General features: G+C 38.1%; 1 protein-coding gene and 1 long non-coding RNA gene across 2 annotated transcripts; one reads left to right on the top strand and one right to left on the bottom strand.

Annotated features, from left to right (window-relative positions):
- Positions 1–10,149: 10,149 nt before the first annotated feature.
- On the bottom strand, positions 10,150–48,030 carry LOC122427643. Its single transcript, XR_006265504.1, has 3 exons — positions 47,917–48,030; positions 47,608–47,648; positions 10,150–10,185 (listed from the first exon to the last, which is right to left on the bottom strand). It is a non-coding gene; the product is annotated as an uncharacterized LOC122427643 (long non-coding RNA).
- LOC122427642 (intraflagellar transport protein 57 homolog) lies at positions 44,516–46,390 on the top strand. Its single transcript, XM_043447258.1, is given in 3 exon segments — positions 44,516–44,724; positions 44,727–45,918; positions 46,067–46,390. Coding segments are annotated over 3 exon segments (1,476 nt in total). The 5' UTR covers positions 44,516–44,603; the 3' UTR covers positions 46,230–46,390.
- Positions 48,031–70,868: the final 22,838 nt, after the last annotated feature.

Genomic DNA, 70,868 nt, shown 5'->3' with positions numbered 1-70,868 from the left:
AGAATTTTACTCAGCCGTCAAAAAGAATTCATTTGAACTAGTCCTAATGAGATGGATGAAACTGGAGCCCCTTATACAGAGTGAAGTAAGCCAGAAGATAAAGATAGCATACATACTAACACATATATATGGAATTTAGAAAGATGGTAACGATAACCCTATATGCAAAACAGAAAAAGAGACACAGAAATACAGAACAGACTTTTGAACTCTGTGGGAGAAGGTGAGGGTGGGATGTTTCAAAAGAACAGCATGTATACTATCTATGGTGAAACAGATCACCAGCCCAGGTGGGATGCATGAGACAAGTGCTCGGGCCTGGTGCACTGGGAAGACCCAGAGGGATTGGGTGCAGAGGGAGGCGGGAGGGGCGATCGGGATGGGGAATACGTGTAAATCTATGGCTGATTCATATCAATGTATGACAAAACCCACTGAAATGTTGTGAAGTAATTAGCCTCCAACTAATAAAAAAATTTAAAAAAAAATAAATAAAAAAAAAAGAAAGTCAGTTTAACTGTTATTTCCTATAGCTTAACTGTTTTTTCTAAGGTTTCCTTTCAAATTTATCTTCCTACCTCTCCTTTGAATTGTGTATTTTTACTCCTTAATTTTTAATTTTCAAGATGAGCTCTTTCTTCCAAATCTTTCTTACTGCTTCCTGCTCTTATAATGCAGTTCAATTTCTCTTTGATTAAAATTTTACAAAAAGTTTTCTCCTGTTCCTTTCACTATCCGCTTCAGATTTTTTTGTTTTGTGTTGTTTTCATTGTTCATTTTAATCTCTGCCTTTCATGTTAGAGGATTTTCTCTCCAGTTTGGTGATTATTGGCTGCCCAGTTATCTTTAAAGAGGCTAAATTGCTGATTGAATGTTCAGTGTAAGAAGGTAGGCTTTTCTACTTCTAGGCTTTACCACCATGTGATCTGTCTGGGTTGTTTCATTGGTGAAGCAGTGCTGAATACAGTTAACATATGCAGATTCAATTTTTTTTTTTAAAGACCAATCAGTTTTCCCCAAAAAAATCCCTGTAATATCCTACCTGAAATGAATGAGACTGGCTACCAGAGCTACTCATTCATAACTAAATGAGTCAAGGAAGTCCATGTATATATATGACCTTTTAATTTTCTCTTGAGTATTTTTTCTGATGCTCTTGTCTTCATCTGTATATAGTGTCCCTCATTTCCAACCTTTCTAGAAAATAAAATCTAACATGCTGGGGAATGTGGAGGGGTGGAGGGGTGTGTGTGGGTGGGGGGGGGTGGATTTCCTGACTGTGAGGAGCATGGGAGTGGATCTAGAGTTTGAATTACTGTTTATACAGATTTTTAAACAACCCTCCACTTGCAGGCCCCAGCTGTCCCCTACCCCACTTCAAGGTAGCTGGTGTTTCCTATTCCCGAGCTTTGCTGGGCTTCTGTATTGTAACTAGTTTGCTTCAGAGATTCCCACCCTTCTGGATGAAGCTTCTGGTCTTTTAGATCAGTCATAACTTATTTAATTGACTTTTAGCTTCACAAAGGCTTCCCTGGTAGCTTATCTGGTAAAGAATTTGCCTGTAATTCAGGAAACCCTCCCCTGGAGGAGGAATACGCTACCCACTCCAGTATTCATGGGCTTCCCTAGTGGCTCAGATGGTAAAGAATCCACCTGCAATGCAGGAGACCTGGGTTGGATCCTGGATTGGGAAGATCCCCTGGAGGAGAGCATGGCAACCCACTCCGGTATTCTTGCTGGGAGAATCGCCAAGGACAGAAGTGCCTGGTGGGCTATGGCATGGAGTCACAAAGAGTCTGACATGACTGAGAGGCTAAGCACACACATACAAGCTTCTAAAACATATTTATCACCTTTCTCCTATGGATGTTTTCCTTCTTGGTTTATAACATTTTTGAAATCCCTTTATGGTCATTTTAGTATGACTTTAACATAAAATACTGGTGTTTATGGTCAATTCACCATATTTAATCAGAACTTTGTAATTTTATTCTTCTTTTAATTGAAATATTGACACTTACTGTTATATTAGTTTCAGGTGTATGACACAATGATTTGATCTTTGTATGTATTACAAATGATCACCACAATTAATTAATGTCCACCACAACACATAGTTATAATTTTTCCTTATGATGAGAACTTATAAGATTTATTCACTTAACTATCACATATACATCACAGTATTATTAACCATAGTCACCAGGTAAAAAGATGAAAAAGCAAACTATAAAACATTTCCAAACCATATATCTGACACAGCACTCATATCCAGAATGTATAAAAAACTCTCAAACTCAGCATTAAAAAGCAAACAGTCCAATTAGAACATGTACTAAATATATTAAGAGACATTTCACCAAAGAAGATATATATCAAGAGATGGTAAATAAGCACACAAAAATGTTCACCATATCTCTGCCCATTATCATGGTAATGCAAATAAAGAACACAATCAGATACCATTACACATTTATGAAAAAGGTGACAATAGCAAGTGCTTGTGGAGATGCAGAGAAACCTAATCTCTCATACATTGCTAACAGTAATATCAAATGTTACAATCATTTGATATTGGAAAGTGGTGTGGCAGTTTCCATTTAAAAACTAAACATATGCTAATGATTTGGCTCAGCATTCACACTACTGAGAATTTTACCTGAGAAATGAAAACTTAGGTTCACATAGAAACCTATATACAGGTGTCGATAGCAATTTTATTTGCAGTAGTCAAAAACTAGAAATAACCAAAATGTCCTGCAGTAGGTGACTGGCTAAACAAATTACAGTATATCCATGCTGTGGAATAGTGCTCAGCAGTAAAAAGAAAAAATCTCTTGATACATGCAACAACTTGGATTGATCTCAAAGATGTTATACCTAACGGTAAAAGTCAGTCTCAAAAAGGCACATACTATATGACCCCAGCTATATAACTCTCTTGAGTTCAGTTCAGTTCAGTCACTCAGTCCTGTCTGACTCTTTGTGACCCCATGGACTGCAGCACACCAGGCCTCCCTGTCCAACACCAACTCCTGGAGCTTACCCAAACTCATGTCCATTGAGTTGGTGATTCCATCCAACCATCTCATCCTCTGTCATCCCCTTCTCCTCCTGCCCTCAATCTTTCCCAGCATCAGGGTCTTTCAAATGAGAGTTCTTCCCATCAGGTGGCCAAAGTATTGGAGTTTCAGCTGCAACATTAGACCTTCCAATGAACACCCAGGACTGATCTCCTTTAGGAAGGACTGGCTGGACTTCCTTGCAGTCCAAGGGACTCTCAAGAGACTTCTCCAACACCACAGTTCAAAAGCATCAATTTTTCAGCACCCAGCTATCTTTATAGTCCAATCTCACATCCATACATGACCACTGGAAAAACCATAGCCTTGATCAGACGGACCTTGGTTGGCAAAGTAACGTCTCTGCTTTTTAATATGCTGTCTAGGTTGGTCATAACTTTCCTTCCAAGGAGTAAGTGTCTTTTAATTTCATGGCTGCAATCACCATCTGCAGTGATTTTGGAGTCCAAAAAAATAAAGTTTCTCACTGTTTCCACTGTTTCCCCATCTATTTGCCATGAAGTGATGGGACCAGATGCCATGATCTTAGTTTTCTGAATGTTGAGCTTTAAGCCAACTTTTTCACTCTCCTCTTTCACATTTATCAAGAGGCTTTTTAGTTCTTCTTCACTCTCTGCCATAGGGTGGTGTCATCTGCATATCTGAGGTTTTTGATATTTCTCCTGGCAATCTTGATTCCAGCTTGTGCTTCACCCAGCCTGGCATTTCTCATGAGGTACTCTGCATGCAAGTTAAAAAGGCAGGGTGACAATATACAGCCTTAATGTACTCCTTTTCCTATTTGGAACCAGTCTGTTGTTTCATGTCCAGTTCTAACTATTGCTTCTTGACCTGTATACAGGTTTCTCAAGAGGGTCAGGTGGTCTGGTATTCCCATCTCTTGAAGAATTTTCCACAGTTTATTGTGATCCACATGGTCGGATCTTTGGCACAGTCAATAAAGCAGAAATATATGTTTTTCTGGAACTCTCTTGCTTTTTCACTGATCCAGCAGATGTTGGCAATTTGATCTCTGGTTCCTCTGCTATTTCTAAAACCAGCTTGAACATCTGGAAGTTCACGTGTTGCTGAAGCCTGACTTGGAGAATTTTGAGCGTTACTTTACTAGCGTGTGAGATGAGTGCAATTGTGCGGTAGTTTGAGCATTCTTTGGCATTGCCTTTCTTTGGGATTGGAATGAAAACTGACCTTTTCCAGTCCTGTGGCCACTGCTGAGTTTTCCAAATTTGATGACATATTGAGTGCAGCACTTTCACAGCACCATCTTTTAGGATTTGAAATAGCTCAACTGGAATTCCATCACCTCCACTATCTTTGTTTGCAGTGATGCTTCCTAATGCCCACTAGACTTCACATTCCAGGATGTCTGGCTCTAGGTGAGTGATCACACCATCGTGATTAACTGGGTCGTGAAGATTTTTGTGTACAGTTCTTCTGTGTATTCTTGCTACCTCTTCTTACTATCTTCTGTTTCTGTCAGGTCCATATCATTTCTGTCTTTTATGAGCCCATCTTTGCATGGGCTTTAGAGATCTCTAGTCTTTCCCATTCTATTGTTTTCCTCTATTTCCTTGCGTTGATCACTGAGAAAGGCTTTCTTATCTCTCCTTGCTACTCTTTGGAACTCTGCATTCAAATGGGTGTATCTTTCCTTTTCTCCTTTGCTTTTCACTTCTCTTCTTTTCACAGCTATTTGTAAGGCCTCCTCAGCTTTTTTTTTTTTTCTTCTTTTTCCTGGGGATGATTTTGATCCCTATCTCCTGTACAATGTCACGAACTTCTGTCCATAGTTCATCAGGCACTCTATCAGAACTAGTCCCTTAAATCTATTTCTCACTTCCATTGTATAATCATAAGGGATTTGATTTAGGTCATGCCTGAATGGTCTACTGGTTTTCCCTACTTTCTTCAATTTAAGTCAGATTTTGGCAATAAGGAGTTCATGATCTGAGCCACAGTCAGCTCCCGATCTTGTTTTTGCTGACTGTATAGCGCTTTGCCATCTTTGGCTGCAAAGAATATAATCAATCTGATTTCTGTGTTGGCCATCTGATGATGTCCATGTGTAGAGTCTTCTCTTGTGTTGTTGGAAGAAAGTGTTTGCTATGACCAGTATGTTCTCTTTGCAAAACTCTATTAGCGTTTGCCCTGCTTCATTCTGTACTCCAAGGCCAAATTTGCCTGTTACTCCAGGTGTTTCCTGACTTCCTAGTTTTGCATTCCAGTCCCTGATAACTCTCTTGAAATGATGTGTAAAAAGGATGATAGTTAAATCCCTAGGGGTTAGCGATGAAAGTTCAGTTCAGTTCAGTAGCTCAGTCCTGTCTGACTCTTTGTGACCCCATGGACTGCAGCACACCAGGCCTCCCTGTCCAACACCAACTCCTGGAGCTTACCCAAACTCATGTCCATTGAGTCGGTGATTCCATCCAACCATCTCATCCTCTGTCATCCCCTTCTCCTCCTGCCCTCAATCTTTCCCAGCATCAGGGTCTTTTCAAATGAGTCAGTTCTTCCCATCAGGTGGCCAAAGTATTGGAGTTTCAGCTTCAGCATCAGTCCTTCCAAAGAATATTCAGGATTGATTTCCTTTAGGATGGGCTGGTTTGATCTCCTTGTTTTCCAAGGAACTCTCATGAGTCTTCTCCAACACCACAGTTGAAAAACATCAATTCTTTGGCACTCAACTTTCTTTATAGTCCAATCTCACATCCATGCATGACTACTGGAAAACCCATAGCTTGACTAGACAGACCTTTGTCTGCAAAGTAATGTCTCTGCTTTTTAATATGCTGTCTAGGTTGTCATAGCTTTTCTTCCAAGGAGAAAGTGTCTCAATTTCATGGGTGCAGTCACCATCTGCAGTGATTTTTGTAGCCCCCCCAAAAAAAGTCTTTCATGGTTTCCATTGTTTCCCCATCTATTTGCCGTGAAGTGATGGGACCAGATGACACGATCTTTGTTTTTTGAATGTTGAGTTTTAAGCCAGCTTTTTAACTCTCTTCTTTCACCCTCATTAAGAGGCTTTTTAGTTATTCGCTTTGTGCCATAGGGTGGTGTCATCTGCATATCTGAGGTTATTGATATTTCTCCCAGCAAGCTTGATTCCACCTTGTGCCTCATCCAGTCCGGCATTTCTCATGATGTACTCTGCATGCAAGTTAAAAAAGCAGGGTGACAATATACAGCCTTGACATATTCCTTTCCCAATTTGGAACCAGCCTGTTTTTCCATGTCTGGGTGTGTTTCTTCCTGACCTGCATACAGATTTCTCAGGAGGCAAGTCAGGTGATCTGGTATTCCCATCTCTTGAAGAATTTTCCACAGTTTGTTGTGATCCACACAGTCAGAGGCTTTGGCATAGTCAATAAAGCAAAAGTAGATATTTTTCTGGAATTTTCTTCCTTTTTCAATGATCCAACAGATGTTGGCAATTAGATCTCTGGTTCCTCTGCCTTTTCTAAATCCAGCTTGAACACTGGAAGTTCGTAGTTCATGTACTGTTGAAGCCTGGCTTGGAGAATTTTGAACATTACTTTGCTAGCATGAGATGAGTGCAATTGTGCAGTAGTTTGAATATTCTTTGGCATTGTCTTTCTTTGGGACTGAAATGAAAACTGACCTTTTCCAGTCCTGTGGCCACTGCTGAGTCATCCAAATTTTCTGGCATATTGAGTGCAGCACTTTCATAGCATCATCTTTTAGGATTTGAAATAGCTCAACTGGAATTCCATCACCTCCACTAGCTTTGTTTGTAATGATGCTTCCTAAAGGCTACTTGACTTCGCATTCCAGGATGTCTGGCTAGGTGACTGATTATACCATTGTGGTTATCTGGGTCATTAAGGTCTTTTTTGTATAGTTCTACTGTGTATTCTTGCCACCTCTTCTTAATATCTTCTGCTTCCTTTAGGTCCATACCATTTCTGTCCTTTATTGTGCCCATCTTTGCATGAAATGTTCCCTTGGTATCTCTGCTTTTCTTGAAGAGGTCTCTGTGTGCATGCAAAGTTGCTCAGTCATGTCCCACTCTTTGCGACCCCATGGACCATAGCCTGCCAGGCCTCTCTGTCCATAGTTTTCTCCAGGCAAGAATACTGGGGTGGGTTGCCATGCCCTCCTCCAGGGAAAAGATCTCTAGTCCTTCCCATTGTATTGTTTTCCTCTGTTTCTTTACATTGATCAATGTGGAATGCTTTCTTATCTCTCCTCAATATTCTTTGGAACTCTGCATTCAGATGGGTATATCTTTCCTTTTCTCCTTTGCTTTTAGCTTCCCTTCTTTTCTCAGCTATTTGTAAGTCCTTCTTGGACAACCATTTTGCCTTTTTGCATTTCTTTTTCTTGGGGATGGTCTTGATCACTGCCTCCTGTACAACAGGAGGTCACAAACCTCCATCCATAGTTCCTCAGGCTCTCTGTATATCAGATCTAATCCCTTGAATCTATTTGTCACTTCCACTGTATAATCATAAGGGATTTGAATAGGTCATATCTGAATGGTCTAGTGGTTTTCCCTACTTACTTCAATTTAAGTCTGAATTTGGCAATAAGGAGTTCATGATCTGAGCCACAGTCAGCTCCTGATCTTGTTTTTGCTGACTGTATAGAGCTTCTCCTTCTTTGGCTGCAAAGAATATAATCAGTCTGATTTTGGTCTTGATCATCTGGGACAAAAGTTAGGAAGACGGTAAGTATGACTCTGAAGAAGCAATGTAAGTAAGATATTCATGGGATAAAATGATTTGTATTTTCTTTGCAATGGTGGTTAAATGAATCCAATATGCAATTACAGCAAACAAACAAAACGCTATACACATGTTGTGTCAGTGTCAGTGGTTTTGATATTGTACTTTGATTATGTAAGATATAACCACGAAAAACTGGGTGAAAGATACCTCAGTCCTCTCTCTACTATCTTTGTAGTTTCATGTGAATTGATAATTATTTCAAAATGAAATGTTAAAAAGCACTATATAAAAGCTGAGAGGAGGGGATAGGATGACTTTCTTGTTCAGTTGCTAAGTCATGTCTGACACTTTGAAACACTATGGACTACAGCATGCCAGGCTCCTCTGTCCTTCACTATTCTCCCAGAGTTTGCTCAGCCTGGTGTCCTTTGAGTTGGTGATACTATCTAACCATCTCATTCTCTGCTGCCCCCTTTACATGGGTGAAATAAATCTGTCATAAATTAATCATTATTGATGCAGAGTGATAAGTATGAGGACATTTATTATAATGATTCTGATTTGTATATACTGAGTAGAAAACAAAATCAGGCACTATGTCATATTTATTTGTGTTCAATATATAACACTGGATCCCGTGTTCAGCTAATCACTGATGCTTAAAGCTATTTGCTAAATAACAAACATCAAGGAAGTCAACCTTTTAGTCTTGGTTTCCTCCTTTACAAAATGAACAGCATAGTATTTACCTCTCAGTGCCATTGTGTGGGTAAAATGCCAATAAATATGAGTATTTCAAATGTAAAAGTAGTGAACAAAACATCAGTGAGTTGTGGGACCACTTTAAGCTATCTAATCTACATGTATTCAAAGTTGAGGCAGGAGAGGAGACAGAAGAAAAAATAGAAAAGTGTTTGAAAATATAGCATTTATATTATATGAAAAACATCATGAAGTGAAGGGAAAGTCTCTCATTCATGTCTGACTCTTTGCTGTACAGTCCATGGAACTCTCTGGGCCAGAAAACTGGAGTGGGTATCCTTTCCCTTCTCCGGGGGATCTTCCCAACCCAGGAATCAAACCCAGGTCTCCCACATTGCAGGCAGATTCTTTACCAGCTGAGTCACAAGGGAAGCCCAAGAATACTGGACTAGGTAGCCTGTCCCTTCTCCAGTGGATCTTTCCAACCCAGGAATCAAACCGGGATCCCCTGCATTGCAGCAAAAAACATCATATTTGTATGAAAAACGTTTTCAAAAATGTTTGAAAATATAATTTTCTAAGTATGTTGAAAACTTTCAATCCACAGTTCAAAGAAGCTCAATAAACCTGAAGACAAGAAACATGAAGCAAACTACACCAAGGTGCATATTAATCAAATATCTCAGTCAGTCAGTCAGTCAGTTCAGTCGCTCAGTCGTGTCCGACTCTTTGAACAAATATCTCAAAACCATTGTAAAAGATCAAATATTAAAAGCAGCCAGAAAAAGGGGGCACATTGTGTACAGGGGAACAAAAACAAGACTAATAGCATTGTCAGAAACAATGCAAGCAATAAGGCAAGATAAAATGGATACTCTTATAACTTAAAGTTTAGAAAATAAACTTATACTTTAACAAATATAATCCAACAATAACTGAAGAAAAAATACAACATGAGCAAGTGGGTTTTCTCTCACTAATGCAGTGTTGCCTCCACATTTGAACAGGAGTCAGTGTAATACACCTGCTAACAACTACTTTTGTTTTAAAGCAAAAAATGATATAATTATCAGTATGCTGCTACTGCTGCTGCTGCTAAGTCGAGTCAGTCGTGTCTGACTCTGTGCGACCCCGTAGACGGCAGCCCACCAGGCTCCCCCATCCCTGGGATTCTCCAGGCAAGAACGCTGGAGTGGGTTGCCGTTTCCTTCTCCCATGCACGAAAGTTAAAAGTGAAAGTGAAGTCGCTCAGTCGTGTCCGACTCTTGGCAACCCCATGGACTGTAGCCCACCAGGCTCCTCCATCCATGGGATTTTCCAGGCAAGAGGACTGCAGTGAGTTGCCATTGCCTTCTCCAAAATTATCAGCATAAATAAGAAAAAGATTTGACAAAATTCAACATCAGTTCCTGACAGAAAACTCTTAGTAGGCAAGCAATAGGATAAAAGATTGTCAATATGACAAAGAGTATCTATGAGAAACCCACAACTAGCACTGTACTTTATAATGAAATGCTGAATATTTTCTCCCTAGTTTGGGAAGAGCCAAATATGTCCCCCCACCTCCACTTTTTTCCTACATTGCACTGGAAGACCTAGCCAGAAGAATAACCACACTCCCCCCAAAAAAAATCCATATAAATTGGAATAGAAGAATAAAACTGAACTTACCTGCTTAAGGCATGTTTATGAAGAAAATGCTATGCATGCTACCAAAAAAAAAAAAAACAGGAAAAATGTATAAGTGAATTTAGCAAGATTTCATATTCAAAGCAGTTATACAAAATCAATTTTGTTTCTATATGTTATCAAGGCATAACTAAAAGATGACATTTAAAAATCAATACCAGTTAAATAGCATAAAAATATGAAATACTCAAGGACATATTTAGCAAATTGTGTTCAAATTTTATTAACTAAAAACTATAAAACATTGCTGGAGTTAATTAAAGAAGATTCAAATACATGACAGATATTGAGCTTTTTAGAAGAGATTTTACTATTAAGATTTCAACTTTTTCCCTGGCCTATGGTGTCAATTCTATTCTAGTCAAAAACCCATTGGGTTTTTTTTTTTTTTTGAAGAATTTGACAAAGTTATTCTTAAATCCACATGAGAATTCTACATACATAGAATAGCCAAGGTGATTCATGATCAAAAGATGATCTTTGATGAAAAGAAAAAAATTAAAAGCCTATACCAGTCGATATCATGGTTTACCATTGAAACTGTACTAATCAAAACAGCGTAGTACTAGCATTAGGATTAATGTATAGATCAATGGAATAGAAGAGAGAGCAAGAATTTCAACAAAGGAGCTAGAGTAATTCAATGGGCAAAGGATGGTCTTTTCAACATATAGTGCTGGAATAATTGGTTTCTGGGATGGCTCATTGCAGAAAGAATCCACCTGCCAATGCAGGAGATAGAGGAGAAGCAGGTGTGATCCCTGAGTCAGGAAGATCCCCTGGAGGAGAAAATGGCAATCCACTTTAGTATTCTTGGAAAATTCCATGGACAGAGGCTCCTGGAGGGTTATAGTCCATGGGATTGCAAAGAGTTGGACAGGAATGAGCACACACACATGATAAGACACAGCTCAATAATTAGAAGACAAAAATCTGAAGAAAAAATAAAAAGAAACCACAAAGATTTTAACAGGTATTTCACAAAGAAAAACATAAATGACATACAAACACAGAAGAAATATTCAACATCATTAGTCATCAGGAAAATGAAAATTAAAACCACAATGAAATATAACTATACTTCTACTAGAATGGCTACATTTAAAAGGATGTGCTGTATGCTTAGTCGCTCAATCGTGTCTGACTCTTTGTGACCCCACAGACTGTAGCCTGCCAAGCTCCTCTGTCCATGGGGATTCTCCAGGTAAGGATACTGGAGATACCGTGCCCTCCTCCAGGGGATCTTCCCGACCCAGGGATTGAACTCCGGTCTCCTGTATTGCAGGCAGACTCTTTACCATCTGAGCCACCATGGAAGCCCCACATATACATACAATTTATACATTTGGTAGTAAATGTAGGGTGGATGAAATTGAGAAAAGACTAAACTATCAGCTATATTTCAATTTAAAAATAAATATACACTGGGAAAAAAGGAAAAGAAAAAAAAAGACTGAAGAAATATTATTAAGAAGTCAAGATGATCCTAGTAATCCTGAAGAAAGGCATGTGTAGACAGAATGGGAGTAGAGAACATGAAACAAATGTTGGAGATGTTGAGCATGAAATAGCTGTCAGAGGTGTTTCAGAATTAGGACTATTCCATGTCATTTGCTAGCTCCTTTCTTTATCTTTTTCTTTTGGTGTAAATAAGAAATCCCTCCCCTTGTCTCAGACACATTTGATGATGTATGTAGTAGCAGTTGTAAGGAATGGACAAGGAAAAAGGAGCTGTGGCTGTACATGGGCCGAGCATACCATCTTCACTGGGGGTAATGGGAGGTTAAGATTGGGCAGAATCACCCATAAACTGTTTTTACTTTATGTCCATTTTCCCAGTTCCCCACCCCAGGAAGTTCTGACACAGTTTATGTGGAGAGAGGTTGATTTAAAAGCCTCCATATATAATTCTGATTCAACTTCACTTTCTAACAACTTCAGGTTTCCTCTCCAAAATTTGAGTTGAGAACCATTGATTTAAAATTTGCCTAGAGCCTGTTATACAGAGTGAAGTAAATCAGAAAGAGAAAAACAGATATCGTATAGTAACACATATATATGGAATCTAGAAAGATAATACTGATGAGCCTATCTGCAGGGCAGCAGTGGAGATGTAGATACAGAGAACAGACTTGAGGACACATCGGGAAAAAGAGAGGGTGGGACAAATTGGGAGAGTAGCATGGAAACATATACATTACCATATGTAAAATAGGTAGCAGTGGGAATTTTATGTATGGCTCCAGAGGCTCCAACCAGTACTCTGAGACAAGCTAGAGGGATGGGATGGGGTGGGAGGTGAGAAGAAGCTTCAAGAGGGAGGGAATATATATATACCTGTGGCTGATTGATGTTGATGTATGCAGAAACCAACACAATATTGTAAAGCAATTATCTTCCAATTAAAAATAAATAAATTTAAATTTTTAAAAATTCTGGTATGACATGCCCAGGGAAGAAATCAGTTTTTAGGTATGCTAAGTTTGCAGAGGTTGCAGAGAATTCCAGGTGGCATGTGTGACAAAAAATTGAGATGGAAGTAATTGGTTAGAGCTGAAGATGTTAAATTGAAATTTTTCAGTATGGAGATGGTATTTTAAGCCATAGATGTTGAAAATATCATCAAAGGTGGGGGGGAAACAAACCTGAGGATTGAATTCAATAAATTATCCACAATCAAAGAGCAAGAGGACAAAAGAAGAGTCAGCAAAGGAAACCAAGGAACAGTGATAATAGAAGTAGGGGAGACTCAGAAAAGTGTGATAACAGGTTTAGTCAAAGATTGGAGCTGAAATATAAGGCAGGGAGGATAAGAGTCACTTGTACTTACATGATTTACCTGAAAATAATTCCTCTAACCATCTCTTTTCTCTGTTAAAGTTAAAGGTTAAAGATCTGTAATGGCTTTTAAAGACTACATATATTATCTGGATAGAGTCAAGTGGGTAATGGAGAAGAAGAATTATGGCATTTTAAAAGATTTAAACTGAGATATTTATGCATTCAATCTCATATATGTAATCCATTTGCTGAACATGACTGATCACTTTGCTTTCAAAGAGAGAAAGAGTAAAACCCTGTCAGTTACATGTCCAGAGGTCTCAATTTGAACTTCATTTAAACTGTAAAATGCTGTTATGTCATTTCTAAACCAGTTTATGAAGGATTACTTTGACATAATTATATAATGACTTCTATCAATCATATCTTTTACAGTTTGAAGCTTAAAGTATCTTCAGTAGCCTCTGCAGCTAAATTGACTTAAATAAAAGCCATACTATCAAAAGTAAAGAAACTAGAAACCTTTTTAACTGTACGTATATATGTCGAGTCAAAAGGGCCCCAATCATAATTCTTAGTCAAATATATCAGTCTCAAATGATCTACATGGACACTAAAGGCAGTAACAAATCAGTTCTGTCCAAGAAAGTTTATTTAAGATCTATACAATGCTAGGCCCTCTACTTGATTTAAAAAGAAGATGTATTCTGTTTCTTCAAGTAGTTCACAAAATAGTTGGTGTTGCTCAGTCATTTCCCACTCTGCACCCCTGTGGACTGCAGCACGCAAGTCTTCACTGCCCACTATCTCCCAGAGCTTGCTCACACTCATCTGCATTTAATTAGTGATGCCATCCAACCATCTCATCCCCTGCCATCCCCTTCTCCTGCCTTCACAAACTAGTGAGGGAGGCAAATAACACCTCACCAATTTCATCACTTGAAAGTTACTTATATGTTTTTATACTTATTTAGTTTTCTGAATTTCCAGCAATACATTTGTAATTTTAACTTTTTCAGTTCAGTTCAGTTCACTTAAGTCGCTCAGTCATGTCCAACTCTTTGCAACCCCATGAATCGCAGCACTCCAGGCCTCCCTGTCCATCACCAACTCCCGGAGTCTACCCAAACCCATGTCCATCGAGTCGGTGATGCCATCCAACCATCTCATCCTCTGTCATCCCCTTCTCCTCCTGCCCCTAATCCTTTCCAGCATTTTAAGTACCTCTAATTTAATATGGTGAAAATTGGAAGAAACAATGACAAAAAAAAAAAAAAGAAAGAAAAATGCATTGGCAACAACAAAAATAAGTATAGAGGAAATGTAAATAAACTTTCAAATTCTGTTTGTTTTTTTTTAAGTTGGTATCATTTATACTACTGAACATAAGAAGGCTTAAAACTGTACTAAGACTTTTGGGATAGACTATTTTTCTTGAAATATTTTTCCACAGTACATTTGTATCAGTCTGTTATGCTGCAGTATTAAAATCTTAGTGTCATTATACATTAAATTTTATTTCTTATTGGTATTACAAGTCCAACATGGGTCATTAGAGCTTTGTTGATTACAGTCACTCAAGAACCCAAGCTAATGGAGATTCCTTTTTGATTTTAATTTTATTTTTCCAGCTTTATTGAGATATAATTGATGCTAGATGAATGTCATCTTAAGGTGTACATCTACATCTTAAGGTGTACATCATGGTGATCTGAAATACATGTGAATTGTGAAAGGATTCCCACCATCTAATAATACATTCATCACCTCACAAATTTATCTTTTTTTTTTTTTCAATGAGAACATTTAATTTCTGTTCTCTTGAAAAAAAAAGATAAAGGGTTCGTCACTCAGTCATGTCTGACTCTTTGTGACCCTGTTGTCTATATGTAGCCTGCCAGGCTCCTCTGTCCGTGGAGTTCTGTAGGTAAACATTCTGGAGTGGGTAGCCATCCCCTCCTCCCAATTATACAGTGTCATATTATTAACTATAGTCATCATATTATTCATTAGATCCTCAGACCTTGTTCATCTTACAGTTGAGTGTTTATACCCTTTTACTTTGCTATTCAGTTGCTCAGTTCTGTCTGACTCTGAGACCCGATAGACGACAGCACACCAGGCTTCCCTGTCCTTCACTAACTTCTGAAGTTTGCTCAGATTCATGTCCATTGAGTCGATGATGCCATCCAATGATCTCATCCTCTGTCATTCCCTTCTCCTCCAACCCTCAATCTTTCCCACCATTAGAGTCTTTTCCAATGAGTTGGCTCTTCACATCAGGTGGCCAAAGTATTAGAGCTTCAGCTTCAGCTTCAGGTCTTCCAATGAATATTCAGGGTTGATTTCCTTTAGGATTGACTGGTTTGGTCTCCTTTCTGTCTAAGGGACTCTCAAGAGTCTTCTACTGCACCAGAGTTCGAAAGCATCAATTCTTTGGCGCTTTATGGTCCAACTCTCACACCCATACATGACTACTGAAAAACCCATAGCTTTTACTATATGAACCTTTGTTGAAAAAGTGATCTCTCTGTTTTTTCATATGCTGTCTAGGTTTTTCATAGCCTTTCTTCCAAGGAACAAGTGTCTTTTAATTTCATGGCTGCAGTCACCATTTGCAGTGATTTTGGAGCCCCCCAAAATTAAAGTCTATTTAATTTCCATTGTTTTCCCATCTATTTGCCATGAAGTGATGGGACCAGATGCCATGATCTTAATTTTCTGAATGTTGAGTTTTAAGTCAGTTTTTTCACTCACCTCTTTCACCTTCATCAAGAGGCTCTTCAGTTCCTCTTGGCTTTCTGCTATTAGGGTGGTGTCATTTGCATATCTGAGGTTATTGATATTTCTCCCAGCAGTCTTGATTTCAACTTGTATTTACCCCACCTCTAGCCACTTTTCTCCTCTCTGTTTCTAAGAGTTTTACCTTTAAAAAAAAAATCCACATATAACTGATATGCAGTATTGAAATCTCCTTCCTGACATGTTTACAAAGTTGACCAAATGCAGAGAAAAGGGAATGTAGTAAATTAAATGCTAACTCCTAAAGCCTTTATCATTCACATTTATGGGGTCCAGTCTAGTCACATGGCCATGACTATCAAAGGAAATGACAATCGCAATCTTGCTATGTTCCTGAAATGAGTGAAAAATTAGAATCTATATGAATAACATTATTGGCTTCCAAGACACTCTTCTCTTCTTCAGAAACAGACATTATGTGTGTATTAGGTCTTCCCAATTATCTCGCCTGAGATCCTGCATGCATAGTTCTTCTACTTCATTTGAGGATAGCTTCTCAAACTTAGTCTCCATATTTCTGACTTTTTCAGTTTCATTTATCCCATTTAGGAGGGTTGTTTCTAGAATGTTTTTCATCATTATGATGCTTTTATTTGTCTTCTTCTAATGCCTGAGTTTTATAAGGTGCTTTACATTCTTTTCCATGCTCTATTGAGTGCTTTTTGTACACTTATATAACTGTTTTGAACTTTTTAATATCTTTTCTTAAAATCATTCTCTACAATTTTACTACATAGAATTATGTAATTTAACTTTTTTTGTGTTTTTCAGCTCTCTTTTCCTCATGTTTCTTTTTCTTGCTTGCTTCTAGTCTATCTTTCCCCTCTTAATTTTTCAGGCTTAGGTCCCATGATAATTTCTTTTGTGAACATTACTGAGCTTTGAGTGGTGGTAAGTACCTGCTGATGAACAGTTTGGGGACTTATTTCAAGCACTGCTCTCTTCAAGTTATTTTCTTTACCCAAGGAATAAACATCTCCTTAGCTTGCAAAGTGTAGAAACTTTACTTAATAGTCTTTTTAAAAGCTTAATCTTTAAACTTCTTTTGCATTGACTTATCCCTCCCTATTGGCAGAGAAACTAACAGTAGAAATGACATAATCACCACCACAAATTTTCCTTAAGTGTTCCCTGTTTCACAGTTCAGAAAACTGGTCTAAATCACAGTTTAAAATCAGTCTAACGGGGCATTCTAATAAAAAATAATATTGTATATGTCCATTAGAATGTAACAAATTGGGGGGTGGTTTATTTCTGACTCAAAATCCAAAACGACGTATGTTGGAACTAAGCATGTTCTCTTCTCTCAGTCTGGGTGTGATCCATAATGTGTCTGAGAAGGCACAGGAATCTCTTCATCTTAATGAATATTTTATATTTACTTGTCTTTATTTTATTTTATTTTTGCTATTTTTGATGGGATTTGAGGTTGAAGGGTAGAGTAAAAGTGTCTTTAATACATTGCCTTACTTAGACATTTTTATTTTTAAAAAATAAATATTTATATGTTGTGTTCCTATTGAACATTGACCTCTTTGAAGTTATTCCTCATCTTTTTATCTCTGGCACTGAACATAGTGAGTCCTCAACAGATGTTTTTGAGTTGAGGTAGAGAGGGTTAAATTTTCAAATATTTTATTGGTTATAAGAGGGAACCAAATAAATATGGAGATATAGCATGTCTTAAGACACCATCACAACTGTAAAATCATATCAAAACACTTTGTGTTGGTTTTGGAATAGGATCATCATTTTTGCACAGAAAGCCATCAGATTTATGTTGCAGTTCAATTCCCAATGCGTATAATGAATTGCTTTCACTTCTGGTAAGCAACTGGGGAAAAAAATAAAGCATTCAGAGGTATGCTATTCATTTCAATGTTTTAGGAAAAGCCTATTACTTCAAGTCAATAGCTACAGGAATTGTATTCAGCATGTGTATGTATACCACAGTCTTCAACATTTCTAGTGAGTATTGACCAACTTGCATTTACAGGTAGTTCAGACACACTGATGGGCAAACGTGGAAGACATTGTTGGGTTTCTATTTTGTTTGGTATGATGGTCAATGTTCTCCAGAGAAACTGAACCAATAGGATGTGTGTAGACAGATGGATGTTAGATAGATAGATATTTTAAGGAATTGGCTCACATGATTTGTAGGAGTAGGTAATTCTGAAATCTACAGGCAGGCCCAGGTGGTGCTCACCTGCCAATGAACTCACCTGCCAATGCAGGAGACATAAGAGATTTGGGTTCAATCCCTAGATTCGGAAGATCCCCTGGAGGAAGGCATGGCAACCCATTTCAGTATTCTTTCCTGGAGAATCCCATGGACAGAGGAGCCTCGTGAGCTACAGTCCATGTGGTCACAAAGAGTCAGACATGACTGAAGCGACTTAGCACACACATGTGTAACACACACAGGCAGGCCAGCAGGCTGGAGACTGAAGGAGGAGTTGATAATGTGATCTCAAGTCCAAGGACAGTCTAAGGTAGAACTCTGTCTTCCTTGGGCACTGTTAGTCTTTTTTCCTAAGACCTTCAACTAATTAAATGAGGCCCACCCACCATATGGAGGGCAATCTGCTTTAGTCAAAGTCTACTATTTTATATATTAATCACAGCTAAGAAATACCTTCACAGCAATATCTAGACTGCTGTTTAACGAAAAATCATTACCATGACCGATCTAAGTCAATACATGAAATTAACCAACTCACCTGCCATGCTTAGAAGAATTACAAATTAGCATCAGTTGACCTGGCTTTCAGTTCGAGTGTTATTTTGTCACAGTAAGTGGCCAGGAGGCTGCTCTGCTATTTTATGTGACACAGCATGACCCCAGGGGAGTGATGCAGAAGTTGAAATCTCAAGTAGTAGTCTTCGTTGTAGTATCCAGATTTATTTGGCTTATTAAACATGTTATTATAAAAAGTTCTTGATAGCTTAAAGCATCCAAAAAGTAGCACATTTATAGAAAATGGCAGCATCATTATTGAAGCTGAGCTTCCATCCTCCCTACTCCCCCACTTCACATGACTAATAACTTGGAACTCACTCTTGTATATGTTTTGGCTAAATTTTGAGATTTATAATGTTGTATAATCAATCTGCAAAATGAGTCCCAATTTCACATGAGCTGAATGAGGACTAAAAATCAAGCAACAAATATTAGGATTATCCTTCCATTACACTCCCTTTGAAAAACGACTCCTTGCTGCCATATGAAGGATTCTCTAAGCTTTAATACTGAGCAGAGATTTAAAAGGATTAACGTGAACCACCTTCCAGTAAACACACAGAATGCATTTTAACATCTAGTGTTTCATCTTTATTTGAGTACTTTCAAATTGTAATGTTCTGGTCACGTAGAAAGACTGGCTGGTATTGTCCATTACTATTCATGCTAAGTTATTCACAGTCCCCCACTGACCTTTTTGCAACAAGTTTTTCAGATCTTTTGTTTCAGTCGCTGTTTTCTGTCTTGCTGACATGAGTCGGTCAGATTGATGGTGCTCTGTGCAGGGGTTTCCCACATGGATGTCATTATTACTAATGCTTCTTTCTTTAGCAACCTGTGTTTATAACTTCACCATTTAGTTGCTTTGCCCAACTCTTTTGAATTCCTAGGACTTACACTTCACTGGAATAGCACTTCTTATTGCCAGGGTACTTTGTAAAACACTTGACTCTATTTTCATTTATAACTATTTTTAGAGCAAACAGTGGAATTTAACAGACCTGTTCTCTGATTGTTTATTTTTACCTGGACATTTATTTGGAAGATGTGCGTTCTCTTTGGGCTTCCACAGATGCCCCACTTATTCATTCAGCATCTTCTAGTGCACCAAATATGGACACGACCAGCCTGCTCACAGATGAAAGCTCACACTGTCTGATCATGAAAATAGCAGCAGTGTAGGTCTGTTAGTATATGGTCTGCTTTCTAGTGTTCTCTATATGGAATACTATCCGTGCCCTCCAACAAAAAACTGTTTCTCGTTATAATTTTCAAAAGGGTGGTGATGATAGGCATAGGCCAATGCTAGATGATTTTGTAGCCTTTAAGATAAAACACTATAATGACAAATTCTGAGGGTTATGCCATAGCACAGCTGGAATAGAAAGTTTCTGAGATAGCAAGATTAGAGGAAAGGTGAAAACCTGCTTGCTCCATATGTCTCCCATTGACCTGTCTCCATGATTAAAGCACTTAGATTCATATAACACTGCAGGTAAGCTGACACCTTAAAAATATACATTTAGAAACTAGAATGGATAATGTTATCACCATGAATACATGGACTTTTATGCCATGACTTCATGAAGCATTTCATGATGCCTCTAGGTGAAATATCACTTACTACTTAAAACTGTTTGCGTTGTCTGCTCTAATCATTTTATAGAACTTGTTACACGCTTTAAGATTTTATATTTATCTGTATTCAGTTCAGTTCAGTCGCTCAGTCATGTCCGACTCTTTGTGACCCCATGGACTGCAGCACGCCAGGCTTCCCTGTCCATCACCAATACAATTTTATCTGTAGTATGTCTGTCTTATTCAGTTTGACTGTAAGGTCCTTCAGGATGAAGTGAAGTGGGTTTGTGAAGTTTTCTGTAATTTTTCCACAGTAAATAGGAAGGATCGTGTATATTATGGATGCTTAAAAAGCTGATAAATAAATGAAAAAAAGAAATGACTATATTAAAATTGATTGCCCTATCAGCTGAGCTTGGGAAAGCATGCCAGGTAAGTATAATATGATGGTGAAGAAAGATATAGGTTGCTGCTACAAAAGTTAGTTTCTAAGCAAAGTGATAAAAATAATTACTTGAGGTGAAACATTCAGAATGACAGAGAACCTTGGTAAATTGCCTCCAGAAGGACAAAGAAAATACTAGCGAAAATTATCTACATCAACCATTTCAGAACCCTAGAAATTAACCAAAGACATAGTTCAAAGTAGAAAATGTCTGTTTAAGAAAAGCTACTAGGTAAAGAAAATGAAAATGTCATCTTGAAGAGATATATGCACCTCCATGTTCATTGCAGTGTCATATACAATAGCCAAGATGTGGAAACAGTCTTAAGTGTCCATCAGTGGATGAATGGATTAAAAAAATATGGCATATATTTGTATTTATTTATGAGTATTTTAGCCTTTAAAGAAAGAAATATTGCCCTTTATGACAACATAAGTAGATTCTGAGAGAATCATGCTAAGTGAAATAAGTCAGACAGAGAAAAATAAATATCATATAATCTCAGTTTTATATAAGTGGAATCTAAAGAAACCAAAATCACAAAGACCCCCAAGCTTATAGATACATAGAATAGATTGATGGTCACCAGGGGAAAAGTGTCTGAGGTAGAGTATGAAATGGGTGAAGCGGGTCAAAAGGTACAAAATTTCAGTTATAGAAATAAGTCACAGGGCTGTAATGGACAGCGTGGTGACTATAGTTCAGTTCCGTTGCCAGTCATGTCCGACTCTGCAGCCCCATGGACTACAGCACACCAGGCTTCCCGTCCATCACCAACTCTCAGAGCTTGCTCACTCATGTCCATTGAGTTGGTGAAGCTATCCAACCATCTCATCCTCTGTCGTCCACTTCTCCTGCCTTCAATCTTTTCCAGCATCAGGGTCTTTTCTAATGAGTCAGTTTTTCATATCAGATGGCCAGAGTATTGGAGCTTCAGCTTCAGCATCAGTCCTTCTAATGAATATTCAGGACTGATTTTGACTATAGTTAATCACAGTGTATGTTTGAACGTTGCTAAGAGAGCAAATCTTAAAAGTTCTTACCACAAGAAAGTTTAAATTCAACTATATATGGTGACAGATGTTAACTAGACTTACTGTGGTGATTATTTCTCAATATATACAAGTCCTGAATCATTGTGTTGTACACTGAAACAAATATAATGTTACAGGTCAATTTTACCTCAATAAAATTTTTTTAGAAAAATGCATGGAGCTGAATATTAAATACCTGTGCATTTTATTGTGTATATATTTGTGGGTGTATATATATGTGTGTGTGTGTGTGTGTGTGTGTGTGTGTGTGTGTGTGTGTGTGTATACATATATATAGTGTTGAAATAAAGAGAAGCTACTTTAGTAACTAAAGCAGGATCTGTGTCATTTGGTTTTGAGTATAATCCTGTCTGTACCCCTCTTTCCATGGCATGGCAGGTGCAGCAACTACCCATCCCACAGCCACCGAAGGGGACTGAACTCCTTTTGGAGCTCTGCAAAAGCCTCATTCCCCAGAGTGTTGTCACTATTTGACCAAACTTGGAGCTTTCTGGAAAAGTCCCATTCTCAGTACCTTGTTGCTATTTAACCTGACTTGGAGTTCAGCTTGGCAGAGAAGCCCTACATTCAGGCATTATCAAAAACAAGTACAATTAGCTACAGTAATCAACATTACAGCTGTCTAAGGCAGAAAGAAGTTCCAGCTGGGACAAAAGAGAAGCTGGCCAAAATTTTGACAGGAAGATTTAGGGAATGATTCAACCTTAAAGGATTGGAAGTTAAGTTCAGTTCATTTCAGTCGCTCGGTCGTGTCCGACTCTTTGCGACCCCATGGACTGCAGCACACCAGGCCTCCCTGTCCATCACAAACTCCCGGAGTTTACTCAAACTCATGTTCATCGAGTTGGTGATGCCATCCACAGATGTTCAGGTGAGGTCAAACAAGGTGGTTCTCTGCCTTCTTGTTTTAGCTCTCATCAGAGGTGACCACAACATGAAGACAGTAGTGGGGCAACCTCAGGCAAATTAGTAACATTTCTAAACCTTATTTTCTCTTTGTAAAATCAAACAGTCTACCAGGATGTGTTGCTTTCAAGATTTAAGATTGTAATTCATATGATATATATGTGCACCAGTTCAGTATTTATTAATTCAGGTTTGCAGTGGCTTTATAGAGAGAGCATAACCACCATGAATAAAAATCATCCACTCAATTAACTAAATTTTCCGGTTTTGAACAACAAATTAAGAGACATGCAAATAAAGAGGAAAGTTTAGCCAATATACAGAAAAATGAAAGTGGTCAGTAGAAATTGTCTTTGAGGCAACTTGAATGTTTCCCTAAAGGAAGCCATGTTTTAAGAATTAAAGAAAATATGAAACTATGGAGATGCAGGTTTGATCCCTGGATCTAGAAGATCTCTTGGGGAAGAATATGGCAACCCACTCCAGTATTCTTGCCTGGACGATCCCATGGACAGAGGAGCCTGGTGGGCTATAGTCCAAAGGGTTGCAAAGAGTCAGACATGACTGAAGTGACTTAGCATGCACATAGAGATATGTTCATGTGTATCAGGGAGATATCAGGGGAGCATTTCATACAAGGATGGGCACAATAAAGGACAGAAATGGTATGGACTTAAAAGAAGCAGAAAAGATTAAGAAGAGGTGGCAAGAAAACACAGAACTATACAAAGAAGGTCATAATGACGTGGATAACCACGATGGTGTGTTCGCTCCCTAGAGCCAGATCCTGGAATGTGAATTCAAATGAACCATAAGAAGCATGACCACAGATAAAGCTAGCAAAGATGATGAAATTCCAGCTGAGTTATTTCAAACCCTAAAAGATGATGCTGTTAAAGTGCTGCACTCATTATGCCAGCAAATTTGGAAAGCTCAGCAGTGGCCACAGGACTGGAAAAGGTCAGTTTTCATTCCAACCTCAAAGAAGGACAATGCCAGACTGCTCAAACTACTGTACAATTGTGCTTATTTCATATGCTAGCAAGATAATGCTCAAAATCTCTCAAGTTACCTTCAACGGTATATGAACTGAGAATTTTCAGATGTACAAGCTGAGTTTTGAAGAAGCTTAGGAGCCAGGGATCAAATTGCCAACATTCATTAGACCATGGAGAAAGTAAGGGAATTCCAGAAAAAAATATCTACTCCTGCTTCATTGACTACACTAAAGCCTTTGACTGTGTGGATCACAACAAACTGGAAGATTCTTCAAAAGATGGAAATAGCAGACCACCTTACCTGTCTCCTGAGATACCCATAGGTGTGTCAAGAAGCAACAGTTAGAACTGGAAATGAAACAACTGACTAGTTCAAAACTGGGAAAGGAGTATGACAAGGCTGTATATTGTCATTTTGATTATTTAATTTATATGCATAGTACACATACAAAATGCCAGGCTGGATGAATCACAAGCTGGAATCGAGATTGCTGGGAGATATATCAACAACCTCAGATATGCAGATGATACCATTTGAAGTGCAGAAAGTGAAGTGGAACTAAAGAGCTTCTTGATGAGAGTGAAAGAGAGTGAAAAAGCTGGCTTAAAACTCAACATTCAAAAAACTAAGATCATGGCATCTGGCCCCATCATTTCATGGCAGATAGAAGAGGGAAACGTGGAAGCAGTGATGGATTTTATTTTCTTGGGCTCCAAAATCTCTGTGGATGGTGACTGCAGCCACGAAATTAAAAGACCCTTGCTCCTTAGAAGGAAAGCTATCACCTACCTAGACAGAGTGTTAGAAATCAGAGACATCCTTTTCCCACAAAAGTCCATATGATCAAAGCTGTGGTTTTCCCTGTAGTCATGTACTGATGGGAGAGTTGGACCATAAAGAAGGCTGAGGGCCAAAGAATTGATGCTCTTGAATTGCAGTGTTGGAGAAGACTCTTGAGAGTCCTTTGCTACCAGTAAGAGACTGATATTAAATTCAAATAGGTTAAATCAGCTGAGAGCTGGAGTGCCTATACAGATATCAGACAAAATAAATTTTAAGGTGAAAGGTACATTACTAGAGACAAAGAGGTATATATTATAATGATACATGGGTCAATTCGTTAGGAAGAATTGTAAATTTGTGCAGGTAATAACAGAGCCACAAAATATATGAAACACACGCTAGCAAAATTAAAGAGAATTCAGTACTTAGACAAGTCAATATTAATAGTTGAAGTGGTCCATACTTTGATATTAGTAATTGATAGAACAACTGGACAGAAAAACAATTACTTGAGGATGAAGTAAAAATAAATGACTTGAAGCATGGCAGTGAGGCTAAGGGAGGAAATGGACCAATTTTTCCAAAACAGTTCTGTCGGTCTTCAATAGCATCATTTAAAAGTTATTTAATGATCTTTAAGAGTTGTCAGAATTTTTTTTTTACCATTTTAATAATGATTTAATTTTATGATTTTTTGATTATCGTCTTCTTGACTTTAAAGCCTATAGAATAGTTAAATTCCATTGTCATGGTAGTGTCTTTTTCTGTGACATAATTTTAAAATGTGTAATGATTTATAAATAATATAAGCACATGACAGAAAATATGGAAAAGAAAGAAAAGAAAAATAATAGCCATAGTTCCATAAATTTTGGCTAATTTGAATAATTCTTCAATACACCTCTTTATAGCAAAGTGATGTCACAAATTGTAATTATTTTCTTAGAATAAATTCCTAGAAATAAACTTGATAGAACAACAGGTAGGCCCATTTAAAAAACTTTTTGATACACAAAGGCAAATTGCTCTCCCCAAAATAATATATCACTTTATATTCCACCATTATTGTATGAGAATCTGTTTCCTAATGAAACTGTTTTCCTAAAGAATTTATGATAGTCAGCTAGTGAATTATTCAGTAATGTATTATTTTTAAGAAATATTTATTTATTTGGCTGCATCAGATCTTAGTTGCAGCACTTTGGATCTTTTGAGGTTCACAGACTCTAGTTGTGGCACAAGGGCTCTGGAGTGCACACGCTCAGTAGTTGGGCTTAGTTGCTTCATGGCATGTGGGATCTTAGTTCCCTGACTGGGGACTGAGCCCATGTCCCTGCATTGCAAAACGGATTCTTAACCATTGGACCACAATGGAAGTCCTAGTCAGTTTTTTAATAATTTATTAATTATGCTATAGTTGGACATTTCACTCATTTAATAAACAAATATTTATTAGTGGCTGATACATGTAACACCATGCATAGAGCAATTATATAATAAGCATGGACTTTACCCTTATGGCTGGCGGGCTATAGTCCACCTGGTGGCCAAGATGGTAAAGAATCCGCCTGCAATGCAGGAGACCCAGGTTCAATCCCTGGGTCAGAAAGAGTCCCCTGGAGAAGAAAATGGCTACACACTCCAGTATTCTTGCCTGGAGAATCCCATGGACAGAGGAGCCTGGCAGTGTACAATCCATGGGGTCATAAAGAGTCAGACACGACTAAACAACTAATACTTTATCCTTGTGAACTTTTCACCATTACATATTCTACTAATAAGAGGATTATATTTTGACATATTTGGGTTCTTTTAAACAAGTCCCAAAGGTGATGATGTATTTTCTAACACTTCTGAAAGTTCAGGGTTATCAACGTCTGCAAATACTTTCAGTGAAAATTCTATGAACATAGAATTTCCCACAGGCTTTTGAGAAATGTTTCCCTTTTTAGACATGCTTTTTGTTTTTACAATTTGAAGTATTAACTTTTTAAAAATTTGATGGTTCTTTTTATTTTTAAGCACTTACACGATATATAAATGACCCTGTTGGGTTTCTTCAGTAGCTCTTTTATTTATAGGATTATAAATCATAAGTAATTTTAGCAGAATTCAAATTTATGCAGCAGGATACTTTATTTTCATAATCTAAAGGACACCCTCAGATATGCTCAAGTAGGCTTCTGATTTGCAATCAGCATCTCTCTTTTCAACTACCAGAAAGTATTAACTTTGAAAAAGACTGAAAATCGCAATACAAGTAAAGTTTCACATTTATCATCCATAATGAAGAATAATACAGACAGCAGCTTGCATTACTCTGGAGAGCTCCAATTCATGATGTGAGAAAAAGAAACAAATCAACACCCAGAAAATGAACTGTTTCTGATGATCAAAGTCACAAGACCTATTTTCTGTATAAAACTGTTTATTAACAGGAACTTCAAATAAGTTAGTTGATTTTAAAAAGCAGTATGACATAGCAAACATATTTGTTTTTAAAATTAATGTGATGTCTTAGAAACTATCTAGAAGATAAGCAAGTTTCATTTATGAAAGACATTTGTTAAGCAGAAATTGACTGGCCAAAGATGAAAAGCTTGTAAAACTTTACAATAACAATAAAAATAAATTTTCTTTGGCTTCAATGTGGAAAATTTCTTCTAGAATAAGTGCCAGCAAAAATAAAAGGGAATTAAGACTCCCTATCCTTACTTCTTTAGCCTTAATAACTTTGGCAGTATATGTCAATATGCAATGTTTGTCTCTGCCAATGATTTTTTTTACATAAATTATGTAGCATAATAAAAAAATGATTGTTAAGTCCTTGAATTGGCTTCACTGGAAGCCTACTTTACTTACTCATCTAACTGTCCTATGTTACTATTCCCTATTTTACAATATATTGGCTCAATGGGATAATAAGCAGTCTCCTTAGGAAGTTTAGGTAATGTGTTGTTTTTGGTGATTATCTCATATTTGAATAGTCATAGGTTAATTTTTTCCTGGGGGATTCACTCTATAGTCTATTAAAGTTAGTTCTCAAAATTCTGGGCAATGGTATACTTAAAAGTCTCGACCATTTAATGGTTGAATGGGACTGTGTGACTACTTCTGACTAATGATTTTTTAAGTAAAAGTGATGTGTGTGATTTCTAGACCAAGATTTAATAGCTAACTTTGGATCCTCCAGAATTCCTTTTTAACAATGACATTTCAGATGTTGGCTAGTCTTTCACCCTGGGTCCCTGATGACTGCCATCTATAGGAAAAGATACATGCCAGAGATGGTAACATTACTTTTTTTGCTTAATAAAAATGAATTATGTTGGATTCATAACAATTAAGTAGATTTAGAAATAACTGAATCTAATGATTTGGACAGCTTCTTTAAAAAATGAGCTAGATCATCATTTCAAGGGTATATTCACTTATTGTGGCACATGCTGATAAAAAGAATTTTCCTTAAGGATCACTGAAGCTTACAATATAAGAAGAAATAAGAATGATACAGCAGAGCTGGTTTGTTATTATAATAAAAATGGGGTTTTTAACATTTATTCTCCACTCAGTTTGTGTGTATGTAAACAACTGGAGTTACTTTCTGGAGATCCCTTGGTTACTGTTCTTGCTAATTATTAAGGAACATCCTGTTTGTGGGAAATTTTTATTAGAATGGGTATAAATCAGCATTTTATATCTAAACAATATAGTCTAGACATAGCTAAGAGGAATTAATCTATTTTGGGATAACTGCTCCCTACCTGTATATTTAATGTGTTAAATTATTTTGGGTATACTTTTATTCTTTTTTTATGAAATTGGTTAATTTTTAAAATTAGCATATGAAAATTGCAGAGACAGTTTTATACTGCTGCTGCTAAGTTGCTTCAGTCGTGTCCGACTCTGTGCGACCCCATAGACGGCAGCCCACCAGTCTCCTCTGTCCCTGGGGATTCTCCAGGCAAGAACACTGGAGTGGGTTGCCATTTCCTTCTCCAATGCATGAAAGTGAAAAGTGAAAGTGCAGTCGTTCAGTCGTGTCTGACTCTTAGCGACCCCATGGTCTGCAGCCTACCAGGCTCCTCCATCCATGGGACTTTCCAGGCAAGAGTACTGGAGTGGGGTGCCATTGCCTTCTCCAAGTTTTATACTAGAACTCACCAAAATCATTGTCGTCAATGAAGGAGGCATTGATTTACACATTTTAGTATTTGGCAAGATAAAAAAAATGTATAATAAGGTACTCCAGTCAGTTATATTGAATTTGACTACCCTGGACAAAAGTAAGAGCTGACATAATTTTTCAAAATTTGAGGAGGAAGCAAGTTCCCCTAAAAGTGTTAGTCCTATCCAAATATCTTGCTTAAACTGACAAGATTTTGAGGTGTGGTTAGATCACAACAGAAATAAGGAGTATCAACACATAAACTTGGTTGGACACAGCATAAAAGCGAGGAGTTAGAGCTAAATAAGAAATTATATTTACTGCTCTTTTACATTTTCTATGAACTGTAACCCTAGACAAAGGAAACTTCCTGAGGAGAAGTGGGATAAATTATGGAGCTGAGGCACTAACTGCTATACTTCAGCATAGAAATCCTGTGACTCAAGGCTTTGTTTTAAGCTATTAATGTTTAAATTTCTTAAACATCAAACACTAAGGAAAAATGAATTATCAGGGCAAAGGAAATGAAGCATTTGATAAGATGGTTTCAGAACAATAAATGGGAAAGAAATTGGTTAAGTACTGTGTTTATTTTCCATATTCGACCCACCCTGTTTCAAACAGAGAATGAATTTATGGTTACTAAGGGGGAAGGGTTGGTGGGGAACAGTAGTTAGGGAGTTGGGGATTGACGTGTACACGCTGCTATTTAAGATAGATAACCAACAAGGACCTACTGTATAGTACAGAGAACTGTGCTCAATATTCTGTGCCCAGTCGCTCAGGCATGTCCGACTCTTTGCGACCCCATGAACTGGAGCTCGCCAGGCTCCTCTGTCCACGGGATTTTCCAGGCAAGACTATTGGAGTGGGTTGCCATTTCCTTCTCTAGCGGATATTCCGTACACCTGAAACTAACAGCATTGTTAATCAACTATACTGCAATATAAAATAAAATTTTTTAAACAAAAACATAAAGTATATTACTATAAAATATATATTTATGAAATATAAAAATGAGTAATTATCAAAAACAAAACAGAACCTAAACATAAGTACTATACAAAAATGCAGGAAGTGTACATAAGCTAAAAGCAAGCAAAAGATCTATATCATACAAAGACTTAACCAAAGAGAGACAAAAATAGTTCAGATATATTGTTCTTCATAATTTCAAAAACATTAAAATAACATAATAACATGAACAAACAGAATCTCAAAGAATAAAGTAGCCAAAATGTGATAAGATAATAAGAATATTTGAAAAGGAAACTTGTAAATCATGAAAAAGAAATAGAAGCCAAAAAAACCCTTTACAGAAAATCAAGCCTTTCTAATACAGAGGCCATAACAAAACAGAATGCTAATAACTGAAAATACAATCAAGCATAGGTTGATTGACTGTGGGAAAACACACACACAGGCATTTGTACAAACATAAGGGTTATAGACTTTTGGAAGATTTCTTTCTAGATAATTTTTAATTTTAATTGCTTTTATAAATGGGTTATTTTTTCAAGGTTCCCAATTTTTGCTGGCATATTGAAAGTCAATTGACTTATTTCTAAATTATCTTTATTAAGGTATAATTTACATATAAGAAAATGTACCCATTTCAAATGCTCAGTTCTGTAAGTATTGATAAATGCATGCACTCATACAACCTGTGTCCTTTATCAGTCAGTCATTCTATTAATATCTGCTTCTGGTTACCATTAGTGTGCTTTCTTCATTTTGAATAAAATTTGTCTTTCCTATAGTTTCACGTCAGAGAAGGCAATGGCACCCCACTCCAGTACTCTTGCCTGGAAAATCCTATGGGTGGAGGAGCCTGGTAGGCTGCGGTCCATGGGGTCGCTAAGAGTTGGATACGACTGAGTGACTTCACTTTCACTTTTCCCTTTCACCCATTGGAGAAGGAAATGGCAACCCACTCCAGTGTTCTTGCCTGGAGAATCCCAGGGACAGGGGAGCCTGGTGGGCTGCCGTCTATGGGGTTGCACAGAGTCAGACACGACTGAAGTGACTTAGCAGCAGCAGCATAGTTTCACGTAAATGAAGATGAATCTGTAGACTACTTGGAGAACTGACATCTCAACACTATTGAATCTTCCAACCTATGAATATGGCATATCTCACCATTTATTAAGGTCTCTTAACTTCTTTTTGGTCAGGGTTTCCCTGGTGGCTCAGATGGTAAAGAGTCTGCCTGCTTTGAACCATATTTTATAATTTTTAATGGGCAGGATGTACATATCTTTTACTAAATGTATTTTGAAGTAGTTTACACTTTTTATGCTATTATGAATAATGTTTTTAAACTTAAACATCCAACTATTTATTGCTAGTATAGAAAAATGAAATTGATGTTGACTATACCTTCTATCTTGTGACCTTGCTTAATTCACTTACTGCTTTTCTTTCTGAGACTCCAAATAAAGGAATACTAGACTGCTTCCTATTGTCCTACAGGTCACTGAAGCTCTATTCATTAGTATTTAGTCATATTTTCTCTCTCTCTGCTCTTCAGTTTGGATTGATTCTATTGCTATGTCTGCACGGTCTAATTCCCTCTTAATCCCATCCTGTGAATTTTTTATTTCACATTTCTTTTATCTCTAGGCACTTTATTTGGTACATTTTGTAGCTTCTATTTCTGTCTTCATCATTTCTGTTTTGTTTTTAAATCTCTGAACATATTGCACATATTTGTTATAGCTTTTGTCCTTATTTGCTTATCTATCCTCCCCATCATATTTTAGTCTGCTTCTATTGACTGATTTTTCTCCTGTGTGCTATAACTTCCTGCTGCTTTGCATGCGCAGTAACTTTTAAAATTGTGTGCTAGACATGGTGAAGTTATATTGTTGAATATCTATAATGTTATAGATTTATGCTGTTGTTCAGTTGCTAAGTTGTGTCTGACTCTTTGCGACCCTGTGAACTACAGCACACCAGGCTTCCTTGTCCTTCACTATCTCCCAGAGTTTGCTCAAATTCATGTCCCTTGAGTCAGTGATACCATCCAACCATCTCATCCTCTGTCACCCCCTTCTCCTCTTGACCTCAGTCTTTCCCAGCATCAGGGTCTTTTCCAATGAGTCAGCTCTTCGCATCACGTGGCCAAAGGATTAGCGCTTCAGCTTCAGCATCAGTCCTTCCAAAGAAAATTCAAGGTTGATTTCCTTTAGGATTGACTGTTTTGATTTCCTTACTATCCAAAGAGTGTTGTGCTTTATTCTGGTAGGCAGTTAACTTACTTGAAGGATAATTTAATCCATTCAGGTTTTACTTTTAAGCATTTGTATGGTATGTATATAGTATACATTTTTAGTATATATATAGTATATGTTTTAGTATATATATAGTATATAGTATATATATATTATATATTTAGTATATATACATAGTATACATTTTTCTTTGGGGTATACTTTGATTTCTTTACCAAGATATGACCCCTCTTGGGCTCTCTTGAATGCCTTACTGATGACTGGAGAATCTCTACACTGGCTAGGCAGAGCTCGGATGCCTTCCTGCCTTACGCAGGAACTGAGGATTGTTCACAACTTTTTGTCTGACTTCACTGAGTTTTACCTACATGTGCATAGACTAGCAGTATATAAAGAAGACTCAAGGTCCCTCAGTGCCTGTTTCTGAAGTTTTTCCCCTTAATAACTCCTTCTATAAAATTCTGTCTTGCAATTTACAGCTGTCTCAACCTTCCTGAGTTCCTTCTCCGTCACTACACAAGTGAGAGTGCCAAGGCTAACGGGAATCTCCTTTCCTGTGCCCGTGATCTGGATATTGCCTCCAGGCAGAAAGCCAGGGCGATTATTCAGGCTCCCCTCACCTGCTTACTTTCGCTCATGGACCACAGTACTGCCTGTGTGTCCAAAAATCATTGTTTCTCCCTTTGTCCAGTTTTCTAATGATTTATGGAAAATATTATATATGTCCCATGTTCTCCATTATGCTCAGAAGCAGATGTCCAATTACTTGACTTTTATATGTTGATATTACATCCAGTTAGTTTAGTTAACTCTTGCTTATTTCTAGATACTTGGATGAGCATCTATGGGTTTCCCTATGTGGATAATTATATCACACTTTAGAGATAATGACTTTCATTTCGTCTTTTCCAGTCTTTAAATAAGTGATTATGTTTTAGTTCTTTACAGCAAGAACCTCCAATGCAATATTGTCTTACTCTAAGAGGGATAATACTTGTGAATATACTTATTTGAGAAGTAGTTACTTTGATTTTTACCTTAATTCTTAATTTTCATTTCTAAATCAAGAAAAATTAAATTAATATATTATTGTAACATTAGCAGAAGCAGATTCCATTTTTTTCTATCTACATATCCATCTATATCATTATCACATATGAACAAAGGCAAATCATGATATTTTAAATGTTATCCACCAAATTTTAACATTTATTTCTGGGGAGTAGGAGTTGGAGTGGATTTTGAAACTGATTTTTACTTTCCTTTTTTTTCTTTCCACATTGCTTTAATTTTTTTTATTTATTTATTTATTTTTTTTATTATTATTATTTTTTTTTCCAGTGGGTTTGTCATACATTGATAAGAATCAGCCATGGATTTACATGTATTCCCAATCCCGATCCCCCCTCCCACCTCCCTCTCCACCCGATTCCTCTGGTGTTTTATTAAAATAATAGGCTTTAATCTAAAAATATTACATTTGAAAAAGTCAAATAACATGAAAGTGAAAATAGGAAAATGTGAAAGTTTCATTCTAGACAGCCCAATTCCCAAAGGTACACACTGAGTGACGTATATACATCCATATCTTTTCAATGTATATAGCAGCATTAAAGTATGTACAAATGTATATATATATACACATCATATATGTGTGTATATATAAGATATGTATATATACACATGTATATTTTATATATATGTATATATAATCATGTATATATTAATCATATATATATACTATTAACATTATTGTATATATATTTTATGGGCTTCCCTGGTGGTTTAGAAGTAGATAATCCACCTGTAATTCAGGAGAGGCAAATTCAATCCTCGTGTCAGGATGATTTCCTGGAGAAGGAAATGGAAACCCACTCCAGTATTCTTGCCTGGGAAATCCCATGACAGAGGAGCCTCGTGGGCTACAGTCCATGAGGTCATGAGTTGGACACAACTTAGCGACTAAACCACCACCACCATATATCTTATATACGTGTATGTGTATATAATATATATAGTAGAAAAAACATTTTTTCCCAAATGAGATCATAGTGAACATAATAATTTGCAGTATACTTTTTAGTTTAGCAATATATCATAGATGTCTCTTTATGTCAGTATATATCCAAGTATATAATTTTCTAACTTTGTAAAATTGTATTTAAAAAGTTATCTTCTATCTATATTTAAACAATAGAGAAATATTGATAGAAAAGTGTACATTTGTCACTCTGGCTACTTCTTTCACATTTCTACCATCTTTTCCAAAAGTAACACTATAAATAGCTTGTTATGCAAACTTGTGTCTTCTACAGATTTCAATTTATTCAATTGTACCTTTACATAATATAGCTAAATATATTCATATACTTAATTATACATATATATTTAAATATATGCATACATAGCTTTTCTGACATTTGATTTTATACTTAATATATGCACTATAGGTTTTTCCATTTCATTGTATGTATTCTTTATAATAGCATGTTAATTTCTTAAGCATAAATGTTCTATTTTTCATTAAGCTCCTCTTTTACTGATTGACTCTTAGGTCTTATGACCTATATTGCACATTGACTGACTTCAGTCCATTTCAGGTGTCTTGGAACATGCTTAACTGAATGATAAAGGTTGAAAAATTACAGACTACTTTTCTCAGACTCCTTCACAACTCAGGTTCCAAATGGCCTTAGCCTTCATTGAGCAGACACACTTGTCTGTTGGCAATGCAGGTTGGTAGTTATGCTGTTTCTGTTAGTGACTTTAGTCATGGCATTTGGTTTATGGAACAGTAATTACTGACCTATGCATGGTACCTGACTTCATAGGTGTTGTTAGGCAGGGTCCTTGGCATCCACTTTACTGGCTTGAATCTTGTCTAAGTGAGATTGTTGCTGGAGCTGGATATGGTGGGAGCCTCACTTTTCCTATATCCTGGCAGAAGACATGTGGAATCGTGCTTGCTTCCTTGATCTTTTGATCATGGTGAAGGTAGAAACTTGCTAGGTGGCACAATTCTATAGAGGTGTTCTGGAAGTCGTTTCTGGAGATTCAGCATAACGGTTCCTTTTTAGCCCCTCAAATGATTTCTAAGCACCTAATTTCCTGTACAAAATCTTTTTCAGCTTAAACTAGCCAGGGTGACTTCTTTAATCTGTGAGTAAACATTGAATGCAAAGGTATTTTGAACTTGAAATTGAGGGTTGCATGTAATAGAAGTGTGCTTGCTCAGTCGTGTCCAACTCTTCATGACCCCAAGGACTGTAGTCTACCAGGCTCCTCTGTCCATGGGATTTTCCCAAGCAAGAATACTGGAGTAGGTTGCCACTGTCTCCTCCAGGAGATATTCCCAACCCACGGATAGAACCTGGGTCTCCTACATTGCTGGCGAATTTTTTTACCACTGAGCCACTATATTTGGCATTTATTAAGTAACTGAATGGAGGATGGGGAGTACTCAGATGTAATATTCCAAAGAGATGATGAATTTTGGTATACTTTGATAAAATAAATACATTTGCTTCTTATAGCTCAACGTGCTGACCATTAAGAGAAATGGGAGAGACAATTAAAAGCACAGTTCTACAACAAAGTTATGTGCGCAGTCAAGCCAGCCAGTCTGCAAGCAGAGATGAAAAGAAATACAATCCCATTCATTGAGTGTTCACTAATGTTGTTTTTTGAAACAAAATTTCATTAATTCAGTTGAAGGAAGATTTTGAAACTATTATTGCTGTCCCACAACTTTGCGAAGTCAATAACTATGTTTTAAAGTATGTGTTCCCTGTGGTATTAGCATTTGAAAAAAATATGAAATTTAACAATTGCAAGTACTTTAGAACAAGGATAGTGTTATCAAACATTTTTCATTTTATTATTCCAAAGCAAAGTAAACGACTATCTTTCCCCAAAAACTTCTCTGGGTCTAGATTTAGACAAAGAATTAATCCAACCCCAATTCTCTTGTCTGTCTAGTCAGATGTTTTAATGCGTGTTTAATGACATAGGCAAATATCAGTGTTCTCAGTTTCTTTTGATTGAAAACAAACTGGCAGAAACTGGAATTTCTGGTTTCTTTTAATTCTGTTAAGTAAATGTATTAGTATTGTGAAATATGAGGCTACAGATACTATGATTTAATAGTTATTATGTGGACAGAAAGACTGACATTGGATTATGTTGATTTTGCATTAATTAAAGATGAGTTTATAACTTATAGAAAAATCAGTGAGAATTGAAAACCTCGATTATTCTTTGGCTACTTTGCATCTGTCATAGACACATGGCACCATTTAGCCCCCTTTGTTTAACAGGTTCTTTAGGGCTTCCCAGGTTGCGCAGTGGTTAAGAAGCTGCCTGCCAATGCAGGGGATGCAAGGGATGTGAGTTGTTCGATCCCTGGGTTGGGAAGATCCCCTGGGGTAGGAAATGGCATCCCATGCCAGTGTTCTTGGCCTAGAAAATTCCATGGACAGAGAAGCCTTGCAGGCTATGGTCCATGGGGTTGCAAAGAGTTGGACATGACTGAGCACAACACAACACAACGTTATTCCACACAACTCACCCTGGAAGAGATTTGATGGCATATTTTCCCAGCTGCTGCTGAGGGTCAGCTCCTAATTTGCTCACATCTATTTGCTGACTGGGATCTTCCCCAGTGCCTGAAAGAGATGGTGGGCATTCCCTACCTTCTCCATTTGGCTTGCTCCAACAACAGAACCAGGTTGCCGGCTTTACTCTAGAAGGAGATTGTTTGCACATCCAGTCTCCCAGCTTTTATGACTGACACCTGCGGGACCAGCCCCCTCATTGCCTAGCTCTGAGAGCCAATGGAGCTTGTTTTTATGAATTTCATAATATAGCAAACAAAGAAGCAGTTTGTTAAATCGGTATGAGAACACTCCCCCAGCTGTATACCCAGGCTCTGCACAGAGGGAGCAGCAAAAACTCTCAACAAAGTGAGTGTAGAAGGAACATACTTCAATATAATAAAGTCAATATGTGTCAAGTCCACAGGCAACATCCTACTTAACAGTGAAAAGCTGATAACTTTTTTTCTAAGATCAGGAACAAGACAAGGATGTTCACTCCCTCCAATTTTATTCAATGTAATACTAGAATTCCTAGCCAAAGCAATTAGAAAAAAAAAAAAGAAAAAATGAATCTAACTCAGGAAGTAAGAAGTGCAACTGTTACTACTTGCAGATGGAATAATATTATAGATAAAAGACCCTAAAAAGTCCACCAGAAAAAATCTGTTAGAACTAATAAATGAATTCAGTAAAATTGTAAAATACAGAATCTATATACAAAAATCAGTTGCACTTCTATAAAGTAATAATGGACTATCAGAAAGAGAAATTAAGAAAACTATAATTTATAAGTGCATCAAAAAACCCATAGGAATAAATTTAACCAAGAAGGTAAAAAACAAATATACTGAAAACTATAAGACATTGATGAAACAAATTTAAGAAGACACAAATGGAAAGATATGTTATGCTCACAGATTGAAAAAATTAATATTGTTACAGGGCTCAACTACCAAAAGCAATCTATAGATTCAATATAATAACTATAAAAATTCCGAATGGGTGTTGAATTGTGTCAAAGGCTTTCTCTGCATCTATTGAGATAATCATATGGTTTTTATCTTTCAATTTGTTAATGTGGTGTATTACATTGATTGATTTGCGGATATTAAAGAATCCTTGCATTCCTGGGATAAAGCCCACTTGGTCGTGGTGTATGATTTTTTTAATATGTTGTTGGATTCTGTTTGCTAGAATTTTGTTAAGGATTTTTGCATCTATGTTCATCAGTGATATTGGCCTGTAGTTTTCTTTTTTTGTGGCATCTTTGTCTGGCTTTGGAATTAGGGTGATGGTGGCCTCATAGAATGAGTTTGGAAGTTTACCTTCCTCTGCAATTTTCTGGAAGAGTTTGAGTAAGATAGGTGTTAGCTCGTCTCTAAATTTTTGGTAGAATTCAGCTGTGAAGCCATCTGGTCCTGGGCTTTTGTTTGCTGGTAGATTTTTGATTACAGTTTCGATTTCCTTGCTTGTGATGGGTCTGTTAAGATCTTCTATTTCTTCCTGGTTCAGTTTTGGAAAGTTACACTTTTCTAAGAATTTGTCCATTTCATCCAAGTTGTCCATTTTATTGGCATAGAGCTGCTGGTAGTAGTCTCTTATGATCCTTTGTATTTCAGTGTTGTCTGTTGTGATCTCTCCATTTTCATTTCTAATTTTGTTAATTTGGTTCTTCTCTCTTTGCTTCTTAATGAGTCTTGCTAATGGTTTGTCAATTTTGTTTATTTTTTCAAAAAACCAGCTTTTAGCTTTGTTGATTTTTGCTATGGTCTCTTTAGTTTCTTTTGCATTTATTTCTGCCCTAATTTTTAGGATTTCTTTCCTTCTGCTAACCCTGGGGTTCTTCATTTCTTCCTTCTCTAATTGCTTTAGGTGTAGAGTTAGGTTATTTATTTGGCTTTTTTCTTGTTTCTTGATGTGAGCCTGTAATGCTATGAACCTTCCCCTTAGCACTGCTTTTACAGTGTCCCATAGGTTTTGGGTTGTTGTGTTTTCATTTTCATTCATTTCTATGCATATTTTGATTTCTTTTTTGATTTCTCTATGATTTGTTGGTTATTCAGAAGCGTGTTATTTAGCCTCCATATGTATGCTGGAGAGGGTGTGGAGAAAAGGGAACCCTCTTACACTGTTGGTGGGAATGCAAACTAGTACAGCCGCTATGGAAAACAGTGTGGAGATTTCTTAAAAAACTGGAAATAGAACTGCCATATGACCCAGCAATCCCACTTCTGGGCATACACACTGAGGAAACCAGATCTGAAAGAGACACGTGCACCCCAATGTTCATCGCAGCACTGTTTATAATAGCCAGGACATGGAAGCAACCTAGATGCCCATCAGCAGATGAATGGATAAGGAAGCTGTGGTACATATACACCATGGAATATTACTCAGCCGTTAAAAAGAATTCATTTGAACCAGTTCTAATGAGATGGATGAAACTGGAGCCCATTATACAGAGTGAAGTAAGCCAGAAAGATAAAGAACATTACAGCATACTAACACATATATATGGAATTTAGAAAGTGGTAACGACAACCCTATATGCAAAACAGAAAAAGAGACACAGAAATACAGAACAGACTTTTGAACTCTGTGGAGAAGGTGAGGGTGGGATGTTGCGAAAGAACAGCATGTGTATTATCTATGGTGAAACAGGTCACCAGCCCAGGTGGGATGCATGAGACAAGTGCTCGGGCCTGGTGCACTGGGAAGACCCAGAGGAATCGGGTGGAGAGGGAGGTGGGAGGGGGGATCGGGATGGGGAATACGTGTAAATCTATTGCTGATTCATGTCAATGTATGACAAAACCCACTGAAAAAAATAAATAAATAAATTAAAAAAAAATAACTATAAAAATTCCAATGGCATTTTTCACAATATAGGACAATACAAAATATTTATAGCAGCACACACAAAAAAACATTAAACAGACAAGCAATCTTGGAAAGAGTAACAAAGCTGGAATCATCATGCTTCATGGCTTCAAATTATATTACAAAGTTGTAATAATCAAAATATTATTGGCATATAACAACACATAAAGCAATGGCAAAAAAGGGAGATCCCAGAAATAATCCCATGTGTATATATAATTAATGACAAAGGAACTAAAAATGTGCAATGGGAAGAGAACAGTCTCTTCAATAAATGGTTTTGGGAAAATGGGTAGCCACATGCAAAAGTAAGAAACTGAGCCACTATCTTATGCCATACACAAAAATTAATTAAAAATAAATTAGACTTGAATGTAAAACCTGAAACCATAAAATTCTTTGAAGAAAATATAGAAGCTAAGCCCCTTGACATTGGTCTTAGCAATGGATTTTTTGGATTGACACCAAAAGCAAAAGCAACAAAACCAGAAATAAATAAGCGGGACTTGTGAAACTAAAAAGTTTCTGCACAGAAAAGGTAATAAACAAAATGAAATGACAATGTATCAAAAGGAATGAAATATTTGCAAATCCTATATCTCATAAAGGGTTAATAATCTAAAATATGTAATAAATTCATACAACTCAATAACAAAATTCAAACAGTTTGATTGCAATGTGAGCAGAGATCTGAACAGATATTTTTCAAGAAGACATACAGATGGCCAACAAGTACATAAAATAGTGCTCAACAATACAAATCATCAGGGAAATGCACATCAAAACCAAACCTCACAACTGTTAGAATGGCTATTATCAAAAACACAACAAATAACAAGAGTTGGTGAGGATGTGAGAAAAGGGAACCCTCCTGCACTGTTGGTAGGAATGTAAATTGGTGCAGCTACTATGGAAAACAGTATGGAGGTTCCTCAGAAAATTAAAAATAGAACTACATATAATCTAGCAGTTCCACTTCTATGTATTTATTTAAAGGAAATGGAAACACTAACGTGAGAAGATATTTGAATCCCCATGTTCATTAGAGCATTATTTAGAACAGTCAAGACATGGAAGCAACCTATGTGTCCACTGATTAATGAATGAATAAAAAAGAAATTGTGATAAATATATATAAACAATGGGATATTATGCAGCTATAAAAAAGAAGGAAATTTTCCATTGGGAGCCACATGGATGAATCTTGAGAGCATTATTCTAAGTGAAATAAGTCAGACAGAGAAAGGTCAATATCATATGATCTCACTTATATGTCTATCGAACCCCCCCCATGATGAATTCATAGATACAGAGAATGATCTGGTGGTTATCAGAGGTAGGGGTGGGCAAAATGGGTGAAGGTGATCAAAAGATACAAACTTCCTTTTGTAAAAATAAATAAGTCTGGGGGATATAATGTACAGCATGATAATTACAGTGTAACAATACTGAATTGTATCTTTGAATATTGCTAAGAGAATAGATTTTTAAAGTTGTTATCACAGGAAAAAAATTTGTATTATGTGTCATGATAGATGTTAACTAGATTTATAGATCATTTAGTAATGTGTACATGACTGAGCGACTTCATTTTCACTTTTCACTTTCACACATTGGAGAAGGAAATGGCAACCCACTCCAGTGTTCTTGCCTGGAGAATCCCAGGGACGGGGGAGCCTGGTGGGCTGCCACCTGTGGGGTCGCACAGAGTCGGACACGACTGAAGTGACTTAGCAGCAGCAGCAGCAGCAGTAATGTGTACAAATATTGAATCATTATGTTGTACACCTAAAACTGATATAATGTTATATGTCAATTATATTGCAATGAAAAAATGAGCCAACTTTTTGAAAAAAGAAGATATGCAAGTAGTCAGCAAGTATATAAAAAACTGCTTAATATCACTAATCATTAGAGAGATGCAAATGACAATGAGATATCACCTCACAGCTGTGTATATACAGGATGTGTTTAATCAAAAATTCAAGAGATGGCAAATGCTGGTAAGGATGTGGAGAAAAGGGAACCCTGTACACTGTGGGTGGGGATGCAAACTAGTATGGCTACTAGGCTTCCCTGGTGGTTCAGTTGGTAGAGAATCCGCCTGCAGTGCAGGAGATGCATCTTCGATCCCTGGATTGGGAAGATCCCTGGAGAGGGATATGGCAACCTGCTTCAGTATTCTCACCTGGGAAATCCTATGGACAGAGGAGCCTGGAGGCCTACAGTCCATGGGGGCCACAAAGAGTTGGACACGACTTGGCAACTAAACCACCACAACTACCACAGCTACTGTGGAAAGTAGTATGCAGTTTCCTTAAAGAAATTAAAAATAGAACTACCACGTAATCCAGTAATCCCACTTCTAGGTATATATCAAAAGGATACAAAAGCAGTATTTCAAAGAGCTATCTGTACTTCCATGTTCATTGCAGGATTATTAGTAATAATCAAGGCATGGAAACAACCTAAGTAACTGTTAACAGATGAATGGATCAAGAAAATTCAGTATATATTCAGTAGATATTATTCAACTGTGAGAAAGAAGGAACTCTTGCCATCGCAACTACGTTGGTGGACCTGGAGGGCTTTATGCTAAATGAAATAAGCCAGACAGTCAAAGACAAATACTGTATGGTATCGCTTAGACATGGAATCTAAAAAATAAATAAATAAATAAAATTTTTTAAAAGAAAGGAGAAGAAGTAGAGCTCTAGAAACACTGTAGAATAATACAAACGTTCAGTTATAAGATGAATACAGATCAAATGTGTAACATGGTGCCTATAGTTGCTAACACTATGTTATGTAATTGAAATTTGCTGAGTAGAACTTGGGTTCTCACCAAAAAAAAGGTAACTATGTTAGGTGATGGATGTGTTGATTAACTCTATTGTGGGAAGCCTTTCATAATGTGTACATATCACAAATCATCACATTGTACACTTTCAATATATTATAATTTTGTCAATTATAGATCGGGAGAGCCAAAGAAAAAGAGCTATCAAGACATGAAAAGACATGAGCTTTAAATGCATATTGCTAAGTTAAAAAAAGATTAATCTAGAAAAGGCTACATACTATATGATTCCAACTATGTGAAATTCTAGGAAAGGCGAAAGTATGAACACAGTAAAAGGGTCAGGGTTTGCCATGGGTTAGAAGGGAGTGGGGTGGATTAAATGAAGCGCAGATGTTTTTTAGGGCAGTGAAACTACTCTGTATGATAGTGTTATGGTGGATGGATGCCATTGTATATATCACATGGCGCAAAACCCATAGACTGTACACCACCAAGAGTGAATCCCAGTGTAAATTATGGTGATTATAGTGGGTCAGTGTAGGGTTATGAGTTGTAGCAAAGGTACCACTCTGATAGGGGATGTTGATTTTGGGAGAAGTTATGCACATGTGTGGTCAGGGGCAATAAAGAGAATCTCTGTACCTTGCTCCTCTCAATTTTGCTGTGAATCTAAATATGGTCTTTAAAAATAGTTTATTAAGAATTTCCTAAAGAGGTGGATCTCAACTATTCCAAAATAGCCCTAAGAATTAAATATTATTGTAACTCTTCTTGTATAGATGCAAAGTGGAGGTCCAGAGAGATTGAGTAACTTGATCAATACCAGGCAGTGAGCAGGTGATAGACCTGGGATAAGAAAACAGTGTGACGTCAGAGTCTATGCTCTTAACTACCACTTCCTACTCCTGCCCAAAGTGACCAGAGAAAGAAAATTTTGAAGAAGATTCCACGTAAACCCAGGCTGCCTTTCTCTTCAGGAATGTGACCCCCTCACTAACTACCTCCAGTAGGAATATTATGAAAACTGCCCATAATGTTTGCTGTAGTATAAAGCATATATCTGTATGTGGATTATAGTATTTTATAAATTTTAAAGTGGTCCATTGGTATTTATACTAAGTCTTCTTCCTGGAATTCTATATTACAAAGGAGCATGTACTTACTTTTGCATTTGGGTTTGTCAGTGTATCTTAATCTGAACCCATAAAGTTTGCCCAGTGTCAGCAAACAAAACCGTGCCTTTACTTTTGTGAATGAATCTGTGACTTTGCATACAAATAGCCTAAGACCATTCCTATAGGGCAACAGCAGCAGATGATTTAAGAAAAAAGCAGACAGTTTTCTATGGGTACATAGAATGCATATTTACTTTCATTAGATTTACTTTCGTGGCCTAAAAATTTAGCAAGATTCTTTGAACAAGCTTTGGTACAGAAATTCTTGTTAAGAGATACAAAGAAAAGACTTGGGCAGAGAATCTGGCTAAGTTACAACTTTGCTTCAACTAATTAGAAAACCTGTAGATAATTGGTATGGGATAAAGAGTTATTTTAGGTTAAAAAAACATAACTCATTAATTTGCTCATTTCATGTAAGTAATCTAGAGACACAAATTAAGAACTTGCTTTCTCTTACCAGGATCACAATATCCTTCTCCTTGAAAAAAAAAAAAAAAGTGTTTGTATCACAGTGAAAGTTCCCCCTTTCCCTTAGATACCTATGGGAAAGAGCTTCTAAATATTGCATTTGTTTTGGCTCAAAGGCAAATCGTGAGTAATTTGAATCTCTCATCAGTTTCACAATTCTCTGTAGGTTAGTAGTGCTTTCTCAGCAAATGTTCCTTGATCACAATGGAAATTTGGGCCAAAACCGTGTTTATATTTTCCACTAGTAAAATTGTGTTATCTGAAGGGCCTACTCTGTGGTATTTGGGGGTACTTTGCTTGTCTTTTACTGTGAGTAGTTTGGATCAGAACATGCGTCAGGCTGCAATATTTGAGCTGTTTCAGAGCTCATTCTAGGGCAGTGTGTACAAATCACAAACCACAGTGTGATGGGGGCTCTTAGAAATTTCAAAAACACGCTCTCCTGGGGCAATAATTTAGTGTGGTTGAATACCAGCAAACCATCTTCCTTACCCCTGCTAAAGATCACCAGGGAACAATGTGGTCCATTTCTGTGGCCCAGTAGCAAACATGACCATTGACAGAAATAGTTTATATTTGGCATGTGTGTGCGTGATGCTCCCCAGTCTACTCCCCTCCTCAGACCATACTTATTTCTTCTTTCTGCTCTTCTACTTCACTATTTTAAATCTTTTTCTAAGTTTTTCCTCCCATAATTGACATCAAATAGTCTTTCAATATTTAAAGTGTTTAATAATAGGCCCCTGGGGGGAAATAACATTATGTATATTTTTAAGACCTTTTGTTAATTCTGGTGATTTATAAAGATAGGTCTGCCATTAAGTATTCTTGTTCCAAGAAGCAAGTAAATTTTTTAAGTGCCTTAAAGAGATCAAATAACATGGTAGAAGTTTCAGAGTAAGAAAGCAGATAAAGAATAATTTTGGGGGTAACCGGCCGCGCAGGTCCTGGCTGCGCCAGCGCAGGCCGCGGAGGTCTCTGGGTCAGACCTCGCGCTGGGCTCTTTCGGTCTGTTCCGTGATGGCAGCCGCCGCCGCCGCCGTGGTCACCCCGTCGGGTTTGGAGGATGAGGTGTCTCGGTCCCGCGGCGAAGGAGCGGGGGATGTGGTGGTGGAGCGGGGGCCCGGCGCGGCCTACCACATGTTGTGGTGATGGAGGACCTGGTGGAGAAGCTGAAGTTGCTGGGCTATGAGGAGGATCTCCTCCGGAAGAACAACCTGAAGCCCCCGTCCAGACACTATTTTGCACTGCCTACCAATCCCGGGGAACAGTTCTACATGTTTTGCACCCTTGCTGCCTGGCTGATTAACAAGGCGGGACGCCCTTTTGAGCAGCCTCAAGAATATGATGACCCTAATGCAATAATATCTAACATACTATCTGAGCTTCGATCATTTGGAAGAACTGCAGATTTTCCTCCTTCAAAATTAAAGTCGGGTTATGGAGAGCATGTATGCTATGTCCTTGACTGTTTAGCTGAAGAAGCATTAAAATATATTGGTTTCACTTGGAAAAGACCAGCATACCCAGTGGAAGAATTAGAAGAAGAAACTGTTGCAGAAGATGATGCAGAATTAACATTAAATAAAGTAGATGAAGAATTTGTGGACGAGGAGACAGACAACGAAGAAAACTTTATTGATCTCAACGTTTTGAAGGCCCAGACCTATCGCTTGGATATGAACGAGTCTGCCAAACAAGAAGATATTTTGGAATCTACAACAGATGCTGCGGAATGGAGTCTGGAAGTAGAACGTGTACTACCACAACTGAAAGTCACGATCAGGACTGACAATAAGGATTGGAGAATCCACGTTGACCAAATGCACCAGCACAAAAGTGGGATTGAGTCTGCTCTAAAGGAAACCAAGGGATTTTTGGACAAACTTCATAATGAAATTAGTAGGACTCTGGAAAAGATCGGCAGCCGAGAAAAGTACATCAACAGTCAGCTTGAGCACTTGGTTCAGGAATACCGCGCAGCTCAAGCCCAGCTGAGCGAGGCACGGGAGCGTTACCAGCAGGGAAACGGTGGAGTGACTGAGAGGACCCGACTCCTGTCCGAGGTCACAGAAGAGCTAGAAAAGGTGAAACAAGAAATGGAAGAAAAAGGCAGCAGCATGACTGATGGTGCCCCTCTGGTGAAGATTAGACAGAGCCTCACGAAGCTGAAGCAGGAAGCCGCTCAGATGGACGTCAGGGTCGGGGTCGTGGAGCACACGCTGCTGCAGTCCCAGCTGAAGGAGAGGTCCGACATGACGAGAGACATGCACGCCGCCACCGTCCCGGGGCCCGCGGCGGGCCCTCACTGGAGCGCGCCGTCCCGGGGCCCGCGGCGGGCTCTTATTAAAGCGCGCCATCCCAGGGCCCGCGGCGGGCCCTCACTGAAGCGCGCCGTCCCAGGGCCCGCGGCGGGCCCTCACTGAGGCGCGCCGTGAGTCCGCGGCGGGCCCTCACTGAAGCGGGCCGTCCCAGAGCCCAAGGCGGGCTCTCACTAAAGCGGGCCGTCCCAGGGCCCGCGGCGGGCCCTCACTGGGGCGCGCCGTGGGCCCGCGGCGGGCCCTCACTGAAGCGGGCCGTCCCAGAGCCCGCGGCGGGCCCTCACTGAAGCGGGCCGTCCCAGAGCCCGCGGCGGGCCCTCACTGAAGCGGGCCGTGAGCCCGCGGCGGGCTCTCACTAAAGCGGGCCGTCCCAGGGCCCGCGGCGGGCTCTCACTAAAGCGGGCCGTCCCAGGGCCCGCGGCGGGCTCTCACTAAAGCGGGCCGTCCCAGGGCCCGCGGCGGGCTCTCACTAAAGCGGGCCGTGAGCCCGCGGCGGGCCCTCACTAAAGCGCGCCCCCGCGGCGGGCTCTTATTAAAGCAGGCCGTCTTTCATGCGTCTGATGATTGGTTTTCTCTAGAAAGTCATAGTTCATGTTGCGTAGATGACAAAGCACAGTTATTCCTCTTAAAGCATGTTGGCCATTTTTTTACATATATACACACATATTGTATCATGATGATATGGATGGTCAGAACCTTTAAATTGAATATAATATTTAATAAAGTAATTTAAAATTCTCAAAAAAAAATAATTTTGGAAATTTTATACAAGTTAGGAATCTTGGAGAAATATTGGTTTTAAAGGAATGAAAAAAGCAAACAAACATCCAGCAATCATTGATAGCTTCTAGGTACAAAATTACAATTTCTTACCATCCTGTGTATCTCACATAACTCAAACAAAACCAATTTTCAATAATGAAAACCCATTTATAAACATCCTCTTGCTAATTGAAAAGTTAATTTCATCAATGAAACAACTCTTCCAATAACAGCAGAACTTCTCATGCCAGCACAAGACAGATGTCCCAGAGTAAAATCTTTTCCGATTAAATGTTGAGTCTACTATTCTGCACGAACTCGTAAGTAAGGCAGCTGAAGACACACACATCATATTACAGTGTCTAAGCTGAGGTATTTTAAAATAAATTACAGACATTATAGCACACCATGGATTTCCTTCCTACCTCACTGATCCCTGTTTCTTAGGTAGCTTTGCTTGTAGATCTGAAAGCAGCTACAGGTGTTGAGCTACCTGGGTTTGAAGCTTTAACACCCTCTTTTTCTTTAAATGGCTTTGAATGTCACCCATATGCTGATGAGTCTTGATGTCTATCTCTGGCCCTGACTTTTCCCCTGAGCCCCTTAACCCCTAGTTGACACCTCTACCTAGGCAGCTAATCCGAAGTTCCAGCTCTTCACAATTAAAACAAATTTCTTGATTCCCACACCCAACTCCTAATAAGGAAAAAAAAATCCTGCTACATTCTGGGTCCTGTCTCTGTCTCAGTAAGTGGTACCACCTTCTGTCTAATTTCCTAATTTAGAAACAATGGAGTGAAAGTTGGTTCTTTCTTTCCTTTCATCCCTTGCATCCAATCCAGAAATTCCAGCCTGCTTGCCTTCCAAAACATTCTTGGATTGTTCAGCTTCACTCTATTTTCCTTATTACAGTCCTAATCCAAAGTAATGTTATATCTTACCTGGATTGCTGCAATAACTTCCAACTTGTTGTCCTTGCTTCCTGCTTCCAAACCATCCGTTGTTCACGCAGCAGTCAGTGGTCATTTAAAAAGATAAATCAGGTCATATTGTCCCCTTGCTTAGAACCTTTTAATGGCTTCTCATTGCACTTACATGAAAATTCAATCTGTGCTATGTCTGCCCACTTCATCCTTCTTTGTCAAACCTGTTCCTTCACTTCCCTCTCCCATTTGCTCATTACGCTTCAGCCTCACTGGCCTCTCTGTCCCCGGAGTAACCAAGCCCTTTGCCGGTTCATGAACTGTTACCTCTGCATGACGCGCTCTCTCTGCAGACCTCATGTGGCTGATGCCTACTCAGTTCTTCAGGTTTCAACTCAACTCCACAGAAAGCTCTTCTGTGGAAACTCAGCTCAGGTTATTTCTCCTTAAAGCCTCCGCATTCACACTCCATCACACCAGTCTATTTATTGTCCCTGAAGCACTTGCCACAATCTACAGTTCTCTGTATATTTACTCATTGGCTTCCTTATTGTCCCCCTCAAGAGAATGTAAGCTTTAGGGGAAAAGGGACTTTGCCTATCCTGCTCATGGCTGCATTCCCAGTGGCAGTTAAATGCCTGATATATAGATAAGCGTTCAATAAACATTTGCTAAATGAATGAATAAAAACAAAGAACAGAGGAATTGAAGAGTGAGAAGTAAGATCATCCTGAATAATAAGATGTTACAAGGCAAAGGGGTTTTTAGAAGCTTATCTGAGGAACCTTCCTGATGTGATAACCTCACTCCTAGAGGAGTCCTCTGAAGCTGAGAAAGTGCATGCTAGAATCTGAACGTCCTGACTGAGTGCACTGCTTTGCGCTAGACAAAAGGATCATAAACTTCATCCACGATATGGTTTGCACTGAATCTTGTTGAGAAAAATAAGAGCAATATTCCGTGTGGTTATATTTCCAAGAAAGAAAGGTTATCTTTCTTGGAAAAAAACACCTCTAGCTCATACCTTTCCTTCTTTTTTGTTTTAAATGTCTTTTCTTTTATAAAATACTGAAAATAGATATGCATTTTTAAATGTTTTATTTTTACAAAGTAAAAAAATTGGCAACTCTAGACCTATTTTTTGTGGTGATTTTTTTTTTTTTTGGTGTTTGTTTTTCATTTTAAAGAGACTGAGTGTGAAAACTAAGTTGGAAAATAATCAAGCAACTCTACACAAATCTAGTCATTAAAAGTGATTTAGTTTATAGATCCTACCTCCTTCCCCATCAACTCCTCTAATCCTGTTCCACGGAGATAACCAATAACAGTCTGGTGTATGCTTTTACATCTGTCTCTATACTCAAATGTGTACCTGCATATATGCACCACACACACACACACACACACACACAGTTTTATTTTGATTTAGTACAAAAGGATAATGTTATCATATTATGCACATCACCCTAAATTTGCTTTTTTAACCTAGTAATCAATCTGAAACAATGCATATAATTGTAGGTCATTCTTTTAATTTTGCATAATATGGCATACCATGCAATATTATGTGCCAAAATGTATTCAGCCATTCCTGTAATGGTATTCTCAATTTCCCAGTCTGTTTTGTCCACCGCAAAAATCCTGCCATTAACATCTCATTATGTGTCAATAAACTAATATAAACATCTCCATCTCCATCCCTTCCTACGTTTACATTTCTTCTGACATAATAGTGCTTTTACTTCTTTAGGAAACACGTTCAATAGCAGAGTTGTTAGATTAACGGGTGTACATAGGCATTTTAATTTTGATATATTTTGTTAAGAAATTTGACCAGCATGGCTTACATTCCCAAACAGTTTTAGCTCTTTAAAAATTCGTGTTGTAGTCATTGTGACCTTGTCTCAGAACTCTTCAGTTCCTTCCAGACACAACTACATAAGTTATCCCTTAGCTGTCTCTATTTCATTCTATTTGCCTTTGTAGAGACAGTTCAGTACTCTGAATTACCCAAGGGATTAATATATCTTCAAGTGAGAAGGAAAGTTAAAAAAGCAACTGCTCAGTTTCTGCTTCTTATTTTGTGTTTCTGATCACCTGCCCCCAACATGGAAACCCACTCCAGTGTTCTTGCCTGGAGAATCCCAGGGACAGAGGAGCCTGCTAGGCTGCCGTCTCTGGGGTCGCACAGAGTCGGACACGACTGAAGTGACTTAGAAGCAGCAGCCCCCAACATGGTAACCCATAGCATTGATGGCTTTCTTTGTCTTGGGCCAAGAACAATAAGGGTGTCCTTATACTCTAGGACTAAGGAATCTGGTGATGGTTGACATGGTGTGACCCCACTCTTTCTCCATAAAGAAGTTTAGCTTTTTTAGTCTTTGTTTTTCCTTTTAGAAAATAAAGTCTGAAAGTTACTTTCAGTGTTCCTTTTTCAGGTAGTGCTCTAGAGGCAATACATGAATTCAGATTTTTAGAAAACTCATTAATCTGCATCTGTCCCCTCTTCTCCCCTCTGACTACTCTGCTACCCAGACAGGGAAGCATTCTGTGACATCTTGATAGGCTCATTCTTTTAACAGTCCCTGTAATCCCCCAAATCAGTCTTGAGAAAGTTCACACTCTGTACAGGAAGCTACCCAATGATTTATGACCACTGTCTGAAAATGCAATTGGCTCTGACATTAGGGCATAGTGCTTAATACTGCTACATGTTGCAAAAGAAATCAGAAATGCTGAAGTCACCTAAAATAAAGCTACTATGAATTGCTATATAAGTTCCAAATTGTGGTAGTTTTGCTTATTTAAAAAAATGATAAAACCAGTCAAATCCTCACCTGTCAGATTGGTAGGAAGCCCATGGTCCAAGGAATCTGAAGGATGGGAACACTGACCTCCACTCCCCAGGGAGAGAAGACTGTCACTGCGTTTGGTTCTAACAGCTTTACGGCCACAGAGGTGATACTGATGTGCCCTGGATCCAGGTCCTTGGACAGGAACATGAATTTTCTCCCAAGCCAATCTCAGCCTGATATTGTTTACAACACTTCAGGCTGGCCAATCCCTTAAAAGGTGCTTCCAGAGTGTCAGAATTAATTCACGTGTCCATCTGCAAACTTAAAACCACCTTGCCCTTTCCTTCACTGGGTGTCACACCCCAAACTTTTAGGTAGTTATTCTTTTCATGCTCTTGGAAGACAGAGATGATCATGACACCCTTTTTCAATAAACACTGCTATGGGGTAACCTGTCTAACTACCTGAGGTGGTAATTCAAATTGCCTCAAAGAACCCTATAATTTCCTCCTCCCACCTGGCGCACACACACACGCATACACACAGAGTCAGAAAGGGAATCATTTATTTCCTCAAAGGTAGCTTACCATGCTAAAAGCAAGGTGACTGTCTAGTCATGAAGAGAGAAAGGGAAAAAAATCTATAAGATAAATCTTCAGTAAGAAACATATTCTGCAACTTAACAAATGGATTAAAATTTTGACAAATAAAAATGAATGTGCACTCTAAAATACTCAAAGTGTGTAAAATCTAATCAGAAATCTACTCTGTGCCTTAGTACAGACTGCAAAAAAGAGTCAATGATGTTCACTTTCTCATATTTGGAGCTTATTCCATTCTCTAAATATTAAACAGCTTCCATATCAAAGAAATATTTAAAATGTCTTTCTTATTTATTGTGAATAGTTAAGTGATTTCCTTCATAAATACTAATTCAAGAAGAAGCAGTCACTTATATAGTGTGTTCTTAGGTTACATAAACAGTCTGGGCTGCATTTGGTGTTGGGTGAATTAAGATGTGAGTCTACTAGTAACATTTTGCATAAACAATACATGTCAGGCAAAGATCCAACAAGCTGTGCTATTAATTTACTGCTCCAAATTCCTTAGCTGAAAATATTCTTCAAATTGTTTTTTGTGTTTGTTGAATGTTCAATTAACCGGAAATGTTTCTGCTTTACTTTCCTCAGAAGATCTATCTATCTAATCTATCTATCTATCTATCTATATGTATGTGTGTATTTTTTTTAACTGTGCTTCACTTTGCCTCATGACTGAATTGTACTTTTTCTGACTTGAGTTAGTTTGCACTATAATTAAAAAAAGCGTACATCCATATGTCTACATGCTGCCTTAGGAACTGAAGTTAATATACATGTCAGTTATTTGCTATCAAAAACTGACATAAACATCCTAGAGCAGATACTTCACTGATTTGGCAAATAATATACTATAGAATATCATGAATTTTCTTTGGCTGAGAGTTAAATGGTTGGATATAGTATGAAAAAAGAGTTAATCTTTGCAATTCACTTACTCTTACAATAAGGGCTTCCTGATGGTTCAAATGGCAAAGGATCTGCTTGCAATGCAAGAGACACGGGTTCGATCCCTGGGTCGGGAAGATCTCCTGGAGAAGGAAATGGCAACCCACTTTAGTACTCTTGCCTGGAAAATCCCATGGACAGAGGAGACTGGTGGGCTACAGTCCCTGAGGTTGCAAAGAGTCAGAAACAACTGAACAACTAACACACACACACACACACACACACACACACACACACACACACACTATATACTCTTTAAAATACAGGCAGTCACTAAAAATCCCACAAAATAAAAGGATCCATCACCTCCCACTCCAGTTCCTGAGTAAAGTAGAAGATGAGTTTCACGAAACAATAAGCTAGATGTAGTTTTATTTCATCAAAAGGAACCAAACACCATAGACTATTTTAAATATCAACACCGTGAGGAAATTTTAAATGGCAATATGAACCAAAATCCTGTTTCAAACAGTAAAAGAATATACAGAGAAAGCAGGAGAAATGATTACAGAGCAAATAGTGGTTAAATACAAAATAGCAAGAGATTGAGCATGCTAACATATGAATTAAATTTGAATTAAAGAGTAAATTTAACCCCCCCCCGCCCCCCGCCATTAGTAGGTCAAGAGTGATTATGACCTCCAAAGTGCAACTTGGAGGAAGGAAGATAGTTTTTTGGGTTTGGGTGGTGACTAATGCATTCCAGAAATGAGCAATCAGTCTGCTTTTGAAAATGGAGTTATAGAGGCTGTGAGAGTCCTAGATTTGTCCTCTAATGGGGGTGACAGAGACTCCTCCTCTAACATCCCTTCCTTACTGGCTAATCCTATTACCAATCCTCAGAAAGTGCCATGATTGACTTTGTGATCGCTTTTACTGAAGTTGAAAACGTCTCTAAAAAATCACATTTCAGACAAAAGGGTGCGTCTTCTTTTCCTGACGTTCACAAACTATCAGATGGTCTTTCAGGATCCACACGCTGATTTGGATAACTTATATGTAGTTCAAACTCAGATACCACAACACTGAATGTATTTGCTCTTTGCTGTCCCAGCCCTGCTGCCAGTCCCATAGAGTAAGAGAGCTATCTCCTGAGCACTTCAACATGCCAGCCACTGTGCTAAATTCTTCATCTGTTGTCATATCTCTATCCTCACCCCAACTGAATGTGATAAGGACTGTTACAATCATAAGTTCACAGAAGAGGAAAGTAAAGATTAAGAAGATAATAAATTCCCTAGAATTGCACTTTGGAACCTGTGTTTCTCATCTCAATGACATCATCCTCTACTGAGTTTAATAAACCAGAAGCCTGGTTTTGTCTCCTTCTCCTCCACCTCCTTCATTTAATCAGTCACTAAGCCTTGCCAAACACTACAGTACCCCTGGAATTCATCCTTATCTTTTCATTCCCTATCACTGCCAAGTTCAAACTTTCATCAAATTTTTTTTGTCCTAAGGATTGCAATAATCGAATAATCTTCTAATTCATTTTCCTATTTCTTGTCTTTTTCACTCTAATCCTTGAGCCACCTTGACATTTCCAGACTGCCTTTTTTTTTCCTTTCTTCCTCCAAAAAACCTCCCAGAATTTGCTGCCTTGTCATTCATTCTCAAGGTTAACTTATTCATTTCTGCCTCAGTAGTACCTATGTGTCTTATTAATATAAAACTCATGCCACTGAAGCACAGATAGCTAGGTATTTCTGTTGCTCCTACAACCAGACTATTAACTTCTTATAGACAAGACTCTGTCTCATTATACTTTCATTCATTCATTCATTAACCCATCCAACATTTATTGATTAACCACCTTATTCCAGGAACTTATTTTTAATAATAGTAATAATAGCTATCCCTTACTGATACTATACTCAACAATGCTGTGAGGCAGATATATTATCTTTATTTACATTAAAGAAACTGTGAAATAGAGAGGCAAAGACACCTCTGTCTATAGAAATATTTTGGTTGTATGCCTGGGACTGTGCAAGGGTTCAACAAGTTTTAGTTGAATTTAGTTGAACTTAAAGTCAAAGTGTTAGTTGCTCAGTTCTGTCTGACTCATTGTGACCCCATGGACTATAGCACACTAGCGATTCTCCAGGCAAGAATACTGAAGGGGGTTGTCATTCCCTTCTCCAGGGGATGTTCCTGACCCAGAGATTGAACCTGGGTCTCCTGCATCACAGGTACTTTACCTTCTGAGCCACAAAGAGCAGACCAGCACTTAAGAGAACCCAGCTTGTGTAAGAGCCTAAGAACAATAGAAGTAACAAGTATAGTAGTGGTTGAAGAACTTGGGGACCTTAGAGTCAGACACATATACACATTGTAATCCCCACTTTGTCACTAGTAATCTACATGATCTCTAATAAACTGCTTATTTCTTTAAACATTGATAAAAAACTATGAAATAGAGATATTATTCATACTGTTTTAAAGGGCTATCTTGTTGGTTAAATGTGAAAATAAATATAAAGTGCTTAGAAAGTCACGTGGTACAAAGTAAACCCATAATAAGCAACAGTTATTATTATAATGACTGTACAGTAACATGAGTCAATAGTAAGCCATTCAATGAAAGGTTAAAAGTTTTCTAGTTAGAATTCTCAGTGCTATTATTTTCATTTATTTGTTCAGTTTCTAAGTCTTTGTATGACTCTTTGTGACCCCATGGACTAGAGCACTCCAGGCTTCCCTGTCCTTCACTATCTTCCAGAGTTTGCTCAAACTCACGTTCATTGAGTCAATGATGCCATCCAACCATCTCATTCTCTGTGGCCCCCTTCTTCTCCTGCCTTCAGTCTTTCCCAACATCAAGGTCTTTTCCAGTGAGCTGGCTCTTTGTATCAGGTGGCCAAAGTATTGGAGCTTCAGTTTCAGCATCAGTCCTTCCAATAAATATTCAGGGTTGATTTTCTGTAGGATTGACTGGTTTGATTTCCATGCTGTCCAAGGGACTCTCAGGAGTCTTCTAGCACCACAATTTGAAAGTATCAATTCTTTGGTGCTTAGCCTTCTTTATGGTCCAGTTCTCACATCCATACATAACTACTCGAAAGACCATAGCTTTGACTATACGGACCTTCGTCGGCAAAGTGATGTTTCTGCTTTCTAATATGCTATCTAGGTTTGTCATAGCTGTCCTTCCAAGGAGCAAGCATCTTTTAATTTCATGGCTGCACTAACCATCTGCAGTGATTTTGGAGCACAAGAAAATAAAATCTGTCACTGTTTCCACTTTTCCTTCTTTTTACCATGAAGTGATAGGACTGGATGCCATGATCTTCATTTTTTAAATGTTGAGTTTTAAGTCAGCTTTTTCACTCTTCTCTTTGACCCTCATTAAGAAGCTCTCTAGTTCCTCTTCGCTTTCTGCCATTTGAGTGCTATCATCTGCATATCTAAGGGTGTTGATATTTCTCCAGGCAATCTTGATTCCAGCTTGTGAGTCATCCAGCCCAATATTTTATATATTTGTTTTTGTTATTATTGCTGTCATTGTTATTTTTATGGAGATTCAATAGGAAGTATAGCATAGGAATAGCCACTATAATGTAGGAATGTCAACTGATTAGTTCCTCCAGCTTTACCATAACAGTGTTCAAAGCTATAGAATATGACCCTAAAGGAAAAATAATGCTGTTTCCTTCCTCCTCAAATAAGGCTATTTGAAATGTTTTATATTTTACCCTTCCTTCATAGGGTTGCTATACTAGGAAGAATACATAAAAATGAAAGTAATGACTGGTTTAAGAAGCTAGGTTAAATGTCATAGAAACATTATTTACATGCTAACTTAACTATCTCAATTGTGGTTGAATTAAAGAGCAAAGCATTTTTAAACCACCCTAAGGACTATCCTCTTAGGGGAGAAAGAAGAATTTCAGATATCTCAGAATACAAGGAAGGAATTTCTGGAACTTAGAGAAGACTTCTGGCTGGAACATCAATTAACCAGTGTACTCTAGGCCTGAGATGCCAATGGGCCTGACTTGTGGTTTCATTGCCTTAGTAGGAACAAGATGGCACATTGCCTGGAAGTGGCTGTCCTCTGTGGTGGGTGGGTGAGCACGTGGCGCTTCTTCCTTTCTTCCCATTAGGTATGCCCAACTCCACACTAGTGGTCAGTTTCCCAATGAGTAAATAAGGTTTGCTTTTTGACACACATTCCGCAAGCAAGCCAGATTTTAGGAGACAAAAGTCAAATGTGTCAAAGGAGAATTACAGAAGCCCAAGAAGCCTCAAGAGCATAGGGATTGTGGGAGGTGGTAACAGGGACTTTGTTGAAGCCAGGGAAAGCATTACTCAATCTTCTCTTTTTAAAAACATCCTTAGGATGGAAGCATTAGATTGTGGGCTACTCTACTAATTCCCAAGCAAATATATTGGGCCTTTTGTGGTTTACAGTTTAGGACTTTATTTTGCTGTATCATCTGTGTATTTTTCAATGTTGTATTTCTTTTGGTTAATCTTCCTTCCTCCTGGGAAGCAAAATGTTCTGCAATAGCAAACACTGTCTGTGGTAAGTCCCTAAAACTCCAGTGCAACAGATTGCAAAGCCTGCTGTCCATTCTAAATACACTTGCATTGTTTCTCTCTGAAGCTGGTTATGTTCCTGCCTCCAACTTTACATGCCATCTGTGTCATTTTCCTATGGTCATCAATCACTCATCAGTCCTTTCAAAAGATGTTTCACCACATACAGCAAAGGTGTTCTTCAAATGAAATCCACAAACCTGCTTGACTTGGAGAATTTATTGACATCCTACTAATATGAAAACTGTGCCTATTTTTTTTTCTGCTTTCGTTTTCTATTTTCTGCTTTCGTACAAGTCTGTATACATTTAAAAAATATTTTAATAATGAAATATTTTAGTTCAAAGAAATTATGGAGAAAATATAATTATTTAAATACTGTATATCATCTTGCATATCCTAGTCAGATTTTATTATAGGTATTTTTGACTTAATAGGAATTTACTTGTAAGGATACTGAACCCAATAAATTAATTACTTATTCTTGCACTCACTCAAAGGACCAGATGCTCTTGAAGAGTCTTAAGATACCCACAGGTGAAAGGCAAATAATAAAGTAGAATAGAGTGATTCCATGTGAGAAGGGATAGGAAGTGGAAAGGACTGTGGTTATGGGAGGACTTATCCCAATTTGCCCAGAGCCAGTCCTGATTAATGCCTGTTGTTTTGGCATAATTATTGATTCTACACTTATCATTAAAGCTGAAATTCCAATACTTTGGCCACCTGATATGAAGAACTTACTCATTTGAAAAGACCCTGATGCTGGGAAGATTGAGGGAAAGAGGAAAAGGGGACGACAAAGGATGAGATGATTGGATGCCATCACCAACTCAATGGACATGAGTTTGAGCAAGGTGAGGGAGTTGGCGATGGACAGGGAGGCCTGGTGTGCTGCAGTCCCTGGGGTCGCAAAGAGTCAGACACAACTGAGCAACTGAACTGAACTGAACTGAACTGACACCTATCATGTCCAAAGTATGGTGGCTTAAGCAATAAATTATATGGCTACCCCAACTCTGAAGAACGAGAGAGCACATTTTCTGCCTAAAAGAAGTAAGCTTCTACTTGGCTCCAGAAAATTGCTGTCATGTTGGAATAAAAGATCTGTGCTTTTTCAAGTGAAGCCAGCTTTGCATTTTGGGTATAATCACCTGATATTTAATGTTAGTTCATCTCTCTTTGTGTTCTCAAAGAGTTGGACATGACTTAGCAACTAAACAAGAATAGCAACTCTTATCTTTATCTTTATTTTCTTTATAAGACAAAATTTGTCTGAAAAAAATAGATTTCCCTATGGGTCACTAATTTACGATCTCTTTTGGCCTAAAAGTTCTACAACTTGGGAGCTTAAATACCACAATTTTCCTATCTACCCAGCAGGCGGAATGTGTGGTTCAACTGAGGATATTCATGTATACACTATGATTCAGGTTAAACAGATCCTGTTGGAAAGCTTCTAGAGGAAGCATCCATCCTCATAAACTACGAAAACTGACCAAATGATGGAAAGCAGAGTGATAACTCAGGCTTAATTACCTGATTTGCTGACATCTGTGTTTAAACCATTTTTCATCACTAAATATCTCATTTACTGAGCACCTACTATGTGCCATACACTAAGTATGCCATCTACATTATCATAATGCTAGTAATCATAACAATGAAGTGACATTGGCATCATTCCTCCAGTTAAAACAAAAAGTTGGATAAGGCTCAGAAAATTTATGTGATTTGACCAAAGTCCCATGGCTAATAAATGACTGAGTCAAGATTCGTATGTAAGTATCTCTGAGCTCCAAATCCTGTGTTCTGTCTTTTGTATTGATCCTTTACTGGAAAAAAAAAATAGCTTCATCACTTAGATTTTCATCTGATGCAAATATATTATCTAAAACTGTACAGTTTCCTTTTGGTAAAAGCAGCTATAAAAGAAGTTAATAAATTCAAAGAATAAAGCAACCAAGTGATCAAAAATTACCATGACACCTATTCAGCAATGCAAGTTAGAGGAATAATTCTATAAAACACAGTCTCACAACTAAAAATGTCAAGCTGCTGTCTACACAACTATGTGACACTGGGAATTGTCTTTGGTCAGGCTCCTTAGATACTGAGATAAGACAGTGATTCTTAATGCAAATGATGGTTTGAAGAACTACTCTATGGGAAACCTATAAGGGTATGAAAGGAGTGAGTTAATGTGGGGATAGTTAAGTCAATAAGGCTTTTAGGAGAAGTGCAGCCTCCTGATATTGTAGGGAGTTCTGGAACTTGGATCGCATTGAAGAGTCTGTCTTCACCTAGAGGCAAGAGAGCTGGGCTCTTACATTCCTGTCTCATCAAATCTGTGGTAATGGGTTTCCAGCATCCCCTGATGAGGAAGCTCCTATCAACCAAGGCCAGGCCTCCAGTGAAAGAAGGATATGAGTCCTTAGAAGCTAAATACACAGCAGGCAAATGGGACCTGCAGTTGGGTAGGAGGGGAAGTAGGAAAGTGGGAGGTGGGGAGATCAAGACCACCAATATCAATATCTGCAGCAGATAATTATTCTCTATTTATCTATAGAATTTTTATTTTGTGTCATTTTAAATTATTTCATCTTCAAATTTGCATTTTCTTCTTTCATGAGTAATTTTTAAACTTCACTGAATTTTGTCTTTCATTGTCCCCAGTGTCCAAGTCCTCCCCTTTCTTCATTCATTTTTAGCCCCAGGGAAATACATCATAGCTAAGGCAAATGAATTCACAGACTGATTCCTTCCTTTTAAACAATATTTATTACAAAATAGTATAGTTTCGTTACTCCCTTGGAGACGGTTATATTGAGCTATGTCATATTACACAAGTGAAAAAATTATTAATGTCAGATACAGAGGAAATTATTCTTTGTCTTAATAAGAATGTGATTCTGCAGAAGAAAAAGCTCTTTAAAAATGATGCCACAAGAATGTTTATATGCATATTGCATCACTGATCAAACAAATGATATTAATAGTAACAGTTACTGAACTATTATTGTTATATGCTGATTATCTTTAATATGAATATGCTGATTTTTATATGTTTCATATGTATTATATGTTATAACAATGCCTACACATTAGTTGTATGACCATGAGCTTTTTAAATTCAGAAGTCACATGCAAAACTTTTCCTTAATAAAAACAAAAAACAGTAAGTCAATAAATACTTATATTTTGACAATATATAAAAATGAGTCAACTCAGTTTGCCCCATAATATTTGATTTCTTCAAATCACTGCCAACCACCCTGCTTATAGTCAACTTTTGACCTGGTGTCCAGTGGAATGATTAGAGATTTGGAAGCCATTGTGGAGATCAAACAGGCTATATTTGGTGACACAGGTGAAACATGTTTTTCACACAAAGCAGGAGAACTCTCTGTGGGAGAGTCACTTCTTTCACAATTCACAAAGGATGAGAAAAATTTTTCTGGCATGATTTACTTGCGGGGTGCAAGAATTCTATCTTAGGGTCTTTCCTTGCTTAAATTAACTAAGAAAAATTTTCAGCTCTCATTAAATATACCAAGGCTTTCAGAAATTCAGTCGTCATTCAAATGTTTTCAAGTGTAACCTTATAAATGAAGGCTGAAATCTAAAAGATTTTTATAGCCAGTTTCTAAAAGACTAAGAGGAGCCTGGTGTGCTACAGCCCATGGGGTCCCAAAGAGTCAGACATGACTTAGTGACTGAGCTAAAAGACCAAGATGTATGAATTTGCTTTTATGAAAACTTAAGGATTCTTATTCACCAGTGGACCACTGTAAGTCAAAGGTAGTCTTACAGATTCTCACTATTACATTCTGAAAGACTTCCTGCAAAGCTTAGGAATGAAAATAAGGGATTGTGATTCAAATGTACCCCAAAACTCTGCCCCAACTGTCTAATTTCTACTCAACTGAAATTCTGAAAGTGATAGTCGCTCAGTTGTGTCTGACTCTGTGACGCGTGAACTGTATCCTGCCGGGCTCCTCTGTCCATGAAATTCTCCAGGCAAGAAAACTGGAGTGAGTGGCCATTCCCTTCTCCAGGGGATTTTCCCTTCCCAGGGATCGAACTCAGATCCCCTGCATTGCAGATAGATTCCTTACTGTCTGAGCCACCACGGAAGCCTAAAATTTAATCAGTTGGGTTCATGTTGTGCTCAGCTGTGTCTGACTCTTTGCAACCCCATGGTCTGTAGCCTGCCGGGCTCCTCTGTCCATGGGATTTTCCAGGCAAGAGGACTGGAGTGGGTTGCCAGTTCCTACTCCAGGGGATCTTCTCAACCCAGGGATCAAACCCGAGTTGCTTGTGTCTCTTTCATTGGCAGGTAGATTCTTGACTCTGCTAAAGTCAACTGATCAGAGAGTAGCCAAAAAGAAGTTATGTTCTTTTTTTTTGCAAGATAAATATTTTTCATCTTTTCATTAGCTCACAGACCCTTTGCGTGAGTATGCGTGCATTTTGTTTTATATATGTACATATGTATATATGTATATATATATACACATACATACATACATATATAAAATTTATTTTAGCTGCACCAAGTCTTAGTTGCAGCATTAGAGATCTAGTTCTCTGACCAGGAATTGAACCTGGGCCCCCTGCACTGGGAGCTCAGAATCTTACCCACTGGACCACTAGGAAAGTCCTGTCTGTGTGTATTTTAAATGTTCATCCTTTCTTCTATGCTTTCCACTGACATAGCAGCAAAAATTTTCCTCTCTCCATTACACCCCTCGCAGAATGAGTATCATCTGCCTCCCCACAGTCAGCACAGAAGAGTCTATGGTGCTCATTCCTACTGTTAACATTACAAAAACAGTAAGCATGACTTTCCTTTTCCAGATTTAAAAGTATAATATTGAGTAAGCTTTGAAAGTTAATATGCTGTCCTTTCAGAGATGCAGAAATGTGCACATCCCTGTTGAAAAACACAGCTTTCAATTTTCAAAAGAAAAATATTATTAAATAGTCAGATTTACATATTGGTTGAAAGTAAATGTGAAACTAAAAAAAAAAAAAAAAGAAAGTAAATGTGAATGACCAATATTTCTTGTTGAAAAAATTAGAGAACTTAAGATACAAACAGCGTAAGAAATAAGCTTTGTAGAAATAAGCGGCCCTTTGTGTGTGCTATTTGTGTCCAGTTGCTTAGCTGTGTCCAACTCTTTGTGACTCCACGGACTGTAACCCACCAGGCTCCTCCATCTGCGGGACTTTTCCAGGCAAGAATACTGGAGTGGGTTGCCATTTCCTCCTCCAGGAGATCTTCCCAACCCAGGGATCAAACCCGTGTTTACTGTGTCTCCTGCATTGGCAGACAGATTTTTTACCACGGAGCCACCTGGGCGCCAGGCGGTCCTTTAGCTGAGATTAATTGATGGTCTTTCTGAGAGTAGCAAGGATGGTGGTAAACATAGCTCCTAGTTGGTCTGCCTTGGTCTTATCAAAGGTCATGTACCCTCGAGTAAAGAGCTATGGTTTGGAACTAAACCAACCTCTCTATCTTATTAACCTAACCAACTCTGTATTTGTGTGTTTGTGTATATGGGTGTGTGCAATGGAATAAAAACTCTGTGCTATTTGGCATATAGAGTGCCTAAAAGAGTGTATATGGCATGAAATGGGAATTTAGTATTTCATAATATTGTAATTATGGTTATTATAATTCAAAGAGCAAAACTGTCAAGCAAGGGTTCTATAAATATTGCCAGCTTTTCTTGGCCTAAGTTCCTTTAAACATACAGCTAGCACTCCTCTCCCCACCGTGCTGTGATCATTTCCCACGCCTGTGGCCCCAGCCTTGACAGTAATCGTCACGGAAGCCTGCCCTGCATCCAAGCCTGAGTGAGATGTCCCTTCTGTGACTCCTCTTAGGCTTGGTGTTGTTACAACTGCAGTCACTTGTATTGATAATGTCTGTAGGCCCTTGAATACATTTTGCTTGACCTTGTATCTCCACAGCCTCGCATGGCACTTAAAACATTGTGTGTGCTGAATACGTGCTTTTAAATGGATACTGATAAGTAATTAACACATATACTATTATCAGGCTGAGAGAATTATTCACATCACCCTAGAAACCGATGCTGGTCAGATTCTCTTTCATTCCTATATAGCTTTTCAAATTTGTGACCCTAGCTTTTCCTCCTGATCATTGTCTTCCTGATGGGCGCTTGCCAGTTAACTCAAGTTACTTGACCCTACCTGTCCTCACACAATTTCATGTACTGAGTCATGGACAAAATCCAGCACCTGCTCTTGCTGCTTCTAGAAATGATGCTACCGAATATACTTTGACTTCTACCCTGCTCAATCCTGTTTAAGTCCCCTTGAAAGAACTCTCATCTGTATTATCTGCTCCTCCAAAAATCTTTCTAGTTATGCCCTTCACTATGATTTCTAGTCTTTTACCCTAAGGTGACTTTATTTATTGCATGACTTTAACCCCCTTTTCTTTTGATTTAACCCACATACTTCTCAGTTATGGTTATCTACCATGCATCCTGTCTTGCCTTTTTCTAACTTATTCCTATACTTGCTATCCAATGGATTCACTTTTGCCATTGATTTACCATTCTTTTTTTTTATTTATTTATTTTGCTTTTATTTTTTTTAATTTTACTTATTTTTATTTTTGTTTGGGCCAGGTCTTCGTTGCTGTGCAAACTTTTCTCTGATTGTGGTGAGCATGGGCTTCTTATTGTGGTGGCCTCTTTCACTGCAGAGCAAGGGCTCCAGGGTAAGGGACCTTGGTAGCTGTGGGCCCACGGGCTTAGTTGCTCGGCAGATGTGGAATCTTCCTGGTCTGGGAATCAAACTCGTGTCCCCTGCATTGGCAGGCAGATTCCTGTCTACTGTACCATCAGGGAAGTCCTCAATTTTTAAATTTTATTTTGGAGTATAGTTGATTAACAATCTTATGTTAGTTTCAGGTTCAACAAAGTGATTCAGTTATACATACACATGTGTCTATTCTTTTTCAAATTCTTTCCCCATTTAGGTTATTACAGACTATTGAGCAGTTTCCTGTGCTGGACAGTAGGTCCTAGTTGGCTATCTATTTTAAATATAGCAGTGTACACATGTCAATCCCAAACTCCCAATCTTGCCATTCTTAATTAAGTGTCTCTGTTGAAAATGTGACCTTTTTTTGGGATTTGTATGATTGCATCTTCCTCCAGGAGTATCCTTCCTTAACCAGTAGTTTAAAAGGTGAGTAATTAAACAACCAAATTGGTGGCGTGGTAAATTCTCTGTGAAAATGGCCACAGTACTTCCTCCCATGCCAGTAGGCTTTTGTAATGTGACTTGGCCACTCCCTCCATCAAGGAACAGAGTCTGTTTTCTCAGCCCTCAAAGTTCAGTTGGCCTGTAACTTGGTTTGACCAGTAGAATATAGCCGGAGTCATGATAGAGGACTTTGGAGCTTAGACTCCAAGAGACCTTACAGCTTCTGTTTTCATGCCTTTAAACCATTGTGCTGAGGTACCCGGTGAGAAAATCTGATCTAACAAACAGACAACAAAAGAACTCAAAAGAACTGGAGCAAGAAGAACCCTCCCCTCTGAAAGCCCCTAGACCAATTATCTGACAGCTAACAGAAACATAATCAGCTTATACCAGAAACTTAACCAGCTTATACCATCCAACCCCAGTCAAATCTTCAGATGACTGCAGTTGTATGAATAAATCCATACAACTACCCAAGTGTTGGGTAGCAGAAGAACTACCCAAGTGAACCCAGCCCCAAACTTGCTAAGCTACCGAATTGTGATGAAATAAATTAAGGCAGTAAATTTAGGGATGGTTTGTTAGATGGTAGACAGCAATAGTTAATGGGTAATACACATGGCTTTCCAAAGAAACACAATTTATTATTTTTTGTTTTAAGTCAAATCTAGAAATGTAACTTTTTCGAACTTAGAGTGTTATTTCATTGTTGTTTCTCACTCTTATTTAACACTTGTGGAACATCGTAGGATTCAGAATCTATTTTTATGCCTATTCCTTTGACTCTGATAGCCACTCTGTAGGAAGGAAGCAGAGCAGGTGTTATAATCATCCTCATTATCTAGATGAGGAAATTAAACAGAGAGAGGGCCCTTGATCCACCCAGGGGCACATGGAAGCAAACTCAAGGCCAGGACCATAACCTAGCATTCTGCTCTGTGCAGGGCTCACGGCCCCTTTGCCTCACTAGAACAATATTGTTTCTAATATTAGCAGAACTGGATTCGATCTAGGTTTGCATTTACCAAATCTTTGATTCTGAATTTTTTTTAAAAAATCCAATCTCATGTTCACTTTTTGCCATTGCTTTTGTAAAAATAGGTTTATAGCCATGTTCATCTTGAGTAAATTTAGCTCTGAAGTTTCTGATTCATTTTCAATCAAATTTTTATTTAGCAATAATTCTTTGATGTTCTGTAATCCCTTTGAAATATTTTATAAGCCATTTATACCTTTTATCTTTGAATCATCCTGTCACATCTTGCCAAGGCAACGCAAAATTATATTTCACACTTTTTGTATTAAGTTCAAAATGCAGTGTATTTCTAACTTGGGTATATTGTTTCTTCCTTCACTGAAGGAATGGCTTTATTGTATCCTACATAGACTTGTCTTCCTCCAGAAGACGGAATTTGCCTCATGCAAATTTTATTGCTATCTCAGGTTACTATAGGTCAAAACGGGCTTTTGGACACTTGTTTTGTATCCTAAGAAAGCAGTCACGTAAACTATGAGGACAGAAATTGTCATAAGCACCAAATTCTGGGAAAGGCGTATTAGGAATAAAATCTTAAGTAAAACTCATTGAGCCACAAAGGCAAAAACAAACAAATTTGGATTACTTATTTTAACCATAGATTAATTTATAAGTGGTATATACTTAGGGTTCCTTTGAAATGCAAGGAGATGTTTCTGTCATCTATCTAAAAAGTAGCACTACTAACATTGACTTAACCTCACCTGTGTGCCTGGAACAGTTCCTCTTACATAGTATCTGTTTAATACTCTCAATAATCCACTAGGTAGGTAGATATTTGTTACTTCCAATTTACAGGTAAGGAAGTTTAAACTGGAAAGTGCTAATGGATAACTTATACTCTATCTTGTACCCCATGTGGCAATTGCTTGTCTAAATGTATGAAAATCAGTGAATTTCTGGCTTTTCCTTATCTGTCAAAGAACATATCAAGGTATGCACCCTGCATGAAATCTATGCGAAAGCAAATCCTAACCTCCAATAGCTACCCATATAGCTATCATCATTAGATTTTTCCAAAGAAATCATTAGTCAAAACCATTCTTAGAATGCTGTGGAGTGAAACTCTAAGGTTTCCATTTGAGGATGTAAAACACACACAGGATTGACAAAACAGTGAAGCCCGCAGTGAAACCTCACCTTGGGGAAGCCGGGGACGCTGCACATCCTTCCTCGGGCAGCCTCTCCTGTGGTCCTCACTCCGTGTTGAGGGAGAGAGTCACATCACATAGAGCAGCTCTTCCTGTGCTGGGGAGCCTGGTTATAATTCCATCAACAAGTGAGGAATCAATTAAATATTTTGATTGAAAGAGCTTCGTGTACACCTGATTGAAGTATACAATATGAGAAGAAACCATACCTTCCATTATGAATATCCTAAGTTGAAGGCAAAAGGATAAGGGGGCAGCGGAGGATGAGATGGGTAGAAAGCGTTACCCGCTCAATGGACGTGCATCCGAGCAAACTCTGGGAGACAGTGAAGGACAGGGGGAGCCTGGTGTGCTGCAGTTCATGGGGTCACAAAGGGTCAGACACGACTTAGCAACTGAACAACAGCGACACATGTTGATTAGAATTAGTGGATGATAATTATATTTTTAATTGCAAGTGTGAATCCACTTATACTTTATTGGAAAATATGAGAAAGGAATTACATGTCTGTATCTCTGTTTCCCAGTTGTGGAAATTGAGGCAAAAAGGCATTAAATGTCATAGTTACACAGCTGCTGAATGATAGAGTGAAACCTAGATAATCTGGTACCAGGACCTCAGGTCCTAAATTCTCTGCTCTTTGTAAACCCAAGGTTCTTAAGATAACAGTATGATGTTATATCTAAGAGATTTTTCAAATCATAAATATAATACCATGAAAGCTATTGTTTTGACGAAAGAGTGAAAAAGCCAGCAAAGAGTTTTAAAGATATAGGCACCCGTTTCCAAACAGTTGCAAGATGTTTGCCACGGAGCTACTTGTTCATTGAACTGAAAGTCAAAATAAAGTCAGTAAAAAACAGGGAAAAATATTAGAGACAATGGAGCACTGACTTCTAAAATATTTTAGGCTTAATTGTCTTTGCTTCTTTTTCTCTGTTCCTCAACTGTTTATTAGATGCTTAATAGAAGTACATTTATGAGGTTAATTGTAAGACTAATTTAGATGGTGTTACTTTGAAGACCAAACTTAAGCATACACCTGGGGATAATTTTTCTTTCTTGTCTTCACTTATTATAATATATATGTATTTTTTTTTGGTCTCGATGTGTCTTGTTTTATATGACTTACTTTTTAGGATGTTAGACTACCCTCACCTATGAAAAGACTATTCTACCAGCATGAGTTTCATTAAGTCTGGATCAGTTAGATTTAATAGTGTGTAAATAAGACAGGAGGTAAATACAAATGGAGTGACTTCTAAAACTTTATGCTCCAATAGAACTATGTTATTCCAGAGGGATAAGATATTTAAATAGTATAATTCTGGATATGCAAGGTAATGAAGTGCAAAATGTGTTAGCTGTTGACTCAGTTTTTCTGTGGGTCTCTGTTTTCATAAAAATTGCTAACGTTTATATACATGATATAAGATGAACACTTGTACAATGCAAGATTTACAGAACTTGAGAATTGGAATATTTAAGAAGGAAAAGATGGGTATTTACTCAAATAATCCAAAAAAAGTGTGAGATTTTACTGTATGCCAAGTCAAGAGTGCCTGGATTTGTAAAGTTTATATTCTAGTGAGGAAGGTACACACTCAATGCCCAATTTTACTTGGCAAGAAGCAGACAACACAGACTGGGTGGTGAGAGAGCAATCCAAGAAGGTTTCAGTGAGCAGATGCTCAACCTCGGGAAGGAAACAGCTGCAGACAGGGTGAAAAGAGGAATCACAGGCAGAAAACAGCCAAGTATGAAGATCGGTGGGAACCATCTTGGCCTGTTTGAGGACTAGGAAGAATGTAAGTCTAGTCAAGGCTATGGTTTTCCCAGTGGTCATGTATGGATGTGAGAGTTGGATGGTGAAGAAAGCTGAGCACAGAAGAATTGATGCTTTTGAACTGTGGTGTTGGAGAAGACTCTTGAGAGTCCCTTGGACTGCAAGGAGATCAAACCAGTCCATCCTAAAGGAGATCAGTCCTGGGTGTTCATTGGAAGGACTGATGCTGAAACTGAAACTCCAGTACTTTGGCCACCTCATGCGAAGAGTTGACTCATTGGAAAAGACCCTGATGCTAGGAGGGATTGGAGGCAGGAGGAGAAGGGGACGACAGAGGATGAGATGGCTGGATGGCATCACCGACTCGATGGACATGAGTTTGAGTAAACTCCGGGAGTTGGTGATGGACAGGGAGGCCTGGCGTGCTGCGATTCATGGGGTCGCAAAGAGTTGGACACAACTGACTGAACTGAACTGAACTGAAGAATGTAAGTCAGAAACAGAAGAATATAAATTAGAAGGATATGTCAGAAGGGAAAGCAGGAACAGATTGCGTAGGGTTGGCCTTTCTTGTACACCATGATAAGTAAATTGAGTTTTATTGTATGTATAATGGGAAGCTGTTGAAGAATTTTGAGCAGAAGAGGGACAGATCTCTTTTATAAATTTAAAAGATATCTCTGACTGTTGTGTGGAAAATAGATTGTCAAAGGGCAGAAATGGAGGCAGGGAGGCAGCTAGAAGGCTCTTGATATGGTAAGAATGGACAGGAGAGTGGTTTAGCTTAAGGTGGTAGCAGTCGGGGTGAGAAGTGGTCAGACTTAGGTATGGGCAATGGGACTGCATTGTGAATTGAGGTGAGGAGTCAGAGAACTCAAGAAGTCAGCTGTGATTCCTAAAGTTGGGGCTTAAGCAAATGACTGGGAGTTTTTGCCATTTACTATGGTGGGAAATATTTTGGGAAAATAAAATTTGAAATGTCTTAAGAATTTAATTTTCACCTTGGTAAGATAGAGATGACTATTAGACATTCAGAAAAGATGGATTCAAATAGTCAATCAGATACATGACTTGAATTTGGGAGAACAGTCAAAGAATAGAATATAAATTGATTGGTCAGTAGCATTAATTGGTTTCTAATGCCATGGGCTTGGGCAAATTCACCTAAGAAAGAATAAAGCTAGAGAAGGGTTGAAGGTCAGAGAACAGGGCATTTATCAATCATAAAAGAAGTCATCAGGAGAGTTCGAGAAGGAGTATCTATTGAATTGTTGGGTAGAAAGAAAATCAGGCAAAACTAAAAGATAAGCAGTTTTAATTCAGAGAGAAATCAACTATTAAAAAATGATGAATACAATCTCAACAGAATGTCAAGAAAATGTCAGCTAATCAATCTTGAAGGTCAGCATTGTGATAGAACCAGTCCTGATTTTCTAATGATGTTTCCAGATTGAGTGATGAGTATTATTTTATTTTGAAATTCCAGGAGAAAACCTGGAAATCTGAAAAGAACTGATAGAGGGAAGTAGGGAGGAATAAAAGAAGGGTGAAGTCAGAGAAAGGTGCTTTGAAGACCTCTCCTCAGGTATTTCCCCTCTCAGAGATACTAATTTTCAAAGGGGAATCAAAGCAAGGGAAAACATCATCTAGACTTTCTTTTCTTCTGATGCCACTGCCCATAGCTGCTTCCTGCCACTTCTCAGGTTGCCTGTCTTCATTCTGGCTCCAGTCCCAAGCCACAGGGTGAGAGCCTAAGCTCTACACAGCAACAGGGGTCATGATCTAACCCCCAAGTCAGTTGAACTTTGCAAATATGTAATTAACCCAACCCAAGATCAAACTGACCCCCTTAGTCAAATAACTGATCCCTTCAAATCATTTTCTTATTGTGTAACCATGAAAGAATGGAGACACATTCTGAGCCATGAGGGGGTGTTGCAGGACATCAAAGTCCCAAGTGATTTCCTTCAGAAAAAGCTGATGAAATACAAATGTCTAACACTCAGCAACTGGCTTGAAAGAGGAAGAAAATTATAATATGGACTCTGATCAGTATAATCAAGAAAATGTTAGACTGAACTAGACAATCAAACACAGGCTTTGAAGGCAAAAACTGGCTCAGTTTCCAGCACCAGCCCTGGTTGTAGTTTGATCTTGTGCAAACTACATGACTTTCACAAACCTCCTTTTCCTTTCCTGAAATGAGAGCATTATGATGACACTTAACTGAAAGATTCCTATAAGAATTCAATGACAAAATGTCCGTTAGTCTCTTCCAGACATTCTTCTTTTCTGACACTCTCTAGGAGAAGATCTCAATAGGAATGGTTGGAAATCCATGTTCTTTCTGCAACTTCCTTGAACACACTTGCTCCCTTGACCGCCCTCCCAATAAAGGCCATGAAATACAACTGCTCTGCTTAACAATTCCATTCTAATATATCCCAAATCATTTCCCAAAACTTTCCACCCCTTACTACCTCTTTCTCAGCCTGTTCTAGCCAGTCAGTCCCCTCCTTTATCCCACATGTCATTGCCTAGTCCATTTAACACCTCTGCTTTCATCACCCTGCAGGTGCATTGCCATCCTGAGATTTCCTTCCTTTTGTTCATTCCAGTTATTAGCCATCTTCAGAACTTAGTTCAACTAAATGTGATGAGTTGTCCTGAATTGGGTTGTCTTGAAGCAGAGAAAAGACATTAATGGAAAAACTGGATAAATTTCAATTTGTTAATGTATTGATATTAGTTTCAGTTTTGATAAATGTGCCATAGTAATGTAAGATGTTAACATTAGCAGAAACTGAGTGGGGAGTATATTGGAACTCTCTGAATTATCTTTTAAGCTTTTCTGTAAAGTTAATATTATTCCAAAAAAAAAGGTTATTTAAAAAAAAATCAATATAACATAAAAGAAGTAGGTTCACAGATATAAGAGAACAAAGTAATGTTACCAGTTGAGGTGGGGGTGGGACAATACAGGGTTGGGGGAGTGAGAGGTACAAACTACTGGATGTAAGGTAAGCTCAAGGACGTATTGTACAACACACAGCCAATGTTTTGTTATAATTGTAAATAGAAAAGAACCTTTAAACTTGTATAAAATGTTTTAAAAAGTCAGACCCTCGCCCTTCTCAAAGATTACCTTGATTATAATTCCTTGTTTACTCCTC

The sequence above is a fragment of the Cervus canadensis genome, chromosome 25, assembly GCF_019320065.1.
Source record: "Cervus canadensis isolate Bull #8, Minnesota chromosome 25, ASM1932006v1, whole genome shotgun sequence".
NCBI lineage: Eukaryota > Metazoa > Chordata > Mammalia > Artiodactyla > Cervidae > Cervus > Cervus canadensis.
The sequence above is the reverse complement of the archived record's forward strand: the minus strand, read 5'-3'. Positions and strand labels throughout refer to the sequence as shown.